Source organism: Lathamus discolor, chromosome 10 (genome assembly GCF_037157495.1).
Source record: "Lathamus discolor isolate bLatDis1 chromosome 10, bLatDis1.hap1, whole genome shotgun sequence".
In the NCBI taxonomy this organism is placed as follows: Eukaryota; Metazoa; Chordata; class Aves; order Psittaciformes; family Psittacidae; genus Lathamus; species Lathamus discolor.
Genome location: NC_088893.1, coordinates 11,659,251 through 11,731,339, shown reverse-complemented (window position 1 = coordinate 11,731,339; position 72,089 = coordinate 11,659,251). Strand labels below are relative to the sequence as shown.

The 72,089-nt window shown below is 39.3% G+C and overlaps 1 long non-coding RNA gene across 1 annotated transcript; it reads right to left on the bottom strand.

The window, feature by feature from the left end:
- Positions 1-53,447: 53,447 nt before the first annotated feature.
- LOC136020111 (uncharacterized) lies at positions 53,448-69,481 on the bottom strand. The gene is made up of 3 exons (XR_010615193.1): positions 69,280-69,481; positions 54,971-55,054; positions 53,448-53,776 (listed from the first exon to the last, which is right to left on the bottom strand). It is a non-coding gene; the product is annotated as an uncharacterized LOC136020111 (long non-coding RNA).
- Positions 69,482-72,089: the final 2,608 nt, after the last annotated feature.

The following is a 72,089-nucleotide window of genomic DNA, read 5'->3' as shown; positions in this document are numbered from 1 at the left end:
AGGGTTTTAAGCATGGTTTTAAGCCATACAGGACTGTAGAATTACAGCCACCCAAGACTAATCCCCATTCTCTTCTGTTTTAGCAGGTACGCAAACCACACAACACTCCCTGTATTCTAAGAAAATAAACAATTTTCATTCAAAGTCTCAGAGCCTCAAACACTGTAATTTGCTCTGCATATTTCTAGGTAAAGACCTAATTTCATAGGGATTAATGAAAAAACATTCTGAAGAGAATTTTTTCCCTACTTTGATGTCTTCTTGACCACAATCACCTCACGGTTGACAATACTGTCAGAATATAGTCATCAGAGCTGGTCTATGTGACAGATAACAGCAGTATCTATCCTCTTGAGGGATTTAGCACAGCGGAAACTGAGAAGACTTACATGGACAAGCCTGACAAAAATGTTGTTTTCTACCCGAATTACCTGCCACTTTGTGAGTATCCAGTGTGTCCTGTCAGCATGCTACTATGATAGACATTTTTCTTGCATTCTGTTTCCACCTATAAGGGAAAAGGACAATAACGCCCAGTGGAAGAGTAGCAAAGGGATCTTGAGATAAGATTCTGTGGCTACAAAACTACAGACTTTGGCTTTAAGTAACATCTCAACAAAAAATAAATAAGCTGGAAGATCATTGCTACATATCAGGTGTAACAAGCACTGAAAGTGGAAAAAACCTGAAACTCTCTTTACGTTGGAAAGTAATAATAGTCTTTACAGTGCAGCTCTAGATTGTCCTAATTTCATAATGGCTCAGTGGAAAACTTAATCAAGAGACTAAGGAGTGAAGACAAGCTTTGAAGCCATCAGGTCCACTTACAAAATATAATTATGATCAAAGCTTTAGTTACTAGGGTTTACATCAACACTAGTATGTCCACTGAATGCCATGTGAAGACCATTGCAGACTTTCACCTACATCAAAGAGCACCATAAACACATGAACTTGGTGACCTCTAGCAGAATGAATGAGATGAAAACTTGACATCAGCAGTAGCAGACACAGTTTGATGAAACAGCAGACAGTATCGGTGTACTCAAAAGAAAGAAAATCTCCTCTGGAGCTGGCCAAAGGCTTCAAACATTCTTCTGAGAGAGAGCTTAATTTTTCTTGTTCTCCTTTGCTTTATTTCACAAGGATTGCCTAGAGTTTGTTAGTGCTGACCTTGAGAACTGTTTTATTTTAGCTTCTTTGAGCTGCTCCTGCTAGCAGTTTAAATCTGATTTGCTGTCAAACCTCTCTGACCTTGAGTCAATTCACGTCAAAACGCTAATAAATGTTTCTTCTAGATTTGTATTTGTGACATCAAAAAGAGAAAAAGGGGTACGATATTATACAAACAACACTAATGATGTTTTACAGAACCCTATCATTCTTCTTATAATTATAGTTATCTTACAAGAATATGCCTAGAAGATAAATTAAGTTTCTACTCTTAAAATTCTCCCAGTGTCAGAAAAACCTGTCAAACCCATACTGCATGTCTCCAGGGAACAAAGGTTATCCTTCCATATAGATCTCCTGTTTGACTAGTAGTCCAGTTGCTAATACAAACAAAAAAACGCATTTTTGAGATGTTTTAATCTATAAAAATATTATGGCCAAAACACCAAATTCAAACACATCATATTCTTTGACTGGTTAGAAATTTGTTCCTTTTGGTGATAGGCAATGTACAGAAGAAAGATCTGCAAATATTTTATGAAAGCCTGAACAAAAATCCTGAATGCAGACAAATGCCTTGAATCTCTCTTGCCTTTAATATATTGTCGTATCATTAAGTCTACACACTTGTGACTTCTACACAAACAAGATTTCAGCCTGAGGAATAGCAGAATTCAGACATATTCTGGTATTAAAAATTGTAACAGTAATATTACTTCAGAAGCTTATAAAAAAAAAAAGCCTTCTCAAAATTTACAATTGAAATAACCCCCAAAACCTTTCTTTGTAGGGTTTTTTTTTTAATCATAGGTTTTAACAGCAACTCACAATAGAAACTCCATGTTGAAGTGTCATTTTGATATCTCGTGTCAGAAAATTTTGAAAACTGATATCATATCTTCACATTTTCTTTAAAAGTGCATTTAACAGGATTTTAATTCTAAAACCTGCTAAATATTAAATTGCTACATGTCATATTGATAGCATACAAAGAATAGTGAAGCATATTGTCAAGTTAGGTATTTAGGTATTTATGTATATATTTCTATCACCATATAGAATATGATAGCTACTGAAATATTCCATTTCCTTCTCCTTTTTTTTTTTTTTTAATTCTATTAGTTAATGTTAGTTTTTACTTAGCATGATGTAAGGGTCTTTTCTAGATCAAGTTGTCTTCTGTTTGTTACATGCTTCAGGGATACTCATACTATCTGAAAGTTAAAGATCAATCATTGAAACTCCTAATTCCTTAAAAGGTGACTGGAGAGAGGGAGATAACTGTAGCGGACATTCAAAGCAGCAGTGGGGACACCAGAAATGTCAGAAATGGATCAGTCTGTCCCTCAACCACAAACAATTCATGAAGCAGATCTCAGCTGCCGCAGTTGTGGTCTAAGCTTTTCACAAAACCCAGCATCAGTTGCGGTCTATCTCATAGTGATTTTCATTTTAGCTGTGTCCCACAAGTGTAAAGTAAAATGTCTATGTTACAGTTTACATTTTGCCACTGCTTCTGTAATCCACTTTGCACAGAATTAAGGCAGCTTTAGCCTGAAATCTAAAACCTGTGCTTCATATAATTGTGTGACTAAATAATTTCATCTTTATGTTTTCCTGCACAAAACAGAACACGTAAAGGAAAATGCCTACACATACTAGGCAGGATTGCTGATTATAGTTCTCTAGAATTTCACTATTCCACACCACAGCCAGCTTTTCTTGGAAATTAGGTCATTTTGTATTCTTAGCTAAATTGTATATGTAATTTATAATAGGTACATAAAGACACATATAGTTGTGTATGGAGAGAGATAGGGTGTGAGTGGTTGGGATTTTGAGACTCAGAAGTGATTCTGCTCTCTCTCTTTCTGATACCAAGAAAACATCTATGACTTTAACCATGACCTTCAAAAGATGAAAAAGGAAATGTATAATTACTGCCACTTACTTCTGTGATGTTCCTCCATTATGCTATTAGTAAAGACAACCTACAATGTTCTTCGCAGTGGTACTGCGAAGTTTCACCTTTCTGCATGGTTGTGGCTGGAAAAAAGGGGTTAGAAAGCGGTTTAGGAGCTGCCTCCTATTTCTTTGTAATAATTGATGTTTTCATAACAGAAAGTTTATATTAAAAAGAAGTATCTAGTTTGGCTTACTTAGAAAACCACACACAAAACCACATGAAAAAACGCACTTCTGAATTAGTCTCATTCTCCAAAAAAGACTTGCTAATTCTAAACCTATCGACATAGTATTCTCTCTAGTCATTTAGATGAAATATCTTGTCCACAATATGGTTTGGCTTCAAATGAAACACCTTTATCAATTCAGGTTTTGTTTCCTCCTTGCTGAATTTTTCTCAGGTGTCCTTTATGCTGTCAGTCTTAGTTGTGCTTAAAAGTTACCCTGCCTCCCCCGCTGTAAAAAATAAACTAAGAAAATCTGATTAGAGAAGTGCTTCTTCAGTTCCCATATCCCCCTTACACTATCTTCTAGCGCTTTCGTAATTTTCCACAGGATGTTCAAGGTCCATATTTGGGGTTTTCATAGTGGGAAGAAAATTTGCTGCCATTGCTGAAGTTAATGTCACAGAGCTCACATTATCTTTACCAATGACTGTACTACTGGCCTGGGTTATAACAGCAAACTTCTCTTGGGCAATGGTTGCACAGTGTTATTCATACAGAAAAGCATTTAAAAATAACCTTTCTTGGATGCACTTTTATTTTTCTTATTTTCCCCCCTTGGCAGTGCCTGATGAACTTGTATTTGTGTTATAGCCACTGAATGAGACGCTGCAGGCTCCAAATAAAAAAAAAACAAAACAGATGCCATTCAACAATGCATAGAGGAATTCAGAGATGGTAAAAAGTAGGGATTTAACAGTGGTTGAAGAGGTGTATTGTTGAACAAGTCTATGTGGAGTTTCCAGAAGCAGTAGAAAAGTTTGAAATAAATTTAGGCAGTAAAAGAAGAGATTATGGAGTGGAAAATGTAGAAAATTAAACTTTAGCATTGTAATATTAAGCAGATATTGCACAACTCACTAGCTCAGCTCCCCATCCCCATTTATATCCTAGCTTCTCCACATGAATTGCTTTCAGATTGCTCTTTGCTCAAACAACGCTTTCTAATAAAGGGCTCACATTCCTCAGGAATTATGATTCTTACAGGACATTTTGGAAAACTTCATTTTCAGTATAAGCCTGGGTAGAAAGTATTTTTATGTACTTTGGTCTGATAGACTTCTTTATCCTAGCATAAGGACCTTCTGCTGAGGTTCAGGTACTGCCGGCTAGTTCTTAAGAGAGGCATGAAAAAGATATTCAGAACACAGATAAAACAAAACTTGAATTCCTTGAGATTTTTTTTATATATGCAAATTTCTTTCTTCTCTTCCGGGCTGAACTCTTTTATTTTTTTTTCCCTGTTTGCTAGCTGAGCACTGTATACTGATAAATCCCAGATCCAGTTGCTCCTGGAGTCCTAAACCTATTCCTAATTCATTCCACATGAGAAAGTCTGGTCCTCGGACTCTCATGGGTAACCTTGTTGTATGCTCTACTGTGTCATACAGCACCCCTTTCTTTTTTTTTTTAGTCCTCCTGCACTGTGAATTGGGTTTTGGATGTTTAAGCAACATTATAAAGTAACACATCAAGATTACATGTCAAGATTATTTATTTCGTCAGTTTTAATTCAGCTGTGGAGGACGTTTTTGTAAAGCCATGGGGCAGAAGTAAAATGAATAAACAAATTTTCTGCATTTTGACACTATTAAGAAGTACTAATTTTTTCACTTTAGGGTAACTGAAGGAAGAAACGACATATAAATGACTGAATGCTTATCCTTCCTGAAAGTATGATTGTCATTGCATTCAGCAGCAGACACCTGTTCAAGAGTTCTCCTTTAAAAGGATGAAGCACAAAAGATTTGTCAGCAAATGAAACAGGCTTTTATTGCAGTTGATGAAAAATTAGATTAATTCTTCTGCAAATTTCCAATTTCCTAAATAATTTTGCATTAATCTTTGTACCTATATTGTAAAAATGTATCAGCCTTTAAACACAGATGTAACAAATGTAAGCAAAATCAGGCAGGTGATGTGTTTTTCTGTGCTTTCCTACATCCATGACAATGATTTTAGGTAGTTGAGATACAAAAAAAGCAGACATTTCAAGTTTGCCTTGCCACAGGTTGCTATAAGAGAGAATTATTGTCATCTTGGCTTGAGGCATAAAAGGGCTAGCCACCTAAATGCCTCCTTCCAGTACAAGCTTGCATTCAGAAACATCAAATTAAGATTCCAGTGGAAACTGAACTGGCTGTGCATCACTTGACTTCTTAGGACCACGTAGCTGCTTTTATTTTCTGGTGCAAAGAACTGCTTTCAGACAGATATGGTGTCCTGAAGATCCTTGAGGTGCAATGATTCATTCTCTCCCCTTACTTTTCCTGTGCTTGAAAGCTTGCTTCAGGAAGAGATGTGATATTGTAGTGTTTGTGACTACAGACATGTCATGAGGTAAGTATCACCATGAGACGATATAATGTAGAGTAGCCCGAGATGTACCTAAGCCCTCCGGAAATTATGGCATGAGCCAAACTGTCCCTTGAAGCAGACCAGGTTTCAGGGAAATCAAAGGTGATTTAAAGCCATGTCTATTTGTATTTGATCCCACTGCAAAGTAAGGCACTGATCTAAACTGACAGTCCCAAACTTGCTAGTGGAGATGGATGTACTGCAGAAGAGGAAGATAATTTCCAAGACATGCAGCACTGTGGCATTATGAACCCATTTCTATCTTCCTTCACTATCAACTTTGCTACAGCCATGAGAATTTAATTTCAGGGGAGGCAGTCAATATCTAAAAGTGGATAGCAAAACTGTCACGTAAATGTGGTGGGCAGAATTAACTTATCTGGAAAAAGGCAGCTATCCCATTCCTTTTATCCTCTAGAATTCACTTGTGCTTATATTCTTTTAATATGCACAGAGACATATTATAGAATTGGCTATTGGATGTGAATAGAAGCATTTCAAGCTGAAAATTTGAGCTTTTGTTTGGGAAACTGATCTATTGATCTCCAATGAGTTATCAGGAGGCCAAAACTTCAGCTGCTCTTCAACAACCATTCCTTCAGAGAGATAAGCACAGCGACACCATATCGCTAAAAGAAAGCTCTCAGGAAATTAGTGAGAACTCACAAGACTTGCTACAAACAGCACAAATGAACAAGAAACATGACAAAACTAAAAAGAAATATTTTAAAGGTCAGCAAAAATCTCCATAATTCACAGATTTCCATGGGATTCTGGGTGTGCAGGATCTGCAGTTGCCTGAAAGACTGAGACCTAGAGTAAAGAAAGAATGGAAAACTGAAGGTGCAAAGCCTAAACACAGAAAGAAATTATAAGCTAGCTGAACTGTTGGAGGCAGTCAGCAGTTTGTCAGATCTAGCTAACCATAAGCCTCTTGCCTGCTGCATGCAGTTTAAAAGCAGCTTGATGTCTTTAGTAAAAACTACATAGATTCTAAACTGGGACAGGGAAAGGCAGCACCAGAAAAACCTTTTCCTATTAGGCCTGTGGGAAAGGGATCGTACAGCTGACCTACATTTGCACAGAAACCACTGTGAGGAAAAGCTTTTAAGAATGCAAATATTATTTTTAATTCTTCTTCTCCCTCCTTTGCCTGCTCCCTCCCTGCTCCCACAGCTGACTGTATGGTTTCCGACTAAAGAAAATCCTCCAGCAGCCGTCTCTGCCTGTGCTAACAGACTGTGAAAGATTTAGTCCAAACTTCTGTTCCGATCATGTCATGTCAGTTCTCTCCTGGCACGAGGGGGCATAGACCAAGTAAGACAGATGCTTCAATCTTCCAAATAGTTGTCACTTCCCATGACCATCACTTTGCAGAATTATGACTTTCTAATATAGCAAACCCTGTAGGGAGGGTTAAAAAATAACTCACTCATCTCATCCCCAGCCAGTTTATGTTGTTTTTTCTAATCTTTCTCCCCATGAATGAGTCTATCAAATATTAATTGAATGAGGGGCACTGATTGTGCTGCCACAGGACAGCGAACACAATAGGTTTAAAGTTCTTACCCAGGTGATCTGTGATCTAGACACTGTCCCACTTCTGAGAGCAGTCAACCCAAAGCACCTGCAGAAGTCTGGAGGAAGAGACATGAGTCACAGGAGAGATGCCATAAATAAGTACAATTCCTCTCTTTGTATTTACTTATATTCATGGAAGGATATTTCTCTGTTGTGTCTCTGCCTTGTTTAAGACAGCACGAATTTCTACGTCTGCAAGTGGAGATGGAGGTTGTGCAGGCTTTCGGTACACGCACGCACACACATGATGAGGCGTTTCCTTGGCAACAGAAATGCCATAAAAGCTATCTGAAGAATTCCTTTGGGCTGTGCAACAAATAGAAACATTAACATGCTGAGACCTAAATATAGCTGCATTTTAGTGCTGTTCATCCAAGACTTTACTTAGCTTCAGTTTGTATCTGAACAAATGCAGTCAACAAGACATACAAGGATGTTTTCAATATTTTACAATGTTTTGCTTTTAAATAGTGCAAGAACAGAAATGGTGATGAGGAGGGGGTTACAAATGGTACCAGCTTGCACTTTACTGGACAATTACAGCCATAGCCTGACTTTTCTTTGAAGGTGCCCTTTATTACCCACTTAAGGCTTCTCACTTCTGTGAGCAGCACAGGTTGAACCAATGTGGGGGATGAGATCTTCTCATTGGCCTCCAGAGCAGCAAGAAACCAGCTTTGACACTGCTAGCACTGAGGTATGCAAAGAGGCTTTGGCTGAGAGTGGTTCATGGGCTTTTAACACTGCTGGGGGGTGGGATTATAGCTGAGACTTCTTTCACTTTGCCTTGGAGTTCAAGTACTTAGCCATTTTTTCTGGTGATGCTGCAAACACACCAGCTGGACTACAAAATAAACAAACAAAAATGTCTGAACTGCAAAACAAGAAGTCAGACAAGTAACATTTAGTGACTGACCAAATGGCCAAAAGATGAATGTAATCTCCCTGGAAATGAGGCTTTTGGATGCCTGAAACTGGATCTGGGCTCACTCAAAAGTTTACTGAACTAAAGAAAAAAATGCTCAGAGACTGGTTCACATTATAAATTTCTAATAAATCTAAAATCAAGTAATTTCTGATCCTCATGAGCTTTCGTTAATCTGTTTTGTACACTCTTTGTGGTGGGTAGGATACAGGCCCATCGCTTCTATAGCAGATTGTCCTTTGCAAGCTGAGCCACTCGGCTGGAAAAGCAAAGGCTGGATTTTGTCTCTTGTGCTGCTCCCTGGCTCATCTGTGACTCTCCCCTCTGTAAGCCAGCCTTCCCACCTGCAAAACTGCAGCACTGAAACTTATCTGGAGACGAACATGGAAAGTTGCAGATCAGAAATAATTTATGTGAGCTAAGCATTACTTAAAAATGGTGAAGTTGATGCTGGATGACCAGTGTGCAGTTCTTCATGCAGGCTCTGTCGCATTGATTTCACTGTGTAATTCAAGGGGAGGAGGATTAAGGCAGTGGAATCAGCAGCAAGATTTGTTTGGTAAAATACTCCCACAGCCATCCTGTGTAATGACTGATACATTATACTGAGGAAGGAGATGAATAAGGAAGTGACCTGATGGCAAATCTATATTGAATTATTTTATGGATAAATATCTTATAACAGAAGTACAGTGTCTAGACATGGGAGTTTTATAGAGCTACCCTCAGAGAAACTGAAACAGACTTTACACATTTGTCATAGTAAAAATGCAAAAACGTTTTCCTCTACAGCAAAACAGTTCTGCATTTCTTACGAGGAAGCAGATAAATTTTATGGGTGATTTAAAAGCTCGGAGGAACGTGTGTAAATGGCACCTCTGGAAGAAAGCTCTCCAGACAAATGTGGCAGAAGTAGTTTTCACTGCAAACAAATACAATTCTGGAGTCATGGGAAGGTGAGGCTGGAAAAGATGATCCAATCCTGGTGGTGCTCAGCTACCTTGGAGACTGTAAAACTTCAGATATTTTCCCATGGAAGCATGGTACTCTTTAGAAAAGTCTCAGTCATAGAGTGCTATGTAGAATCCACATATACTATTCCTGATCATCTTCTGTGAAACTCTTGAGAATAGCCAAAGTCTGCCCAGATCTACAGAATAAGATCCACAAAGCAGCTTGAAACCTTCTCACTCTGAAGCAAGATCCCAAGCGTGTTTTTCCCATCTCTACAAGTTTTTCTTACCTATTCTTTTAAGACAGGGATTGATGTTCCTCCAGTGATTCGTGTTAAAACTGTTTTGAAAAAAAGCACGCAGCTAAATTGACTCCAAATTTCAGTGAGAACCTGAACCTTTTGTGATCCGAGATAATTCCTTTAATTATGTTTGCCTGAAGCTTTACAAGTGTTAGAAGTTCAGTGCGAATCACTGAATAACAAAAGAGTTTCACAGAGTGCAAAGAAAAAAAAAAAGCCTATAATCAACCAGCTCTGTTTTATCCGGTTTTCCTTTTGTTACCTTTGATATTAAAGATCAAATACTCCTAAGGGCCCCTAAAGAAAACTCTTTATCTAGAAAGTACTTAAGCATCTGCTAAACTGCCTCCTTGAGCAAAGATGGGGTAAGTACACATAAAAGTTGTCCTGAAGTGAAGCCACAAGGTCCCCTAACTCCCAGGGACATCAGAGCGTGTCTCTGGCAGGTACTCAGATGCAATGCAGCTCTTGCCCAAGCACAGTACTCTGGGGAGATAAAACTTGCTAAGGGTTATTAGCTTGGAATTTGCAACAGCGAAGTGCGTGTTTAGTGTGCAATACTGAGCCAGTCAGATCCAGCTCAGGGCTCTCTGAGCCATGGTTTGTGGCACTTGTAACACAGAGCTGGTTAAAATGTCTCCAAACCCAGAAGATTCTGGTTCTGATAAGGACTGATGTCCTGTCACGTACAGGCTGTATACAGGCAAAATAAAAGGTTGTGAATTTATAGATGCTGCATTCTAGGGCTGGCTAAGGCATCTGCTCATGCTTCAATTTCACATGCTGTGACTTTGATTTATGGTGCTCCAGCTGGAGGTAAGGCCCTATATATGTGAGCATTCTATTGAATTCAGCACTCTGCTCTCAGCAAACACAGTTAAGTGGTGTGCAAACTGGGATTGAAGGCCTGAGCAAGGATTAAAGCCTGAGCAAGAAACAATAACAGAACAGACAGAAAAAGCAGTAAAAATATATGCGTCATAATAAAAGCAAAGAGCCAATAACTCACAGGTTAAATGAAGTCTCATTCCAGAACTTGGTGCCGATGTGACTCCATCAAAGCTGCAGGCAGGCGGCACCGAGGATCCTGAAATCTGGAGCTATGGAGAATACCATTTTAGCATTAGCCTTGATTCTCTTTAGGCTGGAGGTACCTTGACTGTAATTGTTACTATATTACCAAGTAAATATTAAGTTAATATAAATGAAACAGTCTACAATAACTTGGCTTAATTATTCAGAGAGAAGTCTAGCATGAGGATAAATAGCTTTAAAATTGCTAAATAATTTGACTCCCCATATAATTGCTTGTGTAATTTGCGTTAATTGCGTGTCAAGTAGAGGTTTTCAAATATTAATCAATGCTTATTTATATTATTAATTAACATTCTTACATTACATTTAAATAATCTCGCAATGGCACAGTTACCAGAGGACAATTTTCTATTCAGGATTTTTCTCTTCTCATTTGCAAAATCTCTTTCAATGCCACAAGTGAGTCACACACCCCTAATATCATCTAGATGATTTCACTTAATACTTTCTCACTAAGATTTGCCACAGTGACCCCTCTATTAGATATCGATTTCTGGATGAAAAAAGCAGGGCAAGACTCAGTGTGAAACTACTTTATTTTGTAAGAAAAGGAGCATAGGTGAATGATGCAAAACTTTCACATTAAATCCTTTCAGCCTTTCATGCCTGGCCAAGCTACCCATTGCCTTGTTCAGCTGGGGAAGTACAAGTCAATAAGAAGTCACAGTCAGACCTTATCTCTTGCTGGAGAGCATAATATTACTGAAGATGTTTCAAATAAAAAAACCTGAGAAACTGCCTAATAGCTTCTTCATAGGCAAGGATACACACCACAGTGTAAAATGCTAGAAGAAAACTCCCCCTTATTTCTATTATTAAAGACCACCCTCTGCAGTTTTGTTTGAGTTTTTTTCAAATCATGATGCTTGTATTCCTCTCAGAGCTCTGTAACATCACAAAAGCTGAGAAAAATCAATTATCAAATTATTAGATTAACGGGAGGCTTTTTTATTTAAGTGTGTGTCACCTAAATTTATTGCAACAGATTAAACCTCCCAAAAGTTTTGTCTATTTAAGCCAGCACGGAGACTTAAATAGAGTGAATAAAAGGAAACCGACTAACAGACAAAGTTCTGAATACATCATAATTGGCACACCAATTCTATTTTCTAAAGAAGTAGGGTTATTTTATAGCAAATATAATACCTGCACTGCCTGCCAAGGTTGAAATTGGTTGAATTGAATTGAAATATAAGGAATTCAAGTTCTTCTTACAAAGATGAATTACAACAATCCAAACTCCTCATTATTAGAAAATAGCTATGCAGAAATATTAAGAATATTAATAAATTGTAATTAGTTACATACAATAGTTTGCATCCATCTTACAAAAAATTCAGAGCTTTGTTTTTCCTTGGACATTATGGCTTGAAATATTCTGGCATTTGTGATCTTAGCTCCTCATTTATTATGGAAATTTGAGTTTTTTTCCATTTTTTCTAGCTTTGAGTAAATAATATTGTTTTGTTATTTGTATGGGAAGTTACAGAAAGATATCTGCTATAATTGTAGATGAGGTCAGCTATCCAGATGTTTTACCAGTACAGAGCATGATATCACTACTTACAATGTTACTGTGACAAAATTTTGTTGGCAATTACACTCTGCTGCCAAAACCCTAGTGAGATTTCATTGATTTTTCTGTAGTTACTGCTGTGCTTCATTGGCATTAGATCAGACGCAATCTACTTTACACAATCCTGCCTTCAGATCCATGACCATGTCGATAGTTTGAAGGGTCTTTGATTTCGTCAAACGCGCCATCAATATGCTGTGAAGGACTGATGTAAAGAAGAACATCTCACATGTCACCATTGCGTGCAGAGTCTGAGGAAAAAAGAAAACATTGGATTTGCACCATTTTTACTGGCATTTAACTTGAAATAATCTTTTTTCACACAGGTCAATGAATAAATGCACTGGGATATGCCACTTCCTTTTGTTTAATCACATACTTTATATATGCATAAATGTGTCTCCTCATTCATAACAACCCATTTCAAATGAAGCATTCTAATCACAGCTAAAACCTGCTAAATATCTTACAAGGGAGAAAAAGAGCCATTCTCTGGTTACATGTGAACACCCCTGCCTTAAAAAATTCCCTTTGATCAACACATAAATGAGCAAGGTACACATCTGGAAAAAAAAAATTGGAAAAAAAAAATAAAGTGTATTGTGTGCATGGATTAAAGCTGCTGAAGATCATAATCTAATTCCCTGCTTCTGCTATGAGTTCTAAAATCAATTGCACATAAAATACTGATAAATGAACTCCTCTTGTATGTTATGAAGGACCAACAGATGCATGACTGCATGTAATAATTTTATATACTGCAGTAGGGAAAGATCCGTTATGTCATGAGCTAATGCCATTAATTTGCTTGGTCATCAAGGTAAACAGACTCTGCAAGTATGATGGATTGTAAAAGTTTCCTACATGAATATACTGATTTGTTTTGAGGGATCCCTTCCAGCAAAGAGGTGATACCTTCTCAGAGGACAAAGGAAGAGTGTCTCTTACCACAGTAGAGGCAGAAACCAAGGACTGCTAACCACTGCCTGGTGAAAGACAATGCTCACAGATATCTCTTCCCAGAAATAGGAGGTTTAATCCAAACTTTTCTGAAATCTCTAGGAATCATCAGCAGAAATATTTATGGTTGAGGCTGTCAAGAAGGAAAATTGAAGGCCAAAGGGAACTTGTTTGAAAAAGCTTTGAGTGCCTGAAAGAATAAGAGGACTGGCTAACCTACACTGTCTTCAAACTAATGGTCACTCCTGCAATACCTAGTTCAGACATAAAAGCCATTTAGAGAGATGAAGATGAACCTTATAGCCAGAGTGTGGAATTACTTCTTCGAATAAAGAGTCATTTTGCAAAAGTACAAGCCTGTACCGGATATTTATGAAAATATTTTTTCTCCAAATTACAGTGAATGAATGCAGAAGTGTATTTTAAAGATCCAAAAGCTTTAGCAGAATTGAGACCTGTGTAGATGTCAGACTTTATTTCCACCTAATTTACAGCTTGACTTTAAATGCACAAAAAGCAATGTGTAATTCCATTATAAAAAGTAATGAAACCAATACATTTTCAGACATCGATATTGTTTAGGAAGAAATCTCACTTGGCTAGCTGAAGAACAGAAATGAAATTAGTTGGAAAAAGAACAAAGTAATGGAGAGTATGAGTCTCCTATGCTAGGTTTATATAAGGGTGTCACACAAAAAAGATTGCCTTCCTTGCAAAGAACAAAATGCAAATAATATTCCCATTGACACACAAAATATCCAGCTTCTCTTAATTATATTTTACCAACCCTGACACTTCTCCAATAACTTTTGTTTCTGTAGTCTTTCCTCCAGGATCCATCAAGGACTAGAAATAAAATATCCAAGGACAGAGGAGAAAAGAGGAGAAAGGCAGGAAAAAATATTCAGATTGAATCATCTGTAAGAACATCAAAGCAAACCTGAAAAATCCGGGATCTTCAGATGATTTCTACAGCAAGCAAAATATGTTCATTACCAAACTCTGTTTTCAGAGAAGCCGGTGCCAACATAAAAATTGCTGTGGTTTTATTAATTGATTTAATCCATGTTTGTGTTGTTGTAGCTGAATACCATTTGGTTTCCCACTTCCTTCCCATTCCCCTGCAGAAGGCAGTTCAGGTAGTAGCTGTAAGTACATTGAAATTTCCTCACGTCATCAGCTGCTTGGAAAGCACACATCTACCCACATCAGTGCATGCAGATGCACACCAAAGAGGCACTTTTGCTCCAGCATGCCAATTTGCAATGATATTAATATTTGCCTTGAGAAAGCTTTCTTGCCTCAATATGGGAGGCAGTGTATGCACAACCAACTTTAGCTTTGCTATAAACCTGGTAACTGTATGACACAAAGGGAAAGGGACTGGAGCATGAGGCAAACCCCATAGCATTACACAAACATTCATGGATACTACAGTACAAGACTGTATTTACTTCACCAAATAAGCTCTTCAATCAGTTGCATGGTGAGGCTGAGCTCTTTTAGATGGATGTCTTTGTGTTCAAACACGACTGAAGCTCTGGCTTGCAACATGCCTTTTAATAGCAGCTACTGTGCAGATATTTTGTAAACTGTCTTTACTCATTGTAGAATGAATGCAATTGGACATGCTTGCTGAGCAGAAAAGATCAGAACACATAAAGGAACCAGTTACAGAAAATGCAAATGCCAGGGAACAAAAATACCTCCCAGATGATTCATCACATACAAAAAGTGATGCTGAGAGATCAGAGGACATATAAGAAAGCTTTTCTGCACCTGCACTCAGCATAGCTAGAGAAGTGAATTTTTATTCACACTGTGCTGCTGGGCACTTGGGACAGCTGGTTTGGCACCAGGCTTGCTGTGAATGTCTCCGACTCGTAATGGTCCAGGTGAAGTTTGCTCTGCTGATGATATCTTTTCTGGTGCCTGCCAGCTCTCAGCTGTGCAAAGGGACATGAACAGGGAAGGTTGGCAGTGGCTATGACACAGCACAATTTCTGTCCTCCTGTAATCTTCCAGGAGCTGTGGCCACTTACTGGTACAAGAAATTTCATAGCAGGCCAAAAGGTTCCTCTTACTTCTGAATTTCCAACAGATTCTGGCAAGCTGATCCCTCAAATTCTGTTGAAAACCTAAGTGCCAGCAAGTGTCTGAAATCACAAAAAGCATGACCTTGTTCCCTGTGTAAATCCAGCCTGCCTCACAAGCCAGCCCTGACTGAGACAGTTTGCCACTAATGACAAACAAAACTATGATAATTCCATTTTAAGGCTTAAGAGCATCATAGAGCCTCTCTTTTTTTGATATTGGCTCCATTGGAAAGGAAGAGGTTAAGAAGATTAAAAATTTTTTACATTTCTTACCATTACTAAGTAATTTCCTGCAGTGTTTTCTCAGGGGCACAAGCTCAGAAGACTGAAGATTCTGCTTTTAAGCCATCCCACTGCTTCTCATACGAATTTATTTCACAGTCTAATAAAACTCAGAAACTTGGCAAGTCTTGGGGGAAGACAAGCCGAGTTCTTTTTCATCCTGACAAAATCAAATCTGTGGTGTGAAAATAATGTCTTGGATACTCAGCTATGCTACCTATGCACCAAGAGGTGCAGGAACCTGCTACACTCAGGACTTAAAACCTCTATATAAAGAGGTCTCCTGACTGAGCTTCCCCATTAATAGACATGGTGTAGGTTAAGATTGGGTGGCAGGTCTGTGCATTTCTCCCAAGTCCCATAGACTGATTTTAGAGACTCAAATACTATAATAGACCACATATGCTTTTCCCCATTCCATTGTTACAAAATCAGATGACACTATTTTCCTCTGTAAGAATTTGAAGATACTGCATGTTCACCTCTAGAGCTCAAAGTTCAGGAACTTAAGCCTCCATGCTCCTGGCTGCAAGTTGCATGCAAACACCTTTACATTGCAATGGCAAAGTAAAGTAGCATTAAAGAAGGTGGAATATAACATTAATGTCTCAGACGCCTCAGCTATACATGGACCAGGCTGACAAAAAGCAAGATGTCAAGCACTAAAAGTGCAGCTATTCCTCGGCAACATGGAGGTTTTTTTCTGGCTAGAAAGGAAGTGGTGGAATCAGCTGTGCCCTTCAAGTGGCCATCGGCACTAATGTGTTGGGAAAGCTGTGCTTGAGGACCTTCCCTTCTCACTCCAACTTGTACCAGCATGTTGGGCACATGAGGAGGAGGGACAGGTGAGCCCCCCCACCAAGCTGATATGTAGCTTGCTTTGTGTTTTGCTCAACACCAGCTTCACATTCTCATGAGAAAATGAGATTTGCCCAGGCATGTACATTCCCTCAGCCAAAATAAGCTCTTTACCGTTAAACCAAGAAAAATAAGGACAAACTCTGCTGTAGGCTTGTTTTAGACTCTGCATTCAAAATAAAGAATAAAATCAACAGCTGAAAGAGCAGAGAGTGCAAAGATGCTTTCCTTGGTTCTTAATGTGTTCCAGGTTAGTATTTAGCTTCTGGTTTACTGCACTCCAAAGGCAGCAGAGCCCTGCTGCTCCTTTCAGCCTGCAGTCCCCAGAGCCATGCAGTTTTCTTCTTTAAATAATGGCTGCCCAACAGCCCTTTAATTCTAGAACTTTCCTTTTGCCCACAGGCTCTACCCTGGAAGTGTTGGGGCCTTTTCTTATTTCTCATAATTAACAGCACAGAGACACAATGTTAAGAGGTTAGAGTTTACTAATTGGCTCTTTTGCGCAAGGACAAAGCAGCTGAAAAGAGCTCTCTTTTATACTTATTTTTTAAACAGAGAAAACCCAGGAAACAACCTGCAATTAATGTATGAATATCAGCTCAATGTGTTATCTAATTACTTGTAACCATGCAGATGCAATAAACATTTATGGAAAGGGGTTAAATGTAGAAAACCATGCTCATATTTGCTGGGTACCAACCCTCAACCCTCTGTTTCTGTTGAGAACTATTTCCACCTTCCAGCCACCTCCACAATGTAGATATTGAGGGAGAGAATAACTTTTCCCATGCTGCAATAGATGCAGCCTGCTCAGAAACAAGCCCTACAAATTACACTCAATGTTCTTAACGCAACTGGTGGTATCAGCCCCCTCCTCACAAATCAGCCACAGGCTTTGCCACAAAGACAGACTCAAGCAAATGGTGTTCTGCACTCAAATGTGTCACTTCTCTTGTATGCACGGCCCTGGGCTGATGAGCTTGGACAGAACAGGAAAGAAGTTTGAAGAGTGCCAAAAAAAGAGGGCTGCATCATATCAAGTGAAGTACCTCCCCCATCTTTTCTCTCTCCACTTTAAAATACTTTCACCACTATAAAACATACTACTACTAGTACCATGGTGATTGTACTCTCTGGCTGCGACATGAACTATGGGACATGCACCAGAATTGCAGCTGCACTCCCCAGCAAGGAAGCCAAACAGTTCCCTTATGCTCTTCCAGGCTTTACAAAAAAACCCACGAAAACAGAAAAAAAAAAAAAAAAAAAAAAAGAAAAAAAATTGGTGGGGGAGGGGGAATCAAATTGAAAACCAAACAAACAAAAAAAACCCCAACAAACCCCAAACCAAAACACCTTTTCAGGCTTAGAGCAGTGTGTTTATGGGTACTTTACTCCAGTGACAGCTCCAGCCTTGATTAAATAGAACTAATACAAAAATTTGTTAAGTATAAGTAGCAGAGATGCTATCTGTGGCCAAATAGCAATGAAGAGAAAGGGGCTCTTTTTTGTCCTTCCTACCTTGCCCTTCAAATCCACACCAGTGACAGCACACCTGCAGAAGATATTTCAAAATTCCCCCGAGCTCTGAAAATGAAATTTTTGATAATTCACCAACTTTTACTGCTTAGATACTCAGTTTTTCCAGAGCAGGTTCCCACTGCCTCTGTATATGTTCTTTGACGTATTTCAGAGGGGTTTTTTTTCCCCAACAAAGTAAAATTTCCTTTTCCTATTGAAATAGAAAAGAAAAAAACCATTAGCGTTCAGTCTTCATGAGTAACGGAATTAATGAACTTTTGTTCACAACAGGTTTTCAGCAATCAGCTCAGCTACCCAGTGGGTGGTCATGGAGTGAATATTCATACAAGGTGGATAGAAACTTTCAGTTGCAAACTAATGCTTTAATAATAAGAACTTTTGTGGAAAAACAGATGGGAACTCTACATTGAGTTGCTCTAGCATGGAAGAGGGGAGAGCTGCTTGAGACCAAGGCAGGGCATCTGCCATATGTTTTGTTTTAAATAGAGCATATGCCACATGGAGAACTTTGAAAACAAAATAGATTTACAACAGCTTCTGATTCTCTCCAACCTCTTTTGGTCTTTACCTTCCAGGTGAGGAAGAGAAAAGAAAAACCACCAAAAACAAAAATAAAGAAAATAGGACATTAGGATGCATAATGTCAATAGAAATGCAGCAGGTATCATGAAAAGATTTATGACAATACTACAAATGGAGATATTAGTGGAGTCCTCTGTATCTGAAACATTCATCAACATCATTCTTCTCATGGCAAAAACTCCCTAATAGTCTAATCAATATTATTCCTGTCTTCAAAAGTGGGGGGGGACCCCAAAAGATTAACTATCAGGTGAGATTTTCACCTGGCCAAACTGAAGCCCTCCCTTTCCCCTGTTATTAAGAAAACTATTACATTTACAGTTAATGATTACATGTCATTAGTAATAGGTATTCAAGAGAAATAGAGTGACATCACAATACTATGGAAGTGCTGATTTCCCACAGTAAGATCCTTTTAAATATCAGCTTTAATATGGTCTGTACCTGTTTATTTGGTTTGCAACCATAGCATCTGCTGGCAGCAGCTATGCATTTGGGGAGTAGTGCTGGAGCCTTCTTCCATAATGTTGGTGGGTGGCAATCTGGTGTACACCCACATTCATTCACAACTCACAAAAGAAGAATTGCTGTGGATGGTTACTGCTATTATATCTAATATTCTGAGCATGGTTCTGGAATGGTTTCCCAAACACAGACAGAGCTTTCTGGAAATGCTTAGACCTCTATTAAGGTCAGTGGCACTTGCAGGAATAAGATTTTTCTTAATACTTGCTCCTGACATAGGTCTCAGGTAGTTTGGAAGAGCAGCATGCCTTGGCTTGAACAAGTCTTAAAAGAACTGCACAGCTATATTTCCAAGATTAGGTGCAGACTGTTGCCTGCCCGCATTTGCAGTTGCCGAAGTGATTTGGTACAGCAGAGCCTGGCATCTGCTAAGCAGCTGTGCACAGGCACCTGGAGATCCACATACATTTGTACAAGGAATTGGACAGCTGTGGCTGCCTGCTCCAAGGCTCCGAATGTGACAGAAATAAAGTTAAATGCATGAAAATGAAACTCTAGATGTTTCTGATCCAGTTCTAATTTCATTCAAACAGAACCAAAAGATGATGGAAAAATTAGACTCTAAAAGGAAGGAATTTAGACACCACTCCACCAGCCCCCAACAAACTAGCGCAAGTCGGTTGTTATTAATATATTAAAAATAAACGCTGCCTCTGTAGACCAACACTTTCATATTGCTCTTTCTCTCTTGGTTCAGTGGGCTCATTCTGTCTCACATTTATAATTAATGTGCTTGGATTAAAAAATTAGCCAGGATTATTTTTTAATACACAGGGCCCTTTCTTGCATTTAAAGATAGCAGTTGCTGGAAAAGAAACATTTCAGACATTTTGTTAGACTAAATCTGGAGAATTCTGCAGCCTTAGCTGAGATTTTTGCAGTAAGCAGTGACCCAGCTTCATTGTAGACTGCATCCTCAAGTCCTTTAACTCTTGTTTTCTAGAAGCACCTTCTTTGTACATGTATGTCAAGAAGACAAACAGAAGTGAACTTCAAAGCCATTAGCAGTTGGCCACATTTTTTTAAAAAATGGAAAATGCTGCTTATAGGAAGAGCGTCTACTAAGGATCCAATTCACACTTGCAACCTGAAGCCTCAAACAAGCAACAAACAACTTTACCATCAGCAATTTATAAAGGCTAATTGCTGAATGCAGGCTGCAAAAGGATGAATCCAGCTATATTTTGGCTGGGTTATATATAGCAGGCTGCCTTTCTGAGCATTAACATCTGATGCTGGGTCAAGCATGGACTTTTGAATTTCAGCTCACATGCACACTATGCAGGTGCTTTTTATACACTTAAAGTAGGGAGACAGCTTTCAATTTGCTTTGCATTGGTATTAGTTTACTAACGATAAAGAACAACCCACATTTCACTTTGAAATGGATCTGAAGTATCTGATCCACATTCTAGGAAGTAGTTAGTAATTTTAATGCTCTTAGATCCTTTCCATGCTGGGACCCTTGCATTTACCACCCAGCAAGTCAATTTGAAATGAAAAATGTATTTTCCTTCACAGGAATCAGTCTGCCACTAACCCCGTATCTATCCTACCACTTCCAAAAAGCCCAGTCCCACATTATACACCCCACACAGAACATTTACCTTTCCTGCTGCAAGTTTCTGTCTGCAGGTAACATTTTTCACCTTCAGAGCAGAAACCCATTCAGCATACACCAGGTTAGCATACTAGCTGAACCAGCCACAATCAAGTTACAACTGTCAAAAAGCAGCAGCTCAACTAGACCTAGCAGCTGACACTGCTCTCTTTTAAAGCCCATTAGCAATACTGGCCCTGGCTGCACCTGGACCCCACGTCTCCAACACCATATTGGGAGGTATAGCTGCACTTATATCCTTTCTAACATCAAACAGCTAAGGAGCTGATATTAATTGTGAGCAGCCCTTGGTAACTGCTGTACCTGACATGGTTTGGGCTGCAATATCCACAGCTCTGTGCCTTAATACTGCACCTAAACCCATTCCTCAGGGTGAGGGTTGTAGCCATGCTTTTTCTCCTTGCTCTGAAATCAGAGTGGAGGCTCAGAAATAAAGCAAAAACCTGGGCTGGGGTTTGCCAGATAAAGTTTGATCTGATTTTATTTTTCTAGGCTTGGTCTCTCACAGATCCTTGCTGAGATGCATGCCTTTTAGGCTGCAGAAGCAACAAACTTTCCTGGCAGGTCGTAGGAGTACTACAATTCATGTTACAGAACCTCCTTTTTATTTGCTTGTGTCATTTATTTTTTGTTGAATACAATGAAAAAATTACTTTTAATTAAGTTGGTAGTCCTGCTGTGTTTATTTAGAGGACCATAAAGCCCCATAGTCTGTTCTCAAACTTGAGTTATAATCTACATGACTTGTTTTGATTTGTCTAGCTGTCATCAGAAAATGGATTTGATGATGAGTCAGTCTGTGGTCAGGCCACCCAGAGCCATCATTAATAAGTTAATACACAGAGTGATGTATATACCACCTCCTGCTGCAGACCTCTAGACACGTCAATTAGAAAAGGGCTCACAGTTACACGCATTTGGAATTTATCCCGTATTTACATACTTCAGGAATACAGCTCCTCATTAAAATAGTGATCTCTTTGTTACTTCTACCATTGGGAAATAAATGTCTGAGCTACACATTTAACATTCCCATTTCTGCCTTTCATGTCAGCTGTTATTAAGACCTTGACCCGTTTTCATTTGAAGTGTTAGTCTACAAACTCGGGTGATCATCACTTGTGTGGGGCACTATTACCTTTAGATATGCAGAAGATGGACTTTCCTACCTGAGTTAGTGAGTTGAGGGACTCTGCATAGTTAAAATGAGGAGAGGTAGAAAATTTTAGATTACATCTTAGTGATCTATTTCCATTACCAACTTTAAGCCAGGATAAATTGCAGTCCAGACTGCACTGACTCTGCTGCCCAAGAAGAGAACTTCAGGTGTAAAGCTCCGGCAAAGCTGTTTGCATTCTGGATGCTGTCCTTAAGGATGTCACACCACAGGTGCCCAACCAGCATAACACAGAGAGGCTGAGCTGAAGGGCAGCTTTGTAAGAAGTAAACTGAACCTAGGCTTTCTTCTAAATCACCCTCAAAGACTTTGTGAAGAATGATTTTGAGTGCAAAAATATTAGACTTCCCAAAAGACATGCTGTACACTAAGGCACATTCCTGTAAAAGCTGCAGCTGTAATAGTACAAAACTCTATGATACTCTGACGTCCAGGTGTTGGATAAAGGATGATTGTTTCTTCTTACTATATTTAAGTGAAAATGCAGTAGCTGAGGCCCTTAAGCAGGACTCAGCAAATATTAGTTCCATTGCAGAGCCCTGACAGAGAGTTCTACTATGCTGGGTAAGCCAGGCAGCAACCTGAGAACACAAAAATTAGTTTGATGCTTTCCTAAAGGAGCCAAGCATATAAAGCTTCTCAAAGGATGACAGTCCCTGCTGTGCGGGGCGTGCTGACAATTTTCAAATTAAAAATGACCAGAATCATGATCTTTTATCTAGTCTCTAACCCACCTTACAAATCTGGAAGCTGTGGCAAATTTCAGCCTGGCAAAATTGCATGCAACAATTATGTGATCTTACCATGGAAAGTGACAGTAATCTTAAGTAGTGAAAGCTTGATCAATTTCTTATAAACAAAACCAGATAAAAATAGCAACATTTTCTAATCAAATAGTGGGATTTGCTGCAAAACAAATGCTGACTATAAAGATGCTGAAAAAAACCCATATATCAGTATTTTATTACCACTTGATATCAGAGTTAGCATGTGACAAAAGTTTAGCTAAAATAGAGCTTTTTAAATATACTTGCAAGATACTCCTTCATTTTGCTTTTATGTACTTACAAAAATAATCCCCCACAAAACCAGCCGTTTTATTCTGCAGATTTCTGGATGCACTCTGCAAACAAAAAATAATTATAGCTGAGCATTTGCATTTTAGTCACCTATTTTTTGTATCACATGTGGTACTTGTTCCACCCTGTGCTGACACGCAGTACTGAGATACTCTTGCAGATAGCATCCCTCAAACGCATGAAATTTACAACATTTGCTTAAGGAATCCTTTTCCTTTGAACAATGTTAGCTGCAGCTTCCTAATACCAGTAGCTACACGAGTTACCTTGTGCAATCTTATTCCATGGTTAAGCATTCATTCCCTTTATGTCTCTGTTGCACTGTTACAAATCTGCCAGTTAAAACTCTATGCAACTCCAAAACGTATTGTCTGGAATGAAACAACCAATTATTTCTTCAGGTTTTGTGGCATAATATCCTAGGAAACCAGCAATTACAGAATCAAAGTGGCATCAAATGGCGTAGAAAGGAGTTAGCATGTATTATTCTTTAAATAGGAGTTACATGAACTCATAATAAATGGGTATTAAGTGCTAAATGTACGATAAGTAATTCTTGACAATGCAATTATCCAAACAATACAGGAAAAAGCAGCAAGATGGCATTGTCAGAAAAACTTGTGCAAATGCCTCTGTGTGAAGACTAGTTTCTGTTGATGAACACTCTGGAAATAAAATAGTGCAAGTACATGTGTGCAAGTCAAGCAGCACATTGTTTCAGATTCCCATCGGCTCTCGTCTGGCAAACATCACCCACTGGTTTGATATTTCCTGAGGTTAAGACTTTAGTTAAGCCAAAATAAGCATAAGGGATCAGGATACCATTTTAACCTCTGAACATGTTACATATAGTAACTTTTGAAGGAAACACAGAATGAAGATGGAGGAATTATATAAAGTGGACTTAAAGAAATACTGATTAGAACTTTTCCATTTCACTGGCAAGGTTACATTGTCGTTATAGCAACAGGCTCAAAACTTGAGGAATTTCCATAGTTATACCCAAATGTGAAATAATGGGATGCTAATAGGATAACACATTTGGTTCTGTCCCGGGTTCAGGTGCAACAGTTATTTTTCTCCTTAGTAGCTGATGCAGTGCTGTGTTTTGGCGTTAGTCTGAGAACAATGTTGATAACACACTGATGTTTTAGTTGTTGCTAAGTAATAGTTACTCCGATCAAAGACTTTTCAGTGTCACACGCTCCTGCAATGAGGAGGGACATGAGAAGCCAGGAGGAAGAAGAAACAAGACATGGAGCTAGGACAAACTAGCCAAGGAGTATTCCATACCACAGCACACCATGCCCAGTATATAAAATGGGAGGAGTTACCTGGAAGGGATGATTGCTGCTTGGGTCAGGCTGGGTATCAGTCAGTGGGTGATGAGCAATTGCAATGTGCATTACTTGTGTTTATAGGTTTTTTTTCCTTTCCCTTTTTAATTTTATATTCTCTCCCCTGGTTATTTCCCTTATCATTATTATCATTATTATTATTAGTTTTATATTATACTTCAGTTATTGGGCTATTCTTATCTCAACCTGTGGGGTTCACATTCTTTTGATTCTCCTTCCCATCCCACCTGGAGGAGGTAGGGGAACAAGGAGGTGTGAGCGAATGGCTGCATGGTTCTGAGTTACCAGCTAGGCTTAAACCATGACAGGTTCCTTTAAACCTTTAAAGAAAATCCTGTTTCCAGGTAAGGCTAACCAGGTCATGAACCATGCGCTTGGGCAGTGCTCCTCCAGCACATGGTCTATAAAGAACTGAGGCACCGAACTGAGCCCCTCATGCTGTGAGCATTTGTCTGAATTTTTCTTCACTTCTATATAAAGGAATCTCTCCAACGTACCCTGCTTTGTTAAGGGAAGGAGTGATGGTATATCTAAGCTTATTAAGGATCTCAATACACAAACACACTTAGGAAGGGCTAAGATAGTCAGAGGGGATGATATAAAACCGTTAGACTAACAGAACAAAACTCATTGCAGGATAAAGTCTAGGCCTTTACCATGCACATTATTTAATATTCATTAAAAAATGCAACAAAACTCTAGCTATATTTTGGGAGAATTTTCTTGATTTGTACCTGTTCAAGTTGAAAGTTGTTGTTGCCAAATTTATTGGAAAAATTGAATGAGAAAGGAGTTTAACATTGGGCAAATATCTCCTTTGGACTTATTTCAAGAAACTGATAAGAGGTCACTTCTGTTCAACATGTCAGAATTTCCAGCTGTGGAACCATGCAGTTCATGAAACCAGATCAGAACATATTCCTCCTCCTCGTCCAGAGAAGATTGACAGCTTTATCTCAGACAGGGAATCAATTCAAATGATGCTATCTTAAAAAAATAAAAAATAATTAAAAAATATTGTCTAAATTAATTAAATGTTCAGACAAATTATAATATATTTGGATAAATAGCAGAAAGCTTCTGTTCTTTTTCTCTTTTTTCTTTTTTTAATAACATCTGGCACCATATGTTAAAACATTCATTCTTCCTTGTTAGTCAAAAATGAATTTTATAATAAACCTTCAGATTCACAAAACGGAATGATCTGAATAATGAGCTTTCCACAGTTTCTCTCCATCTCCAGACTTTCATGCACATATATTTAGACCTTGGTCTGCTTCATCTGCTGCAGGTCCAGTTCAAATTGTTCCCTCTGTCTTGCTTGTAAGTAATGTCAGTGACTTGCTTATGAAATCTCAAACTTGCCTATTTGTGCACCTTGCAAAATCCTTGTGCCCACCATAGAACTTAAATCAAGAACTGCAATGAAATTGTTTAAGAACATCTGTTTAATTAATGTGATTCCATGGCTTGAAATTTGGGCATATGTATGTGCTTATTTTTGAGCATTTGCCTATGTTTGCAGTGGAATCTTTATAGTCATAAAGTCCAACAAATGCTCCAAAGAAGACTGCAAGAATTCTGCAAGAAATTAGCTCTTTCAGAGAAGGTCATCATTGGTAGTGTAATTTGGGATGCAGTTTGCAAACTGCTGCCACTGCCAGGAACATTTATGATGTGCTAAGAAGGCCAGTATTACGTACACACACACAAATACACATGCGTGCATATTCTGAGATTTATAGAACATTAAAAAAAATACTGAAGGATTTTATTCTGAGAAAGGTCAATGGTAACATAATACAGCAAACACGTAAAGCTCCTTGGGTTTCAAGTATAAAAGCCCATTACATGCAGTCCTAAGAAACATCAGAAGTCCAAGGAAGGACCTGAGAAACGCACAAGGTACTTCTTGCACATCCACTCACATGTAAATGAAAAAGTATTTTTAACGAAGGAATCAGCCTATGCTAGTTGTGATACTTTAACCAATAGAGTTTATTTCAGGGTTTTGTTTCCAGATTTAGCATGTGTTCATTCTGTAATGAGATGAAGTTTATCCAAATGAAATCTAGAAAGTTAATATTATGAAATCAAGCAACATGAACCCATAATGAGCTGAAGCTTGAGGAGAGGAAACACCCCATAACTTCATACTTTAAACAGTATTGTTGTATCTTCCTGTGGGAGAGTAAATGTCAGAGGAGTACACACCGATTTTTGACAGAGTAGGAATTCTATTCCCTGCTCAGATAAAGTGTGGCCATGGGAAGGTCACTTTGAGATTAATTTCACAAAAATTTAGGTTAGCATCTACTTTAACTTAATATTTCTCAAGGGGACAATTCATTGCACCATAGAAAGGCTATCTATCTTAGATGAGATGTATTGCTTCTCAAGATACATAGTTAGCAAAGATTAAGTGGAAACAATTTTCAAAAGGAACTGTAAGACATGAGAACATAAATTTTAATGAATTCATACAGATTTTCTGTTTTTAAAAATCTCATTATTTCCCTCTCACTGTTCTTGTACTCTGTCTAGCTGTGTTGGGAGGACTGCTGTTCTTAAGTGCTGCTCTTTCGAGAGCTTTTTCACAAAATGCCAGTGGAACTGTAGCATTAACTCCCAGTAAGAAGAGGAGAACCAGCTGGAATGCACTCAGCTTTGGCTGAGGTTGACTGAAACAGGACTTGGCTTTCTACAAGGCAACATCTAGGCTGGGTCCCAACTGTCCTTTGTATTATATACAATTCTTTCATCTTTTGTTCTTGGTACATTGGTTTTATTCCTTTGCACAATAGGTGAAGCTGTTGCACTTACACTCAACCAATACACGATACTCGCATGAGGATGTGTTGTGGAAGGGGAGATAACTGTAGCATCAAGAAATGAGTGTGGGAAGTTTGTGTTGTACTTAGGTCAGCTCAGAACAGCTGTCTCCTCTGTTTCATATGATTTTAAGACATGCATGCATTTAAGCTTGTTTTGGATAATCTCTTTGGCTACTCTGTCACCTAAAGAGGCACATGAAGCACAGGAAAAAATGTCAGGTGTCAGTCTGTTGAAATTCATAGGAGATTCAAGAGTTGCTCCTCTGGTGGGAGGCTGAAGTATTACTGCCGACCAGATGATCTCTGGATGACATAATAATTGACAAGTTTCTTCCACATACAGAAGGCATGAGCACTTTTTGAGTAGATGTTGTACTACTTGACTGGTCTTTGTGGAAGAACAGGACTGGAGAATGAAGAAAGCTGCTGTGACAAGAGAAATGTCCATTGCACATGATAGCCACACATCATTGAGAAAATATGAAACTGAATGATGAGCATGGCTTTGTGACCAAAGGGAGACAGAGGTTCTAACTTCACTAACCTTTGGGATAAAATATTTCATTTTCTATCTCCTGACATAGCCAAGCAGCCCAATAAGCAAGGAAGGGTGAGCTCCTTCCTGGGACACCTGATGAGGCAGGAGCTGAGCCTCCAGCTGCTCTCACTGCAGGTGCAGTGCCCCATTCCTATGTGCCTACCAAAGTCAGCACTAAGTGGCAGTCAGTCTGTTTCTGATCAAGAGCTCTTGTGTGTAGAGCCACAGAAGCACACCAAGAACTAAAGGGGTGTCTCCTTGCCCCGGTGTTGATTCAAAGTACAAAGGAGGAACTCTGTAGACTGTGTCTGACAACTGGCTAAAACACATAATCTTCCTCACTATGGTATCTGTCAGGTGACACAGCCTCACGGGAAGCCTTTGGGTGACAATACATAACCACACATCTACTGTAGGTGGAAGCAACAGCGTGGCAAGAGTCCAAGTCTTGCATAATGTCAGTCTATTTTCATCATTCCTAACATGACTGGCACATCCAGCAGCACAGCCCTTGGACTAAACAGATTGTATGACGGATTTCTCAGTGGAAATTCTCAGAGCTGTCAGTGTACGTGCTCATTATGGATGTCAAGAACAACAAACAAATCAGAGTGATTGTAGGTAACTAACATAATTAATTACCCACATGGCAGGCAATTTCTATGGTTAATTCTATTACCCTGTATCTTTAAAGTAATGGAGAGAGGTACTCTTTGTCTTGCTATTGTAAAAAGAAAAAAAAGAGATGATCACTGCAGGTGTCCTGAATTTAAAAAGGTAGAAAACACAAGACAGCTGGGTACTAAGGAAAGCTTCAAGCATTACAGAACTGTGTATAATCATATACAAGGACTGTGTATAATCATATACAGATCATATTCTCCTGCTAATAACTGATCCAAGAAATCCCAATCTTTGCATTGTTTTAATGTGATTTTATAAACTTACTTCTCAAGACACCTTTAACCAATACATAAATATGCCACCATGGCTCAACATTATTAAGCTTTCAGTGACAGCAGCATGAACCTTACGAGCTGAAAATGTGACAAAGAACAGATTTCACTGCACATCAGATCTGCATCTCAATCAGGGAGCTCTTCTACAAGATTGGCTTTAACATGAACAGCTTTCCCACATTGTTTGTCAAGTATTTGCAGCTTTTGAAGACATCCCCTGCTCCCGAGGGAAGGAAGATATCTTCTCCCAAGCACTACACCAAAACAATGAATGAATAAATGTGGCTTTACACCTTTTTCAGCATATTTAGAGTGTGCATTCACAATAATGATGCATCATAAATATTCGGCTACAAGAGATTATTTTCTAACCACTAAAACATGTCCTGTTTGACCATTTTGTCAGTGTGGAGCCACTCAACTTAAAAATTTAAGCACCTTCCAATACATATTTGGCAAAGGTTATTGTAGTTGTTCATGAATTGACCATCAAGATTTTTTCTATAGAATAAAATATTGTTGACAATTGACTACAATTTTAAAGATAAGGACCTTTAGGCTCAGTGATTCCATTGCTGTAAAACATGCATAAAAACTCTATTAACACTAACAGAAATATTAATTTTTATATATTGCCACAAACACATTCAGATACACAGCTCATTATCTTTAGGTGCCTCAATAAAAAAGCTACTTATAAAATTACAGAAGTCTGTTTTGTGGTGTTGCATCTACATAAGTGGTGAGAGAGGAGATATGTATCGAACTAATGAACTCTGTGGAGTAGAGCTGCTGTTTAACTGCAGCTCAAATGACACCTACAAAGCAAACATCTTATTTCTATTTACCTAGGACAGGTGGGTGATAGATTATTCAATCAAATAAACCTCAGCTATATAGCTAAGTATTTGAGATTTGGATTTTATTAGTTTTTCAAAAATTAGTCACATAGAATTGCTCGTAGTATTCTCTGCTTTGCACTTCAACAGTTTCAAAGTTTTCAAGGGTTTAATTTGAATTTGCCCTAAAACTTTCACCATTGACATCTCTATAAAATAGAAAAGGTGATTGGCTTTTCTTAAACTGATCCTTTGCAAATAAAATATTCAGACTGCTTCTCCTTAGGCTTTGGGTGGAATGCTTTTCTTATATTTAATATAAAATCAATAGAAGCCTTATTCAAAAGCTATTACAGATATTGAGGAGACTCCGCTGTGCTAATGGGGTTTGGATCAAGAGCATGTTTGTGTTACACAACTCAGGGTATTCCTATGTACTAATCACATTGTTGATAAATTCTCCCTCAGCTTGTGTTTTGGAATACAATACAGGCATATTTGTTTAGTGATTTTAAGCATTAAGTTACTCAATTCCATTTATTGGAGATAACAATATCAGTGACATTTCTCTCAAGTGGTGAGATTGAGTCTGAATATTCTGTAATATTCTGTAAAATGTGGGCTGAACAGTGGTTAAGTGCAAAGTGGCTAATTTATTTAGGTATTTACAAATTATTTCCTACTTTTTAGAGTCAAACCAGAACACTGCATAGACAAGCATGCTACCATATTACTAGAAAGTTAAACATTTTAAAGTAACCTTTATAAATGTGTGTTCGAAAAATAGCTGTTATTCAGAAAGCACAGTTTTAAGTTTCTTTAGACACATTTTATGGTTTCTAATTAAATTCCTAATTCTTATTATTGCACCCTTTGTCTGAATAGCTAATAGTTATTCTTAACATTTATTGTAGTGCTGCTCTAAGCTGTTCTAATTCAGCTCCATGTTTATCATGCAGTTTCACTTGCAGTCATTTGCATCATCTAAGATCATCTAAGTAACGGTATCTATATTTGTATCATACTCATCATTTTTCAAATATTCCTTTTTTTCACTCTATTATTTGGTCTCCAATGGGGTTCAGAGACACAGCAGCACAGCAGCTGAAGGCCACCAGAGCTAGGCAAGCCAGCTCCAGGTTTGGACCCCATGACATCATATTCCACTGCTATTTCATACTACTTCTGTAAATATGGCTATTTCACCTCCAGAAGAGAGCCATTATTGCAGGCAAGTATTGATTTTCCAAGCATCTATTTTGTTAATGTTCTGGTATTCAGCATTTTCTTTTGTCATGTGTTTCTTTAGCAGTAGAAGCCATGACTTAATTTTGAAGCAGCATATGTTTGAGTACATAGTGTTTTCATAACTTCTTTGACTAGTGTTGATTGACTTATTTGCTGCTTATATCCAGTGTATTAGCTTGATTCCTAGTGGATGATCTAATTTGAATATGACAGCAATCTGTGGTGCAAAATCATATCTCCATAACTAATCTCAGATTCCTATTATAGCTTTCAAACTTTTGTTGCTTTACTGCAGCATAAATACTATCTGAACTTTTGAGTGTTCTCCTACTAGCTATTCATCAAGCTACCCAAAAATGATAAACCTAATTGTGATAGCAATATACAACGTCTGTTTCTTGGTAGACCTCTGTGTATGTGAGATGTTTGGTTTCATTACACATGGACAGTCTAACAAAGTAATTTAATGATGCTAAGTGAAATGCATCAACATTTAGCTTTCAGTGGACCTTCTTTTCTAAGTTGATTATTAAAATGAAATATAAAGGGTCAGGTGCTGATTTCCTTCTTGCTAGGATAAATTGCAAAAAATCTCTAGAGAATTCAGAGAATTCATCACACTATAAATAAAATCAGTCTTGCTCAAAAGATAGCAATAATTCTAACAAAGTATTTCACCAGAGGCCTGCAGCCAAGACTGACATTCAATTGTAACTGAACCAGTTTTATGTAAATGGTAAAGTTATGTTTACTAAATAACTTATCCCCAAGCATAATTTAAAGTGAACTGTCTAGCTGCAAGGTACTGCTTGAATCCCAGCAGAGACAGTACTTTCTATTTGTATTCATGGACAGAAACTTCAGCAGTTATAGCTTGGAAAATGAATATTTTATGGTAATGGTATGGATTATGAGTTGTTTGAAAAATTAGACAGCAGAGAAACCTCTAATAATGCAGCAAAGATCATTAAGTGTCCGTCACATCTCTACCAGTGGTCTCCATTTAAACTTTTTTGAGTCAAGGAAAATAAGGAGGACATCAGCAAAAGCTTTTTAAAGAACTGTCTTGAGACATCCTTTTCCCATCTTGTCTTCTTTGTTTGCAGTCTGTGGGTTGTATTCTTTAAAATAAAAAGGAACTTCAGTCATAGCTCAAGCTGTCTTAACTCTGCAAGTCAGAATCTGAAGAAAAGGAACAGTATCTTCAAGGGGTAACAGATTTCAAGAGAACAGTCCCTTGGTGACCAAGACACCAAAGTTTACTGTTATTTGTCACCTCCTGAATTTCTGAGCCATTTTACTTTAGCCCTGCTGGTCCTTGGCAAATCAGCCAGTTACTCTGTGGAAATCATAACTCCAAAAGAGAACAGCTTGCCTTACTGACACCAAAGATTCAGTACACATCAAGTAAGCCCTCAAAGATTATTTTAGATGACAATTCCCTCTCAAAGAAGTTGAAGATTTAGCATCATCAAGTCATCTTTTATGCCACAATATTCAAGTCATCATCATGAGGCTGTTTGGAAAAGGGGAGATTGGGCAAGAGCTGATGCTTGCAATGATGTATGTACCCAATTCTAGTCAGGCATCCCACAACAGAAGCATTTCAAACCACTCACCAGGACCTGCATTTCCTGACGTATCTGTACCAGGCATTTCTAGTTAGAAGAAAATGTCCCAGTGTTTTTGCCACCCTGTTGTGGTTTAAGCCCAGCCGGTAACTCAGAACCACGCAGTCGTTCGTTCACTCCCCCAGCTTTCTTCCTCTCACCCCCATTCCTGGAGTGTTGGGGAGGAGAATCAAAAAAGTGTAAATCCCATGGGTTGAGATAAGAACAGCCCAGTAACTAAGGTATAACACAAACCACTACTGCTACCACCAATGATAATAATGATAGGGGAAATAACAAGGGGAGAGAATATAAAACCAAACGGGGAAAAGGAAAAGAAAACAATAAACACAAGTGATGCACAATAAAACTGCTCACCACCCGCTGACCGATACCCAGCCTGACCCAAGCAGTGAACTGGACTTCCCCCTGTTTCTATCCTGGGCATGACACGCTGTGGTGTGAAATACCCTTTTGGTTAGTTTGGGTCAGGTATCTTGTCTCTGCTTCCTCCCGGCTTCCTGTGCCCTCCTCACTGGCAGAGCGTGAGACTGAAAAGTCCTTGATCAGAGCAACTATTACTTAGTAACAACTAAAACACTGGTATGTTATCAGCGTTGTTTCCAGGCTAAAGTTGAACAGACAGCACTGCACCAGCTATTAAGAAGAAGAAAAATGACTGCTACACCTGAACCCAGGACTGTGACCACCAGTACTCGTCCCTGCTGGGCAGGGTGCTGGGGGTGCCCTTCCCCCTGTCCCCCGAAGACTGCCCTGACCTGCACAGAGGTACATGGCCACGGTGGGTGCTGGTGGCAGGGCTCAGCACAGCCCCAGGACCCCAGTGAGCTGCTGCCCGCATTGCAGATGCTGGATGAGCCACTGCTGCAGTGGTTGGGGCCCTCCCTGCCACAGCTCTGGCACCTCCTGCACCACAACCACACGCAGGAGCTGGTGCTGCTGCAGGGTCCGCTCTATGCCCCACCACTACCCCCCCCTTCCTGTGCACCCTGCAACACCTGGGGCTGCCTTGGCACCCAGAACTGTAGCAACCCATCAGGGGGACCCCCAACCCCCTGTCTTCTGGACCCATTAAATCCCCATCTCACACAATGGAGTCTCAGCACCCATTTCTTCTCCTGGGGACATACCACCCCGTCCCCATGGCCGTGCACCAGTGACACCAGCACCTGACCTGGTTCTCAGTGCTGGGGCGCAGTGGTGTCACCGCTGCCATGGCTCTGTCTGGCAGCCATGACTGTAGGCAGGAGCAAAGACAGCTTTTTCTGCCCTGGGTCCAGTCCCAGTTCCCACTGCATCCTCCCACCCTGCTTGTGGGGTTTTGAACCATGGTCAATGTGTTTCAAAACCATGTCTCGTAGCCCCCACGGCGGGTGGGGTGGGTGTCCCTGTGCAGGGATGGGTTTTGTCTGAGGTAAGGGGGAAGTGGTTGCTGCCATGTTGCCCCACTATGTTAAAGGTCTTAGGCTTACTACAAGATATTAAGAAGTGACTTTGGCATGTGTTGGAGATATAGTACAAGTGGTGTGCAGACCCATCTGGGTGTAATGTCATTACCTGGGTCACTGAAACCATCAAGTCCCATGGCCTGAGCAGTCCCTTCCAGGCACAGTGTGTGAAAGAGCACTGCCTGACTTAATCTATGTCAGTTGTCCTATCAACACCTCTTGGTTCCAGATAATTTTTTAGCAAACATCATCAAATGGCAGCAGACTGGTCCTGGAGCAGATACAGAACCAGTGGAAGAAAAGAAATATGATGCAAGTATTCATATGGAAGATTGCTGGATCAAACTGAAAATTGTTGCATTTGTTCTTCTGAAGCACCAAATCTCTCTTTTTTTTTTTTTTTTTTTTTGCATAAGAATTATATGGTATGGCATGGCTTCATGCAGGGCTACTAAGAATACATACATGAAGTCCTCAGTAGTGCAAGGATGATACACTGGATTAGTGCCTCTATCCCACCATGGGGATGCTCGAAATGCTGAACAGATCTGGGGAGAGAAATGTGGCTTTCTGCTATTTCTTCAGCATACCTGTTTTGGGGCATCCAGAGTTCCCTCTTCTCTTTCTGTTTTGGACTCAGTCTTCACATCCCCAGACGTGTAAATAGTAGGGGTGGAAGCAGATAGAAGAGTAGAAAAAGCTACATTCTGGTCTGTTTTTTTTTATTGTTGTGTCTTCTGAAAGACTCTTGGAAGGAGCCCCTTTTTAAAGAGTCAGGTTTGCAACACGTAACTTTCAGTGCATGATATATTACATGCTGAACCTATTTTATAAATAAATTCAGTAAAAGAATGCATTCATCTTTATAAACACACTGATTACAAGCCCCAGTATAAACAGCAGAGAGTGGGAAGGACTATATCTCAGTCTGACTTTGTATGTAGGCTTTCCAATGACAGGCTCTTGCTGGTTATTTGACAGAAGCTATCAACAGGCATCCTTGGAGGTGAACATTTAATGTAGGATTCATTTTAGCATTTGATTCAGTGGCAATTATTCCTCCAACATTAACAGTGAAATGACACTAATGCACTCTGCGTTTTGCTGTTTTCAGAGACTATACCTGGCTCACATGATGCTGAAAAGGAAGAGGAAGCACAGGAACAAGGGCAACCAACAATTTGTACACAGTTAAAACTCATTTATAGTCTGGTATTTCTGAAACGGGCTCCTCTTTTTACACTTCTACAGATATTTATCCCTCACTTGACCTCCATACTTGTGAACTGCGGTATATCTTCTGCCTGGAAATTCACCTTCTGAACATACCAGAGTCGATAGACAAATTCCAAACCACACGAAAGTGTTTGTCATCTACCTAAGCTGAACTTCTGAACCTTAAGAATATATGTAACTGCATATTATCCCTAGAAATATGATAATTTTATCAAGCCAGGCACTTTTATATTTCTGGCTGAATTTATCTCCACAGGATGCTGCACAGAATCTAACAAAAAAAAAAAAAAAAGAGCCACTAAATCTGTAAAAGTATCTTTCTACTTAAATTCATCGATAAAGAAGCAGAGGGCGCGAAAACTTGTTGCAACACTTGGAAAGAAAAGGAAATTGTGCAATACTGGTTCTAGGAAAGGTGTGAATGGAGGAGAATAGGCTGCCTTTGAAATCACTGTCAGCTGAGAAAATGGGCAGAGTATCTGAATTTTCTAGTTTGTTTTGAGCCAATTCCTCCACTTGGAGGTTACATCTGCTTTAGGTTTGTATCTGCATAGTGAACAGGTTGCATTTCTCAACAGAGCAAAGTTGGGCTTCAGCTTGGAATTTTGGAGGTTGCCATGGTTTCAGTATTTTTATCTTCTCTGCAAGTCATTAAGATTTCATTGCTGTATTCAGAATGATTACACCTGAAAACCAGGACTTTCTTGCTTATAGAAGTCAGTGGCCTAGCCACACACACCTAAAACCAAGAGAAGCATGCAGATATTGCACCCCAGAGCAAAACTGGTTGTTAAATAGGCAAATAGCAACAATTCTGAGCCAGATATATGTATTTCTTAAAAGGCCCATGAGTCAATATGCAAATTATTACAGATTTATAATGTAGCAAAAATGTGGAGTATTTAGTGAACTTTTCAAAGTAAGAGCTTGAGTAGGGAAAACCACTGAACAAAATATTCTAATTAGCAAAGCCATTTACCAGGAACAGAAAATGACTCAGAGAAAATGTCAATGGGTTCAGTAGTGAGCTAGCCTCTCTCTTTGGAGAAAGACAGCTCAACCTTCTGGCTCATCCAGAGTGAGCATCTTTGCTGAAACATAACTCTTAGGTCCAACTGTTCCAAGAACAACTAGGTTTTATTCTTGAGGGAATAAATTCAAGATATACAGTGAAGCACACATTGTTCTCTCCAGTCAGAGTCAACTCTGGTCATATCCTTTAAAGAGCCCGGAATTAACTGCAGAGTCTCTCTAGACACAAGTAATGATTTATCTGCTTGGGTGAAGTCTTGTTTATCCCATAAATTAAAACCTTCAAGTGAAAAATTCAAGCTGCCTCTTGGCTTGCAGAGAAGGGAAGGAAACTGGAGTTGCATAGAAGAGGCTACGTAATGCTAAGCAGGCAGGAGCAGCAACTGCTTTAAGGGGGATGCTCCTCTTTGGCACAGCAGCACTATCCTGCCTGCAGTAACACAGGCTGTGCCCTGAGCAGGACAGAAGCCTTCCTGGGGTGTCTGTGAAGAGAAAATTTTGCTTTCAATACTGTCTGCTGCAGTAGCTTTGTGCAGACTCCTCAATTGCTTTCTGGGTCTTGTGCTACATAGCTGTTTTCACCTAGAGAGAAGTACTCATGTCTGAAACTTTTTGCCAGAAGTTGTGAGAGCTGTGGTGAAGACAGCGTAAGCAGAAAAACATTGGAATTTGGAAGAGAATATACCAATGCCATGTTAGAAACATGGCAATGGGAAGCCAGCCTACTCTGGCTGCAGTGCTAAACATTGATGGTGCCTACCTCCATGGGGTGAAATTAAAAAACATATTTGTTTTGGAGCAGAGGAATCACAAACACATGTGCACTTTTACACTGAGATGTAATTGTACCTTAAACCCAGATCTGTGCTTTTATGAAGAGTATTTTGTCTTTTTAATACTCCCTTTGATCAGCTTTTCATTCAAGCAAGATCAGCAATGAGGAGATGCAAGACTGTTATGCTTCTGATGCTTGCATGTAGCTCTAACTAGTATTACAGTATATTCCTGCCTTTCTTTTCCCTCCCTCTCTCTTTCTTTTTTTTTCCTTTTTCCAGAAGTTCAGTTATTCAGCTGTTACAGTAAATCCATTTATTTCGCCATTAAACATCCCATATCCGTCTCACCAGTTTTAAAAGGCTAGTTTACAGCCATAACTCCACAAAATAGAGCCATATATCACCTTCTAAACAGAAAAAAACCCAACCCAGTCTTTCAAATCATAGCTCCATCCACTGTAAAATCTCACTGCTTCAGGAGCTGAACACCTTCCAAAAAGGCCATGTAGAGGTAAAATGTCTCTTCTTCTGAATTTCCATGAGGATACAGGTGGCTTTTCATGTATTCTTTAACACAAGAAAACTATAATGCAAAGCTTATAACTCTTCTGGGAAAAAAAAGGTAGGTCTCTACCACCTGGAGTCCCCATTATCAGGGGCTTTGCAGGCAGCTGCCTGGTGCCAGAGAGGCCAAGCTCATGGCTTCTGCCAGCTCATGTGCTTTGTTGACTGATCCCTTGTTCCTGTAGAGTGCACTTATCATGTTCTATCAACATCTCAGAAGGAGCTCTCTGAGTTAAATAAGGTCCCGATGAACTGAACGCTTTAAAAATGCAAGATCTGGAGCTTCAATCTCAACTGATGTTTCAAAAGGGAAACAAATGTCATGACTTAGAATTTAGGATGAAACAAGTGGACTTTTTTTTCCCCAAGCAGGCCAAGAACTTTATCCTTTCTCAGTAACTCTCAGTTCATCCTCAGGTACAACATTCTGCAGCTAGTAAATTAATTGGCTACAATTATGTGACCTATTGGGATGAGGTCCGCAAGTCACAGAGAGGCAAAGGGAAGAGAGGGAGAGATGGGAGAAGAGTTTCTAAGAGCTGCTTTAATGCATGGTCCTCAAAAATATCACTACAGCAAACCTCAGAAATACAGGGATGGATTCTTTCAATAATGGTGGAAATATTTTGTAGGAATCCAATAATTTCCTATTTCTCCCATTAACATAACCTACATTTAACTTCAGACAGCTGTGTTCCTTCAGCCATTGGTCTCCCTGTGGTTACAGGTTCTCAGGTGAAACACTTTATCATGGCCATGAAAACTATTTGCTGCTAAGTATCATACATATACAACTGACATATAACTTCATGCTGTGCCATCAGCTGCTCTGCTAGCTGCAAATGTTTAGTCAGGGAGAGGGGACCAAAAGGTACAAGCAGAATGCACCTTAAATTCACCAGTAGACAGATCAGCAGTTATATAATGTGTCCTGGACTTAATCTTATCACTGTCTGTCCTGGGTTCAGCAGTAGCAGTCATTTTTCTCCTTAGTAACTGGTGCAGTGCTGTGTTTTGACTTTTGGCCTGGGAACAGCACTGATAACACCAATGTTTTTAGTTGTTGCTAAGTCATGTTTACTCTGACCAAGGACTTTGTGAGTCTCATGCTCTGCCAGGGAGGAGGGGAAGCTGGGAGGAAGCAGAGACAGGACACCTGACCCAAACTGACCAAAGGGGTATTCCATACCACAGCGCATCATGCCCACTATATAAACTGGGGGCAGTTACCCAGAAGGGTTAGGTTACCGCTCGGGTCAGGCTGGGTATCTGTTGGTGGGTGGTGGGCGGCTGTATTCTCTTCCCTTGTTATTTCCCTTATCATTATTATTATTGGTGGTAGCAGTAGTGGTTTGTGTTATACCTTAGCTACTGGACTGTTCTTGTCGCAACCTGTGGGAGTTACATTCTTTCGATTCTCCTCCCCATCACTCCGGGAGTGGGGGGGAGGAAGTGGGGGGAAGTGAGCGAGGGCTGCGTGGCTGAATTGACAGGCTGGGCTTAAACCACAACACTGTCATTTCCTCCAAATTTGAGGAGGAAAAAAACCACAACAACAAAGTGAGACTTGGTCACAGTGAAATTCCTGTTCTTTGCACAGAAATTGAATGATCATCAAGCACCAAATGGAATAAAGTATCCTCCAATGTCCTTACTCCAGTGGAGGGAAGTACAATTTCTGCACGACTGATATATTTCAATGTGAACCAGGTATGTACATCTTTTTTTGAATCATCCAATAATGTCTACCCTCCAAACAGGGAGCTGACAAAAGAGCTCAGGACTATTTCTTGATGTAAAACTTCTCCTGTCTATTTTACTAAACAGTGTGATTGTCATTGTTAACAACATTCACACATCTTCATCTCAGAGACACAAGCATTTGTAGACTCCTGGAGGTGCCATTTCACAAAGCATTTGATAAGACAAAAAATGTCTTATTAAATGTCCTGAGCAAACCTCTGGCTGCCCTTGCTGAACTGGATCACTGGATTCCCAGCCAACTTCTCACTGTGGTATAATATGAAGTTACAAACTTAGAGGAGGTAAAAGCTATCTGAGCACTCCAAATATGCCTCTTTTGCACAACGGTAGAGCAGTGTCTGGGTATTGCTACTTTTCATAACATTGGCATGAGGCTTATGGATGAACACAGGTCTGAGTTCAGGCTCAATACACCCTGGGATCCTGGTCAGCAAAGCCTCCCCACGTAAAAATACACCAGCCCTGTAGTGAAAATAACAACGGACTCTGCTAGGCACCTGAGCAAATCCAATTCTGCTCTGTAACACTGCCAGAGTTACATAAACCTAGCTAAAATAATCCAGTGAGTCTGTAGTAACACCTTAAGATAATTTGGCTGGAGCCTCCAATGCATGGTGGCACTCTGGGCAGTTAAGGTTATTTGTATCTTCTCTGGTCAGTCCTTACCTTAAAATGTCTCAACTTAAGTGTAGCTTTATTTCTGACTTTGCTAGGTGCATGGTGTTTGGGATGGTGTTTTAATTTAAATACACTGTCACAAATGCTGTAATGGTACCCGACCTTGGTTTTGCCTCACAGGAATATAACCAAACCCCAACAATACTTTTCAGGCTTACAGCCAATCAGATGAAGTGCAGTGTAAACATGCTGAAACTAACTTTAACTAACTATCTTCGGAATTAATAGTAAAATATAGTGGCATCTATGCATGGCTTAATGAGGGCTAATTTACTTATATTTGCATAACTGTATTTCTCCATGTAAGTTCATGATACAAGCTTAATGTAACAGTCAAGGGAAAAAAGGAACATAAAGTATGTCAGGCTAAAGGAGAGAAAACACAGCTGCACATCTCTCCTTTTTAACATAAAGTTAAACATTTAACTTCCTGTAAGCATCATCTAACAAAGTAATCAGGAAGAGCAATTAGAAGATGAGGGAAAAGGAAAAGCCCATGGAAAAGACTGCAGGATCTGAAGTTCGCAGGTAAATGGTAATACCATGAAGTTCAGTAGGTTTATCTAATAGTGATTTTTAATAAATTACCCCTTCCAAAAGGATTGCATTTAAAAAAAAATCAAGTGGAGAAATAACAATGTAAGAATTATGTACATTGATTTCTGATAAAAGATAAGCTTGAGGTGAAAATTTAACAGTTTTAAAGGCATTTAGAGGAATACACAAGGTTTATATGTCCCAAGCTCTCTGATAAATAAATCTTCTCAAGCTTGCGACAGGAATATTACAGCATCCATTGCTGCCACCTCTCACATCAAAACCACCCCAGGGCCAAATAAATGACAGCAATGACTTAGCCTTGACATTTTTCTTTGCATTTTGCAGTAATGACACATGTGAATGTTTCCACTGTAACATTTAAGTCAAGTGAGAAACACATTTAAAATGTCTGCTTTCTTTTTTCTGTTTAAGAAAGATATGATTATTAAGAGCAACTTTTCCTGAGCAAACACTTGCAGTCATGAAGCAGAAATCAAGGAGAATGTCAGCAGTTTAGACTTGCAACATGGGATCTCAGCTTCCTGTGTCACCTGCCCATTTGCAATTCCAGCAGTGAGGTCTTATTAGAAGGCTGACATAAGCCCTAGTCTTCTTTCCTCTAACCCAGTGTTGCACTATTATTGTTCCATCAACCCCATTTTTGATCCATGCCCATGGGAACAGCACACATTTACCATAGTATTAAAAATCAATCAATCAACCAATCAATCTGTGGTTATGTGGGAAACTCTTTACTGACATGACCCCATCTAAGAGGAAAGGGAATTGAATCATCCCATTACATCAGGGTGTAAGAAAGGAGAATGTTACCAGGTCAATGCCACAAACCTTGATGTGCAGAATTCACTAAACCTATGCGCTTTCAACAGCACCTTAGTTTGAAAACATTTGTGAAAGACAACGCATAAGATACTGCCTGGGGCTTAAGAGAGGTTATATAGACAGAAAAACAGCCAAAGGCTTGTACACCAAGGTGCTGCCACGAATCTCAACCCACCTGCACAGAGTCATTCCCCCTCCCAGCCTGGCAAATCTGGTTTTAAGCTGTCAGGCCTTGGCACAGCTCAGAACAGCCTCAGAGATGATCAGCATGAGTCTGGTTTTATCATAACTAGTACTGATTTGCTGGTGTGGGTTTTCCCCACCTGGCACTATTACCTCTGGTAGATGCTCATATGCCTCCTATGCTTTATGTTACCCTGAATACACTGGCCTGAGGGAATCCCACTTGTTCCCAAGGTTCAGTTTCAAGCCCTATTTTTACTTCCAGGGTAGTCCAAAGAAAACTAAATGGTGGTGGGATGTTCTGTTCAGAGTCCACTGTTCAAATCTCAATTACCAGCATGAGTTTCTGTGCAATCTGAGAAACTAACTTAATGGCTCTAGAGATACAGTCTCAAGCTGTGATATCTCTACACTGTGGCTTTTTGTACCTCTGAGAATGACTCAGGTACAGGCCACAAAATGACAGGTGAGAATCAAGAATAAATACGTGTTATAAGGCCTAATTGTCCTAAATCACTTGCCTGGAGTTACTAAAAGGGAAGAAAGCAACTAACAGTAAACCCAGTAATTTGAAGTTCACAGTTTGTCACCTGAGGGAAAAAGACAGCTAGAAAAGGCAAGGCTATTAAAGTAGTTGTGCTGTTATCCCTGACTTGGTTTATATAAAGGCAGATCTCATGATCAGCTTTGCTGAACTCATTATGGCTTTAATGCTTATCTAGATAAGGTGTGGAGGGTTGTGAGAACGATAAATAGCTCAAAATAGCTGAAGACAGTTTTCTGCAGCCAGAAGGAGACAACTGCGGCTTATCTGGAAGATGGCATTTGTTCTTAGAAAGTGATTTGTTTTACTAATTTTTTCAATTAAATAATTATGCACACACTTATTATTGTAATTCAGCAGGATTGCTGACAACCAATTCTCCACGTGCCAAATTCTCAGCCCTGTGCTAAGAAAGCGTGCAAGTGTGAGCACTTTAAACAGTTGCAACATTAGATTTAAATAAAGGATAAGACCTGTGTTGGCTTTTTGCATGGAGGTGAAATTTCAACAGATAAGTCCCTCACTGAATTTACTAGTTGTTGTTCAGGATCTGTCATTCCTCATCAATCCCATGGGATTTCTGTTTCGTTTAGACTCTCATAGACCTTTCAAGATGCATGCACAGAGGTTCCTTCATGTTGCCATGAAAAACCCTGAGCAAATAATTATATATTTATAAAATGTTTCTGCAAACAAGGTCTAACTTATCTCTGTTCTTTTCTGCTTTCACAAAACTAGATATTATTAAAGGAAGCCTACAAGCTTTAAAATGGAAGAAATAAAGATTCTTTATGTTTCAGTGGTGCCAGGACAGTAATCATGTACCATGACTTCTTTCATCTGTACACTCCTCAGTTTGTTTAGATTCTGTCATACTGCTGATGACGCTGCTAAATAAAGTACTTCTCTTTCCACTTCTGTGGGCCACGGGTTTGGTGTGAAGTTACAACTGAGCCTAAGAGGCTGTCTGTCTTACATGTCCTTGCTGCTCTCTGCCCTCAGCTGTATGGTCCCAGCCTTCCTGGCACACATGCAAGGACTTTGCTGACCTCTTGGTGAGCTACTTCACAGTATTAAAGCAGTGGAAAATTATCCTCCTTCTCAAAGAAAGTGATTGGTGTTCTGCCAATTTATGTCCCTAATAAATAGCCTAAATTTATGTTCTTTTTGTAGTGCAAAAGAAAAGGTGGAAGAATGCATATGGGATGGGAAGTATAAGAGAAAAATATCACTTCCAACACCAGCTGGAAATTATATTGGCTTAACTGCAGTTTAAATGCTCTACAAATATTCAATAATCAATATTAAATATTAATATTACTATTAAGAAGTATTAACAATATAAATACTCGCTATTACAATACTTTAAGTTTTTGGCTCTTCCATGAGATCTGTTTCTGTGCTAACTAAAATTCCCAAATGTTTCCTTGTCCAAATATTTGGTCATGTCCAATGGATGTCAGATAACAAAAAAATCTTAGATGAATTATTCCCTCCATCCTATATTAATCATGATACTTACTGCAGTTCTCTCAGTTTGCACAAACATAGATCAAACAGAAAAATAAGGATTGTGCCTCCTGCAAAGGATATAGGAAACATACACCACATCCTATCAGAAATCAAACATAGAGGAAGGCAGAGAAATTAACTATCATGCTGGCATCTGATGGAAGACCCACCTGAAAAAAAAAAAATGTGCCAAAAAAAGAGGCATGTATGCAAATCAAATTCTTAGAGTCATTTTCCCAGTCAGTATAGCCTTCAACCTCCAGAGCCCTGCTAGGGCCACTGGGATAACTTCTGGTGTAAGGCATCACGAAGCAGAACGCTGATGTTTGCTCATTAATGAATAGAAACACAAGTACATGCATTTCTCTGCAGAAGTACAGGAGTGTTCAGGGAAAACCAATTAAATAGATCTTAATTTAGAGACTACCTTCACCAATCTGTAATCCAACTCTAATTGTGGTGAGTAACAGAATTCAACTGAAATTTAATCAGCAGAATGAACATTGCTAACATCTTAGAGTTAATTAGGGTAATAATTACTGAAGAAACAGATTTGCTGCATTGAGCAGAAGTTACTATGGTATTCCCATATATATTTGAAAAAGCAATTAAAAAATCCTCTGATGCAGAGGAACAGCCACAGATGAATGGAAAGTTAAAAGGGCGTTGCATCAGAATGTAGGAGCAATCCAGGGCCACCCCAGTTCAACTGTTTTTTCCCTTCCTAAGGTCTTTTTCCCCACATCAGTTCCAGATGCTAATGAGGCTTCAGACTGCCTGAATACACTACACACAGAGACCCAAGGATGAATGATGTGGTTATCCTCTGTTCATAGGTTGGTGTGAGGGGGTGATTTTGACCGTTAGAGAGATGTCAGGGCTGGAAGTGAGGAGTATTTGGTGGGGAGAAAGAAAAAAAGTGCTTAGAAGGAAATGGCAGCACCAAGGCCTGGTCTCACTGACTTGCATAGGAGAGGTTTAAGAGACTTTGGAGAACCTGACTGACAAGTCATATAACTTTTGTCCCTTGTGACAAAATATCTACAGCTCATTCCTGACCTGTATAATTTTCAAATTTAAATTAACAGCAGGCAATGATCAGAAAATCTCTGAGACAAAGGCTGACATCTAGGCTAGAGAGCAGAGAGGTCTGAAATTAGAGAGAAAAAAACATTAATTCAAAACCAGTAGCTAAACAGAACAGAAAGGGTCTACATAGGCTGAGGAATAGGGATAGGGGAAGAGAATGAAAGTTACAGAAAGACACAATTCCAATAAAGAATACACAGTCAGTAAATCTAAAAGCAGTGAGAAGCCAAGGAGGATTTAAATAGAGGGGGAAAATGCTTCAGTGATCTTGTAAGAATGGCTCTTTAAAAGCCAGGTTGTAGCCAACTTGGAATAACCTTGGAGCAGAGAGACAGGAAGCCAAGTTGTAGACAGCTTGTTTGTTGCACACAGAGGATGGATGGAGAGGCTGGCAGGATCAAGGACTTCCCATTTATATGTAGTTGCACCAAGATGTAGGACGCTAAGTAGGGTGACTAAGCAATGGCCATGCCTAGTGACAGTGGTAGTGGTATTTCACATGTTGACATAGTCCATGTTGATGTATTTCACTCAAATACAATTTTAGCAGAGCTGGATCTACTTCACATTCAACATAATCCTGTTGTTAGAAATAAAGAGATTATGCATGAACAGCACTGTTAGAAGCACTTCTTCAGCTCAGATCTGCCTCTCTAGGTATCTCTATTCTGTGCTTAAAATTGCTGAGATAAGTAAGATGTAACAGAACTTGTATTTACCCCTCCCTCCACTCTCACACACTGTGGCTTCTTCACCCCAAACAAGAGAGAAAGAACAGAGAATTTGGAAGATGATAATGAGATAGAACTTTGCTTCTTAGGATACTTCGGATATTTTTTTCTGTTCTGCGTGATTTTGTTGCTGTGACATTAGGGAAGAAATGATCTCCTCGCAGAAGGACTGTGACCCAAATTTCCTGTGCTGTTTTTCCAATATATTTCAAGAAAGACAGGAGTCTACGGTTTGTGCATCTAAAAATTGTAAAAGCAAAATGTTGATACATAGCAAGAAAAAGGGCTGTTCCTCAGCACAACATCTCAGTACCTAACTTTTAGGACATTTCTCTGTTAACGGTGAGCCACTATAGTGAGCTGCTATAGCTAATAGCTGCAGATAATCAAGAGGAAAAGAGATAAACCACCTTCAAGAAGATCAGCCATCATTTAATTACAGCATGCACTCAAAAGGTTGAGAAGCTACTAAATCTTCCACTTCATTAATGAAACACTGTCCTGAATAACCTGAAAATGCTTATATTTGCAAATACTTGTAGTGGATGTGAGATAATAAATAATTTCTAGGCATATATTGTGGAATAGTTCAATAGACACCCTGCTACAAACATAAATTTACCCAACAAAAATTCTTGCTGTGTTTAAGGCTAAAAAGGTGGTACACGGTGTCCTGTTTCCTGCTGCCTGAAGGCACTCAGCAGCCCCAGCTCAAGTCAGCCAAAGGAAACCTGTGCACTGAAGCAAGAATCATGCAGGACTGCAAGAGAAAATTAGATCCTGCACCACCTTCAGCTGCAGAGATCTATGTGAGCGGCTTTTGCATGCAATAAAAAGAATAATGGGTGATGGAGAGAGCTCTAACCTGTATTTTTCAACAATTTGTTCTGGACAGTAGAGGTTGTCAGTCAGAGGGGACTTCAGTTTATTTGAAAGCTGCTTCCAAAATATTATAAGTGACCAGCAATAGACTCAGCTGTACGATGTACTATTCAGTATTTATGTAGCATAGCCTGTTGGATGCATGTTTGCTACAAATAACTGTTTTTATATGTCCTCTAAGCAGTAACTAGAATAATAGATGCTATACACAGTGGAGATGCAGAAATACATAATGCAGTGCTCTTTCAACGGCAGAAAATTGAGTGGAAAAAGGGTTTGTCTTATCAAATGTCTTGGTAATGTGTGGAAGAATGAACCATATTTTAACAAAATGAAGAACTTCTGTAAAATAATAGTGTTTTGTGCTTTCCTCCTAAATGAGAAAGAAAGTGCAAGACCTTCATAAACTTACATCGAGTTCCTTTTTCAAGAGCCTGTGTTCACAAATTAGAACTGCAGTACAAGCTTAAACGTCCTAAATCTTGCTTTCATTTGTACGAGTCAAAAATCTCAGTGCAAACCTAATGTCACGCAAACTTCTTTTAATCACCCTGAGAAAAATAGAGCACTTTTTTTGTTGTTGTTTCAACCACATCTAAACAATAACTAAATTATTGTTTCTATCTACTTCTTCCAGTGTTTAAGTGCTGACAGTGTGCAAATTATTCTCAGCAAAAAAAGACCTCAAAGCCCCAAATCAAAGCAGATGGTAAAACTGTCTGAAAAAAACCCCAAATTATTTATAAGATCAGGACAACAGTTTACAAATCCTGGCGAGATAAATTAACTCTTCCCCTGATAAACTAGGTCCCTAAAGAAATAACACACAGAATTAGGTTTTCCATTTATCTTCTCATTCACCGTTTTCCTTACTTGGAAGATAAGAAAACTCTGTATTTCGGTGGAGCCCTACAGATCCGGCCCCGCCGCTTCCCTCCGCAGGCGCCGGGAGGAAGATGAGCGACCTGCGAATTCCCAAAGCAGCACCACCTCCTCCAGCCCCGCTTCAGCAGCGTCCCAGGCGCTCTCCCTGCTCCCGGAACTCTCATCCCAACTCAGCTTTACAACGTCACCACCTAGTGGAAATCCAGCTATTTTCTTTCCCCAAGTACAACTGCTACAGAGGAATTTTATCCTGACAAGAGGTGAGTGGCAGACTTACGGGGGACAGTAACCCACAGAGAATCACAGCGCCTTAATTTTGATTAGTTGTTTCAGTTTGCCAGACTGAGGTGGTTTGAGATATCTGGTGAGAGGGTGCTGAGAAATGGAAGAGAAAATATAGGAAGAACACAGTGTTAGACAGAATATACAAAAAGACAGCATGAAGAGAAACACAGAGCATGATAGTATTGCTTATTAAGCCCATATTAAACTCCCAGGTGGGTTTCCTAAATAAGAATACCTAGACGCAGGGCTGGGGATCAGCAGGGGACCTGGGAATGCTTGGTGCTCTTAGGTGAGGACAAGCCTTCCACTCATCTCCACCTCTTTTTGGCGGCAGGGCCCAGCATCAGCCAGGTAACAGCATTGAAGCTTTGGCCCCCTTGGGCTCTTTTCAACAGCAGCTGTACAGAGAGCTACTGAGTAATCCCATGGGGTTCAAAAACAGGGCTCAGTGGAACCCCCACCACTCTGAACTTGCAGGGAGGGGAAGGATGAAAAGATGAGTTGTTGGTGGATTTTATGTTTTCTTTAATCCTGTTTGTTTTTCAAAGATGATTGCAGCCAAACTATGGTACTCTTCTGCACAGAACATCTTCTTCCACTAATTTTCCCTCTAGCTGTTTTGCTAAAGATGTAAACCAGTAAATGAACAGATTCCTGGAGAACTGAGAATACTTTTAAATAAAACTTTAAAATAAATACTTAATTTTAAAATCATACATAGATGTATATTGCTTTCTATTATATATTTGCATACATATTCTATTGTTGGTTGTTTTCTGGTTTGGTTTTTTACTGGGTGCGTTTTTCTGATCATGTTACACTTCTTTTTGCTGTCCTTCTGATGGAATACTTTAGAAACTTTAAGATCTGCTCTGTAAGAAGAGAGAAGCAGCTCTATAAAGGAGATTTGCACCTGCACTGCCCTCAAAAATTGTTTTTCCTGTGTTTGGAGTTTTTATGTTTGTGATTTAAAGGACTTGCAGCGTTGTTTGAAAGTCTTCAGCTTAACTTTGCTTTAAGCGCTGATAAACTTTCTGTCAATATTTAGGTGAAAAGGACCAAAATTGTTAGACCATCCATTCAAAGGTATTAGAGTTTAAAAGACGCATTTCCTTTAGCAGAATTTGAACAACTGCCAAACACAACAAACTCCTCACTGAGAACTGAAGCCTGCACAGCTGGATAACTACTGTCATCCTATTTTCAGGCAGTGGCAAAGGACCTCTCATGTTTTCTCACACTCATAGATGCTACCTCGGCCTCCAGGGAAACAGGACGGTTCCCCGGGAAAAAAGATGAGCTCGGAGTTGAGGTGGAAGGTGGCTAGATGGCAGCAGAGCCCCAAGACAGCCGCAGTGGTAGCTGTATATCAAGCATCTTCCCGGGGAGACATTACCGAGGGACACACAACTCAATTGCTGGAGGGAGAAATTACAGGAAGACTGAGCTGTCTGCGATTTGATACATTTGGGAACGCTAAAAACAGGAACAAAGAGTTTGTGTTCTGTTCCAGTTTGACATAAATTCCCAGCTCTCACCAGGTTATTGCTGACAGCAAAGTTGGAGAAGTTGCATGGTAGCAAACGAAGGAAACCAAATGAAAAGTCTATTTATATGAGAAATTACATTTTACTTGTATAAGATGAATAAAATTTAAATATTTCATGGCCCTTTGTGGAAAAATAGATTAGTGGACTACAACCTTGGAGTGACATTCATAGACAGGCAAAATACAGCTAAACTGCCAGCAGCTAAGCCCCATGCAGCCACTCACTCGCTGCCCCCAGTGGGATGGGGAGAGCATCAGAAAGGTAAAAGTGAGAAAACTCGTGGGTTGAGATGAAGACAGTTTAACAGGTAAAGCAAAAGCTGCGCATGCAAGCAAAGCAAAACAAGGAATTAATTCACCACTTCCCATTGCAGGTCATCCCTAGGAGATGCCATTCCCAGGAGAGCAGGGCTCCATCACATATCATGGGGATTTGGAAGACAAGTGCCATCACTTCAAACATCCCTCCCCTTCCTTCTTCTCCCAGCTTTATATGCCGAGCATGATATCCTATGGTATGAGATACACCCTGGGTCAGTTGCGGTCAGCTGCCCTGGCTGTGTCTGCTCCTAACCACTTGTGCACCCTCAGCTTCCTCACTGGTGGGGCACATATGAGGAGCAGAAAAGGCCTTGACCCTGGGCAAGCACTGCTCAACAGTAAGGAAACATCCCTGTGTTACCAACACCGTTTCCAGCACAAATGCAAAACACAGTCCCACACCAGCTACTTTGAAGAAAATTAACTCTATCCCACTCAAAACCAGCACACAAACCCTGACAGAATTCTCTGCATGACTCTGCCACTGTGTCTCTACGGAAACATGGGAAGATCCTGGATCTCTTCATTTCCCAGCTTTCACCTGCAGTTCCCAGCTCTTTGTCAAGCACTTTGACATGCTGAATTACTGGTATTACACAAGTGATGGTGAGTAATTGAAATAGACTTTATAGTCTATTATAGAGGTACAATCTGTTCAGCATTGAAAATGAATCAACCAGATCTAAAATTTTCAACTTTTATCATCTGTAGAACCAGGTTAGCCCAGCAAATCAGTTCTGGTTCACTCTTGCTTTTTTTTTTTTTTCCTAAATTCCAAAAGTACTGAATAAATACCTGAGAAAGGAAACCAGATTACATCCTGAGTATGAAACTAAGTGCTTTGTCATCAGCTGCATACAGATTACACAGGTGTCAACAGGTGATGAAAACTTACGGTGGTGGCATAAGTTTTAATGAAGCACTGAAGAACACTTTAAAAACAGAATTTATTTTTAAGATGTGGATTAAGCTCATATTTTTATGATCCTGTTCATATGCAAGTAGTTATGTTGATGAAAGCATGAAAATGTAAGGGTAAAGGAGAGATGACCTGCAAGGAGAGACATCTTTTATTAGATCAAACAGATAAGTTTTCAAGCATAACAGCTCTTCATTAAATATGTAGTTCTTCTTGGTTCTTAAATATTGCAGTGTGGTATGTTTGTGTTACCAGCTGTTTCTCTGTGTATAACCTCAAATCAGCTATTTGCATTTCTTCACCTCCCCTGTGTCAGCCACGCCAGTGATATGCAAATGGTAGCTAAAAGTGGAGAAAATTTCCTAGTAAACAAACTTGTCTATCCATGAATATTCACACATGTGCCACTGCCTTTAGCGGAAACACCTTTATAAAACCACCTTCGCTCTTCTTTAGACGCTGTGCATGTTGAGATGCATTTTTAGATGCAGGTGCCAAAGTATTTAAATAAAAAATGCAAAGCTTTTTGCATATCGACTGACCTTTGGTCAGAAAGCACAGAGAGATGACAGTTCTGGCCAGAAAAACAGAAAAGCCACCCATGAGAACATGTCTCTGAGCTCTCACACATCTCAGGTTCATTTAGAATTATGCAGCATTTCTGACAAGTGAAAACTAAAATATTTATGGGATAGGGAATTCTTGTAATACAGCTGGCTAGGAAATGTGTATGGCTACTGATGATCTCATATATGTCTACCAAAACCATCAGAGAACAAAAATTAAGGAGCCTAAAGAACGGACTTAGGTTTAACCACGGGTGACAGACAGGAATCAGACCTGTAGGCACCAGGCTTTGTGCAACACTGCTAGTTACTGGCTTACTGAGAACAAAATTGCTTTGCTATTTTTAAACAACTCTGTCTTTTGCCAAATGTTCAACTGTTTAATCTATTAGACCCTGATTTTCTCCTTGTGGAGCTTTAACTACTGAGAGTTTTGTTAAAGATAAGGCTATTAAAGGTAATGTTTAAACTTACTATTTTAATAGACAAAACCATATAGGTTTCCTTATTGGGCATTCCTATTGGGTCTAGCATTTGCATGTCACTGAAAGCAATCAAACAGTATTATTTTAATCAAAGAATAGGAAGAGATGATGTAAGAAAAGCACAAGTAGCCAAATCTTGTCTTATGTCAAGAGATTGAGATTTGGCTCAGTATGCCCAAATCAAGTCAGTGGGGATGCATTTGACAATGTTTTCAAACAACCCAGTAAGCTCCAATTTAATATGAATAAAGCCACTAGGATCAAAAGTGATGAAGCAGAAGTTAAATATTTAGAACAGACCTTGATACATTGAGAACAAGAGCCCATTCATTTAAAATCAGTATGAAAACAGTGGGCCCAGTTGTAATTTCATTTGCTTTGGATTAACTCTGGTATAACTCCACAGAGGTCAATGGAATGATACTGGTATTAAATAAAGGACAAGAGATCAGCCTCATGTTGAGCTGTGGTCTGTTTGAAATACTTTTCTACCATTTCATTAGTAAGCTGGATGATCTGTGTTTTTTGTAAAGGAATTTACAATGTTTTAAAGGTTTTGTGTACCATTAAACAGGAGCATAATAAACAATATTAAATAATCTTGTAGGCTGAAGTAATTTTAAGCCATTTATGAGGGAAAAAATACTTTCTCCTTAAAATAATTTTGACAGTTTAGACAAGCTATTTCTAGTGTAAAAAAACTTTGTTTTGGTTTGGATTTTTTTTTTTGTTCTTATTTTATTGATGTAAAAATAACATTATTTAGCCCTCAGATAACATCCTTATACTTTCATACAATGATTGCCCTTCTGAAGCAATATTTAAATCAGTTGAATCATGCAAGCAAGCAACAACCTTGTGCACCTTGCCTAACTGTTCATGGGCACATTCACAAAAGGATGCTAGAGCAGCTTCTTTTTTAACAGAACTTCATGATCACTTTGTACAGACCTGATGGCAGGAAAGGGGTTAAGATTTGTTAAAGTGAGATAAGACTCCCTGAAGCAGTTGCCAAACAGATGGAATTTGTGTTTGTTTGAAATCTTCAGGTTGAGGTAAGTTTATCTGAAGAGTGAAGACTGATTTGCCAATTTGCCTTTAACATATAATAGAAACACAATCAAGGTAGCTGTAGAGAAGAGTGAACTCAAGCCCTCTTGTAAAAAAGCACTAATCATTGCCAGTGATTATTTGCACTATGAATAATTCACAGATTCACAGGATTTTTGCATTAAAAATAAGTACACTACTTCTCTTCTTCCCTCTCCAAGATTGTCCTTACTCCTTCCTTTATCCCCTCCGCAGACTGCAGAGCTCACTCAAGTGAGCCTGACAATGACATCCCAGAAAAGTACATAGGAATATTTGGGAAGCTGGAGCAGCAGACAAACCTCGGTGCTATTACACAGCTTGGAAATGGGCCACTGATTGCTAAACAGAGATGAGGCCAATTGTAAAGCCTAACTCACCATCCAAATGTCAGGAAGAAATCACTCTTGTGTTAAGTAGTGTGAAGTTGCTGAGGTGTTTTATGACCAATGAAATCCTCCAGAACTAGAAAATGTAACACACATGCAAAAAATCTCTGGTAGATTCATATTCCAGAGCAATTTTTATCTCTACATAAAAAAGTATAATACCGCTTTGCAACATCATATAGATAATTACTTGGTTCTTAGAGTAGGCCCTTGATTAACATGCATATAGTCCCTTAACATAAGCAATGAATTTAACTCTCTGTGTAGTTCATTGGCAAAAAAACTATCTGAAATATTCTCAGATGTGGAAAAATACATTTTAAAAGCAACTACAAATGTGTGTAATGAACAGCAGGACTGGAGATAAGGCTTCAAATTTATACTGCTCAGCTTCATTTCCTTTTCACACCACACTCATGGAATTTATAATGCACACAGTAACTGTATGAGAAATAAATCTCTTTTTAAAACCTTTCTTCTATCACAAACATTTTCATGTATAAAATAACATATTACAGAAGAAAATTGTATTTATGAAGGTTGGTTCTACTATTAAAATCCCTCAAGATTTATGAGAACTCTCGTGAGAAACAAATTTTGTAGAGGTCTCACCTTTCGTAGGGATTTAGTTTGGAGTGCCAATGAATTTTTGAGAAATCATGTTCTCTGGAAACAAAGATCACACAGTTCTAAGTTTCCCTTTTCCGTGCCTCATTTAAAGAAAATATTTGAAAATATGACTTCTCTGAACAAATCAATCACAACTCTTGTCCAGTCAACTAAAATGCCCTTACCTGTAACCTCTCTTTTAATCAATACACAACAAAAGGAAATAACAATTTCTTTGGATGCCACTGTACCATAGGGTTTATTTTGCAAGCAAACATTTTGCTGCAAGTGAAATGCATGTGTCAGAGCTCAGCTCCTTTAAAAACAATTTACCAATTTCCTTCTTTCTGTCCATAAGTGGAATAGCATTTATTGCATTAGGTAGGGCAATCCATAAATGAAACAGGAGCAATTACTCCTCTGATTGCAAGTCGTGTGACCATTAATGCCACTCTTTCTGTCTGAACTCAGTCCTGTGATTACACTTACTATTAACGCACCAAGGATCCCACTGATTCAGGGTCATATTCAGCACCCACTTTTCTTCCATGATGTAAGAGGGTGTAAAATTTTTACCTGGAAGAGCAAGGGACATTTATGTGTTGAGACTCAACCTGAAGGTGTTCGTGTCGGTCACTTCAGTGCGAAGGGGAGAAAAAGGCTAAATAAAAGTTGGGTTCTCAATTGCATACCTGATCTAATCTAATTGCATTGACCTTAATAGACACATACATGTTTACTCCATCTGAGGCTCCAGCTTGTAATTTATAAGCAGAAACGAAATTGTCCCAACAGCCTTTTATTCAAAATTGTAGATTGTGCAACTCAGTTCTGCAAACATGCTAATGAACTACACAATCCCTGAAGAATACATTTATGAATCCACTGCCCTTGCTAAAAAGTGACTAATTTTTCATCCACTGTAAACTGACCAGATGTTTTGGTCCAGCTGCGCACCCCCTCGGTTTGGAAACAGGCTGCCATCAGCCTTTTGATCATTTCCCTGAGAAAACCATCTGCTCTCTGTTTTCCCCTTCTTCTGCTCTTTGTCTCCACAGTCTTCCCTGAAGGCTTCCCTCAGCACAGTGTTATTTTGAGCCTTGAGTCTTAGGAGGATATATGGTAATTTCATCTACTTTCAAAAACTGGTAAGGCAGGATCTGTTTTCCCTGATGTAACTTCATAAAAGCCAGAGGGATGTCTTCCAAAAGAGCCATGCAGACATGTGTTTTCTATCCTGCTTTTCCTACTTATATCCCTCAGATTTTTGCACACATTATGCCCACAGGATCCCCAGAGACATAAAACTACAACTGACACATTATGGTCTCCACTGAACAAAACACCATCAAAGGAGACACCCCAACATTGCCCATTAGTTAATGAAATCAGAATCAATTGAGTTGCTGGAGCTGAAATCACTCTGATTTTGTTTCTCCAGAGGCTGATGGCTATAGCAACGCAGTCTTGAGGAGTACCCTCTTGTCAGAATTTGTTTCATCCTCATCTAAAAAAGCCTCAATGAGCTTACAAACCAAATTTTAGTGAGTAAAGTCCAAAGTCCACTCAGCACCCAAAGGGTAACTAAATAGATGAGAGCTGAGAAATCATTCAGCAGTTTAGTTTTGGCAATATCTGAAGTACAGTTACTTGTTTGTGTTACACAGCAGCTTCTGTATTTCACTAAGTAATCTGCATGCTTTTGAGGGGTACAAGGGAGATATATATATATATATATGTATGTATATAATATTGGTAAAGAAAACTCACATAACTGTTATCCAAAGTGTTCACACAAACCCTTTCCCTGCTATTTGTAAAGATCTTCACTGTGTCCATCATTTCTACTGTGATCTGTGGAGCAGATAAATGAGTATTTTTTATTATAACAGAAAGGAAGAAAGCAAGCAAACTGCTGAAATTCCTGAGCAAGCTTCTGGGACAATGGTTACGGAATGCTTCTAGTCAGGCCACCCTGAACTTTGCAAGAAGCCTTGTACAAGTTTTAGGGGGACTTCTACAGCAAGATCCTGATCCCACCAACAGCAATGGGAATTTTTTCACTAGCTCCAGAGAAAGCAACTGTGACATGAGGGTTTGTGAAAATTAGATGCCTTCAGGAAAGCTCCTTCTTATATAGCCCACTAGCAAGTCATAGCGCCTTGACTTAAGAAGTTTCTTTTCAAATCAAGGCATAAAAGACATCACCAAACTTTACTAAATCATTCATCTCACCAAAATATGAAATACAAAGAAGAAAAGCCATAAAACTCAACTGAAAGTCCAAAAATCTCTCTAGCAAAAGTTCCAGCTTCTGCCTTCTGCATATTTCTTAGCTTCTTTTTAACCTCCCTCCCATCTGCCTCATCCTGGAAAACTGTCATCAGCCTTTTGGTTTAATGCTTTTGTTGACAATGCTACACCCATATTGATTGTTGCTTTTAATTAGCATGGAGTACACAGGGAGGAATGAAATTAGTTTGTTCAGTTTCATTACACTCCAGGCATTATGTGATCCAAGTGTCAATAAATTATCATTCTTTCATTAAACAACAACAACAACTCTCTTTATTATCTAAATTACAAAAGGCTGCCTCACTTGGTTGCAAAAGACAACTTGCACATTAACAAAGGGATGTAACAACAATCTCTCAGCAAGGTCGAATAGGGAATTGTTAATCATCTCATAAAGCATTACTTTTGGCATATTTTATTTCAATCTTAGAATGAGCTATTCACATTTGACCTCTTCAGCAACATAAGCTTAAAAAAATAATGCCATGTGACAGAGCAATCCATTTGTAAATAGCTTATTAAAATCATGTAGGTATATACTAATTAAAAGTTACATAGAGTCACTGTCTGTGACTGCCTTAGATGAATTTGAAACAAAACAACTCAATATACCACCGTGTTTCATGGATATTTTTGTCTGCTGAAGTGGTGCCCAGATTCAGCTTCTGGTAAACACAACGGTCCCATCATTACTTCAGCATTCCAGTATGAACTGAGAAACAGCTAGAAAATAGCAGCCAGTAATTCCTCCTCCAAGGGCTTGCTCCCACCAAAATGCTAGGTGAGTTCTGGGGGAGCTAGACTATCTTGAAAGAGTAGGATTCATGCCTGTGAGTTGGTGTTTATCGATGCCTTGGAACAGGGCATTGACTCAGCACTTGCAAAGGGTTTTGAACAGAGGAGGCAAAAGAGCAAGAGCAAAAAAAGAACGGCTGGGAGCCATAGGCAAGTCTCTAAGAGAGAACCCATCAGAACTGGGTCTAGCTGAACACGTCAATACTAACTTAAGCCACTAGATGGTTTCCTCTCTGAAGCCACAGTGTTGAATGTTTTTAGACTGTGATGCGGAACCAGTTACATTCATTTTAAATCACAAGACTACTATTGAAAGCTACCTGTGAAACAATCCTACAGATAAGACTTCTGAGATTTTTTTTTTTAATCAGAAAACACAACCTCTTTGACACACAAAATCTGCAGCCAAAGTGATACTGTAAGCATCTTCTGGGGGTCAGTATACACGTCTTCCCTGTTTCCTAAGATTCAGAGTACTATGGTGTCAGTTCATAGAAAAACAAACCTCTTTACTAGCTGAATAGTTTCTCATATAATTCTTTTCATTATTAGCTCAAGTTTTCCTTAGACAATGGTTCAAAGGTCAAGACACTTTTCAAAATTAAATGTACATATTATTCTCTGTTACATAACAAACCAAAGGTCAACTTACATTCTCATATTTATATTACTTTGGAAAACATCTCTATTTCCAGTATCAGTATTAAAATAATATACTTCTAAATGAGTTTACGTATTCCTTTTCTTTAAAGAACTGTGTTAAATTAATTGTTTCATGTAAACAACATTTTGAAAATTAATTATAAATAAGATGGAAGAGAAATAAAATTAACCAGCTCATTGGGAGTGGAATTGTCCCTGGAATAGGGCTTTAAGAAATCAAAAGTGACACAATAGATTAATAATGCCTGTTATAAATGAGTTTCCATTTTCTCAGTTACATATGATTAATCAACATAATTGCAAGTCGTACTGTGAGTAATGTGTAAGTTTAATTTGTATGGGCTTGGTGATGAAGTAAGTCAAATGAGTCTTTCACCTTTGTTCAAAGCCTTTGTTTCAGACACAGGTTTAAATATGATTGTCTCATCCTATTCTCTCTTGGGGCACATCAAAAAAACACCAACAAACCTGGAAAAGTCACTGGTACCTACTCAGGAGACATACTCAGTGATAGAGATATGTGTCAGGGGAAGCTGTACATGGGGAAGACTGTAAAATACCAGGTAGGGCTGCTAATGACATTCATTTGTTGGTCTAAAATGTACAAGTCAAAAATAAAAACTGTTTCAGTTTAAATCCATAATAAGAGAATGAATACTGGTTTGCTTGTTTGTTTTTTTAACCCATCATCAAGTAGAATACTCAGAAGTCAATCTATCTGTGAAGGTATTACCCTGCAGTAGAGTAGAATTATGCATCCTAAAGAAGACAAACATCACCAGTTAGAAAGAGAATTATTCCAGAAACATGCCTAGGGAAGCACACAGGTTGTTACAGCCATTCAGGAGTCATAAGGCATTTCTTATAGTTTCACCAAAAATTGAAATCTATATGGAAGACAACATTATACCTCTAACTCCATTTGGAAATGTAGTATTCAAAAGATACTCTGGAAAGAGTCCATTCTGTTTCAGATACTGCAGAAATTGTGGTTTTGTCCATCAGAGGACTATATAAATGCTGTAATCAGAAGACAAATGCTTATTTTAGAAGTATCAACATCCAAAATTTAATGCAGATACTTATCACTCATCAAGAGCTGTAGCTTTCAAAAATTAACATGTATTAGTGAATAGTGAATTGACCTTCAAAGGCTGCCTCATAACACTGGATGAACCTCCCTTCCCACTCTGCACTGATATATTTAAAAGTAAACTACATTTAGCATGGCTAATTTTCTTCAGGGAAAGAAACTACCTTGGCAAGAGCCAGGAGTGAAAGATCTCACAATGCTTTGCCTTCTGAGTGCTTGCTATGGAGTCCATTGGTGGCATTGGCACCGAAGGCAGGAAAGCACATGCTTATGTATGTGCACACACAGAGAAACGTCTATTGGAAGCAACTTAGAAGAAAAATAAGAAACCTACATGGAAAAATATTAGGAGGGAAAAAATTCAAAGCCAATGTTTCCTGCCAAAGCTAAGAAGGTACTTCTGTTCCACCAGGCTACTGTGCTACTGTTTTCAAATTCCAGGCACTGTGGCTGGAGCAAGGAGCCCACGACACTCAGTACCTTCCTTCCATGGAGCAAGAGAGTGTGAATGTGCAGCAGATGAATGACAGCTCTTGTCAGGCAGCACAGCAGCACTTCCAAAATGCAACACCGACTGAAGTTTTATTACCATGTTACTTTTCTGTGGAAAATCTGTTTTTGGGGAAACACTGGAGGAAAAACAGCAGAAACGAACCCCAGAGCAGAAATATTTCAGGGAAAATAATCTGCTGGACAATAGCTTCCTACATTAAAGCTGTTATTTTTCAATCACTCCAACTGGAACTAGGTGATCTTAAGGTCCTTTCCAACCCTAACTATTCTGTGATTCTGTGATTCTATATATGGTGGTGAGTGAGTTTTTAATGCTCATCCAGCTAGGCAGTCGTAAGTCAAGAGCTATTATCAGAAAGGGAGGTAGTAAAGGTTCATACCACAGCATGGACACATAACACAGTTCATAAACTGTGATGATCTAAAGCAACAGAATAAGTCCCACACTGTCATCCTTAAAAAATAAGAGATATCTCTCATCTCAAAATGTTATTAGGTTTACAATACCTCAACACACACCAGCCACCCATTTACAAAGAGACAACCAGCTCCCTGCGGCTTAAGATAAATTCAACTAAGAAAAAAAATATTCTTTTTCATGTTCAGGCATAAAATCTGATAAAAGTTCAAGCTTCACATATTTATAATGGGTTGAGAAAACACCTGTAGAGCAGCCATGCTGTTCATATCCAAAGGAAGAAAGTTAACTACTGAAATACAGTCAGCAACTTGACTACATTAAAGCACTACCAGATCTGTTGTAATTAATTTTTCTTGTCATTTAATAAGGAAAACAAAGCTGTATTAAAATAAGTTTCATCAAAGTTCATTAATTAAAATGCTGTGCATTCTAAACAGTCTGTGGTTTGAGATCTTTCTGTAATAAATAACAAGGAATGTGCTTGCACTCACGGTGTTTGGGCCAGCATAATTGCTATAAAAATAATTACCAGCAATTTTCCTCTTGCATTAGATCAGTTGATGAAAAGGAATAACAAAACCCTTTTCTTCTCTTTGTAGTTCAACACACGCAAAATAATACCACTGAAATTCAAATCAAATGGACAGATACGACATCTACGAGAGGATCAACTGATAATACACGATATTTTTTAATAGCTGTAGTAAGTGTTTGTGGTAGATTGAAGTCCAGTGGGACTGGAAAGGTATATAAATGTTTATTACTAGCTCCTGTCTGCATTTTAATTTTATAGGGATTTCAGATGAGATTGAGCAGAAAGAAACGTTTGTCCTAGATAATTCCTTCTTCAGACTGGTGAAGTACAGATTCACACTGCTGCAATTTGATGCCTGCTTAGTCCCAAGAGGAAAAAAATTCACATTAAACTCCAGATCAACTGGCTGGCAAGTTCTTGTGCCATCTGCATGAAACTTAGCAAGGAAAAAACTAATATTAGTCCAAATACTACAACTTGGCAGGGAGCTGGAAGTGGATGGTTGTAAGGGGAGGAGGTATTCTGGTAGTGAGAACTACCTGGAGTCCAAACACTAGAAACTTTCCAAGCTGGCACATTATTAGAAACCAAATAACTTTTTGGAAAGAACCTTCATGGATCCCATTACACTTATTGCTCCTGCTCTGAATCAGTAGTGCTCAGCAGTCAGAGCATCCAGCTTCCTAGGGAGCTGCTTGGCAGAGGAAATACCTGTTTTGAGGTATTATTGCAAAAATCTGTGATGTCTTGAAAGGCAAACACTTCTTCAGAAAACATTTTTGTATGCAAAGGCTTAAAACTGGCATTTTAGTGCCCACAATTGTTTTGAAGAGCTCCAAGCACCAGTGGGAATCAATAAGGCTCTTCTAATGGGGAGTGCATCCTGAACTGAAGCCAGCTTGGACAGATGAAAAGTTTTGCAATGATTTCAGCAAATACCATATCAGACTTACACGGTTCAAATACCAATTCCTCACAGATGGGAAGAAGCAAGATGAATACAGTTGCAAGCAGTTGTCCAAGGAGTGCAACCATATGGAAGCTGGGAAATGGAGACTATTTTTCCTATATTATAGTTACATGGGCACAAGTAGCACAGAAAGCACCAAGAGCTCCTGGAAGTTATGCCAGTGCAGCACACAGGATCTCACCTGACGTGGCTTTAGATGTGCTATTTTAGAGATTGCTGGAGCCATCCAGGATTCAGATTTGCTTGGGATCTCCAGCTGCTCACCACCATGGCATACACAGTCACTACATTATCACTCTGCTGGTACCAGCTGACACGGGCAAGCACTAAAGGCAGAAAAAAAGGCAGGTGATAGCTGCTGGTATTTCCAATCTACCCCACAGGCAGATTGTCTTAGCCCATGTTTGCACAGTAAATCAGCAACCACTTTAGTTGTCTCCTTCCAGATACAGTGCAACCTTCAGAAATGCTGTCATTACTGGGAATAAGCTATAACACTGTCTGGGCACCTGAGTCCTTGTGTAAAGTATTTCCCCACTGCAGAGGGAAATATCGGCTTTATAAAAGTTGCTGATTATTCAAAACCTCTCCCCTTGTCAGATCTGCAGCCAGGAGTGTATCTGAGCCATTTTGCTCCAGGGAAAGAACAGATTTTTATAGAAATGTTCTTCCTCATCCAAAATACTGAAAGGAAAAAAAAAAAAAACACCAAACCCAAAACCAACAGATGGAAAAGTACAAAGGACACAGTTGGATAATTAGGAGTCATATATATATAGGAGTCAATAACAGTGGATAATTAGGAGTCACAGGGCAAGAATAAGCCAAAACAATTTCTCCTATTTCTATCAAGTGGATAATATCCACATGTAACAAAGGAAGTAAAACAAAAGAAACAGAAAGTCATTTCAAGCAATAGCCTAAACAGAAAAAAATTATCTATTATATCACATGCAACTCATAGGAGTCGTGATGATATATGTGGAAAATGAACAAAATCTTGACTCTCATGTTAAATATAACTTCTAGACACAGGTGTGAAGCTTTCAGAAATGTAACCTACATTTGTTTAATTGACCTCCAAATTCAGAAATGGAGTGTTTGAAAGACAAGAGCAGATACTTTCCTGTATCTTTTTCTTTCCTCATTATTCAGAAGATGTAATGAGGACCGAGACTTTAAAGTAAGTGAGCATCTAGTTTCACTTAGAATTTTACATTTGGGCATTAAGCTTCAGAATAATCCTTTTTTCCTTTTTTTTTTCTTTAAGAAGTGAAAATGATCCGGGGGGGATTTGAAAACACTGCCTGTTCTTTTCAATTCCACAGTTATTTGCAGATGTAGACTAGGTCACTTGGAAGTGATTTACAGGTGCAATTATGGCACTTAAGAAGCTGGATTGCATTCTTAAAATGCTGCCAGCACAGAACAGCAAGCCCAGTTAAAACCAGATTCCAATTCCGGCCCTTCTCCTTAGGTTCTTGCACTGTTTTTACATATAATTTCAAATGCATTCTTCATTAGCCACTTGGCACATAAAAGATTTGAGGTCGGAAAAGCTGGGTTAGTCTGCACCAGAGGACTGCAGAGTCTCAGCTGGCATAGAAAAAAAGGAAATTATGCCTGTGCACACCTAAAGATTAACAACAAACTAAATCTCCTCAAATACCTTTAGCCTTTGAGGAGTGGCAGGTCACAATCTCCTCTCAGCAGCTAGCTCTGTCATTACTGTAAACCGCACAGCATCCTAACTCTAACCCCTCAGAATCTGGGAATTATTCACACTGCTGTCCTTTGCAAACTGTTTTCATATGGCAGTGAAGCTAATGCAGTCACCCTCTGCATGTATGAACTTCCACATGTGTTCATATGTGTCTGCCTCCTACAAACCTTTGAAGCTCTTAGCTAATATTTAACCAATTTTGACAAGAATTTGGAAGGCAAAAAGATTATTTCTCCTGATTTTGTACAAGCACGCTGCCCAGCAGAGTCTTCAGCGATACCATCACTGGAGGAAAAATTGTACAGAGGCACCAAACAGAGCACAGATCAGTTCTCCCAGGGCCCACTAGTCCTTACAGCCAGTGGTACAGTCCTCAAACAACGCTACACTTTTCTTATGAATTACTTTTACTGGGTCAAAATTTTTAACAACCAACACCACTCCAGAGCACTGGCAGGAAACCCAGAAACAGAATCAGTCAATGCCTGTCTGCACAAATCATGCACTCGCACTATTCATCTGGAGAGAACTCCAGGTAAGGAAAAATTCTTATTTGTGAATGATTTAATTTTTTTTCTAAGCATGCTCACATTTCTCAATATATGGGGGAAAAAAACAACCCAGTTAAAATCCATTCAAGGAACCTAAAAATTACCACTGCTTCCAAATCTCTACCCAGCCAGAATTGCTGTGGACTGCAAAGACAAGAGACAGTAATAACAACTACTGCTCAATTAGTTACTCTCAAATCTGGTCACCAGGGTGTTTGTTGCTGAAGACAAAAACGTACATTTCTTCTTTTCCACTGTCTGTTTGAAATATTCACTCGACATTTACATTCATTTGTACTCTAATTTATTCATGTGTCTTCTTTTCTGGTGGGAAGGATAGGCAGGCATTGCTTGGGGAATCGCTTTTATTCAATGTAAAATTTTGCCTGCTTTCTTTAGAGCAAGAAGACTCAGATATACTGTGGATAATTCACAAGAAACTCCAAAGAAACCCTTTCTCATTAAAGATTTAGCTGCAGAAAGGTGTTTTCAAAGAAGTCTATTGGATAATATCTTCTCTTTTGTGTGAGTAACACTGCAAAGCCCTTAATGTTTAATTTCTTTGCATCTAAAGGTATTACTCATGGTGGCAAAAGCTTTATTTTCACCAAGGGCCTAAGCCAAGTAAGATGTGGTCACACTTAAGTAGAGCAAATCACTACCTTCCAAAAAATGCAAAAATGAGACAGGAAATGGGGGAAAAATAACAGGCAGACTTTTAAAAATTAATATGCATGGAGTTTCTAATGCTGTGACAGTCACCATTGTATCTGAGCATCTTCCAGTAGTCCATAGAGGAATAAAACTGCATATGATTGTGTTGTGTGTCTCTTCTCCCCCTAGACTGAAAGAGGTATGATCTGAGGGGCATTAAGGTTTGGGTTTGACTTTTTAGAATATACTCCTTTTCTATAACTTAATGTCTGTGAAACTAAGACAGAGCTGCCTCTTGCCCTTAAAGCAAAAAATACCGAGATCTGTGATTATTCTTGAGGTCTCAACCCATTACGGTTTATGAAAACCTCTCTCTGACACAAAGAGGGGAGTATTTTTTGTGTAAAAAATGTGCTTTGCCCAATCTCAGATATTTTGAGCAAGGCAATACTTTGCAGATAGAAGCCAGTGCAGATATTCTTGGTAATCCCACAGATGCCTCTCTGTCAAGCTCAGTGTTAGGTGGAGCCTCTCAATAGCTTTCTCCTGAAAAGACATCACTCTGCCCTACCCATGTGCAAACTGTCAAAGACCTGAGCAACAGCAGCAAAGTCATCAGCTGAGAGGATCAGAAAGTGTCATCAGTGTGTTTGGAAGTTGAATATATATTCAACCCCTGAATATTTATTTGACAGCTTCAAAATGGTTAAAACATGAGGCATAGGCAAGAAAGTGTGTTTTCAGTGTTCATTTCTCCTACTCTAAGTGCAGCCTGTTGCCACACAGCACCTGATAACTACCTCTCAGTTTGTGTCCGGAGGGTGGATTTGGAAGAAGCTAAGTAAAATAGTCGGTTTAGTTACACTAAAATAAACAAAAGACAAGGACAAGGGGCCAGAGCAATGAAATCTCAATTATCTGCTGCTCCTAAATACTTCCTGCTAGAACAATTTGTAAGTTGACAAACTTAATTAGCTTCTTTACCAGTATTTTCCAGATGTTCAGATTTTCATTAGACTACTTAAAACAGATGTTTCCCACATTTCATCATATGACTGTGGCAAATTTTGAGTCACCAACAGACTATGAAAACTAAGTTCATCCAAGCAGTTAATGCACAGACCAGTGCAATATATCAATGAGCTAATCTCCAGAAAATGTAATTGTGAACTGCAATGAAGTCATACATATGTGACTATGGAAACAAATAGTAGCTGAACAGTAAAAGAAGTAAAGGTTTGAAAGTTCAGAGTTGTATAAATGGTGTCAGTGGCAAAAGCTCAGGGATTCTAATGCTGTCAGCTTTATAAAACAATCACAGCCTTACGGATCTTTGGAGAGCAATAAAATATTTCCCCCTGAGACACTGAACACTTGAGACAATGAATAAAATAAATAAAACCTTATCCCTGTGATGGTTGATGATGGGAGATTTGACACCCAAGTTAGAGAGTGTGCAGCTGTTTTCTTCTTTTAATAAACACATTATATTCAAAGGGGAAGTATCTCTTTTTTTTTTCTTTAAGGCAATGGAAGTAGAAGAGGTGTCAGACAAGTCACGGCTACTTCCATATAACAACAAAATGGCACGAGCAGTTGCAAAAATAATTGCCGGCATGAATTTCAACTTCCTTCCATTGAATGTTTCACTGATTAACTTAATGTCAGGGAAAGATTAATCCACCACTATTTGCATTTCTGACAAACATCAGAAAATCAAAAACCAGTGAAGTTTCTATTTCTAACTCACACACAAGCTCTAAGTCACATTGCATGGGGAGAAGTCCCAAAATAAAAAGAGCAGGAATGTAAATCACAAGTCTCCACACACCAACAGGAATTTAATGTTTTCTTTCTCATCCATTGAACTGCGTCATGAATCCCCCTACCTTTATTTCCCAGCTTACTGTTTTCAGCTCAAGCACAGACTCACACCCCAAGCTTGTGCTGATCAAGATGCTTCATGTAATGAGACACATGAAATACACTTAGACTGAACACAGAAATCCAAACTGGCTGCACACAAATTAGTGCCTGGACTAGAATTTTAAAGACACTTGAAAAGACTCTTTTGGAAGATAGTATAAGCCCAGGAGAGCCAGAGCCATGCGAACACAAGTGAGAAATTAAGGCAGACTATACCAGCTGGGGTCATCTCTACCATATCCCTATGAAGCCTATGGATCCTTTCTTCCTCTCTGCTTTTTTCTGTGCTGCAAAAGCAAAGTTCAGTTGTGTTCCCTCAAACCTACACAACAGAAGATGAAAATGCTAATAGCACATCAGGCTTTTTGAATTCTTGTGAAGTTACAGCCTTACAAAGGTGATCGCGAAAACATTATTGCAGGGTGTGGTGCTACATTTTACCCTGGGAATTGGAGGGAGGGAAGGGAAGAGAAACACAAAAGAAAAATATTATTTTTACTTGGAAAAGCTGCATACATAGAAATACAAGGAAATTAAACTTTGAGTGAGCTATTGAAAAGGTCCCAATTTACTTTTGAAAGGGCATCATCATCTCCATCAAAATTGCTAGCAGCAACAGAAAATGTTCAAAAAATTGGTCCCATCCATCATCAATAAAATGTGCTACATTCTGAAAGCATTGTCATTTTCCAAACAAAGAGTGAACTCTTCCACCTCCTCTAGGTGAAAACAATTAACAAAACCAGAAGGCTAATGAAATGCAAATTGCCTTCATGAAAGAATGGTTCATTTGCAATTCTTTCTCATAACACCTTTGTTAAAAAGATCTAGAAAACAAGGTCTTCCCCTACTGCACAGTCTTTGGAGAAACAGGTCTATTTCTTGTGCATACTAATATTCCTCCTACTATCTCTGGAACACTTCAACTGCAAAGCTGCTTACCAACTGAGTGATTTAATGATCATTTCAATGCAAAATATAGTGTCCACCCTTTTTTATATATCATTAGAATTTATCAAACAACCTTCAGACATGGTGGTCAGACCACTATGCCAAATGAAACTACACTCTGCAGTAGAACAAGCCTTGAAGCATCAGGTCAGAGCTGCACAGAAAATCTTGTTTCAGCAACAAGTTACAGTGGCATGTAAGGGGTGCCAGATAGTCTGAAGAAAAAAGGTGTTTAAACAGAAGCTATTTGGTGGCATCACTGCTACAGCTAAAAAGCACCCTTAAATACTGTCTGCACCCCCTTCTAAAATCAGCACTGTGTTATCCTATTGAAATGAAAGCCACTAATAACTCTGAAGAGCAAATCATAAATGCATTTTACTGTGGCCCTACGAGCAGCTTTGAAACCTGCACTCAGCAGTCCTTCCAAAGGTATAGCTATGCTGATCCAAAAGTGGAGGCCGAGTTTTCAAATGTAGTATCTTCTCTCTCTGTCTCCTTTTATGACCATTCATGAATGCCCTGACAATCATATTTAATTAGGAAAGAATAGGAACAAGAGCTGGTTAATTTGTATTCACCTCCTTTACTTCAAACACTGCAGGACACAGATCCAAGTGATCACTCTTTTGCAGTATGTGTCAAAAGCAAAAGCAAAGAAAAGAGCACACACTCAAAACCAGCATGAACTGTCCTGGCTTGGCTTATCTATGTACTAGTTTTGTCAATATTTTACACTAAGTAGTCCCTTCTATAGCACATTCTTGAGAAAAATAAGAAAATAAAAAAGAGGAAACCATAGCTCTGTAGCGCATAGCACTTTAGAACTAGGGTCCCATGGGCTCTACATATATTAAATATTCAATGTGGCCACAGACATCAGCTATAAAATACCAACCCTGGTCCACATTTGAGACAGAATCTTAACTCAGAAGCATTTGCTAGAAAACACAAGAGAAATTCTCCCCATAGAGCATCATCTAAGTCTGCAGATGATGGATGTTGTGGGGAGTTGTTCGCAGCAAATTCCCAGCAGTTATTAACCAACACTCTCTCTATGCCTTAGAAACTTCTTATTCCACATGCATGTATACTTGGAAGCGTGTGAGTGCAAACCTGCGCGTGTATCAGGGAACAGACCTTCCCCGCCCCTGCTGCAGGGACAGGCTGCCCGTCTTGCCTTGCTGGAAAGGTGTCCCTGGAGCAGAACCATCCCCACCAACACTCTTTGCAGTCTCAGTGTAACGTGATGTTCATCTCATCCTCTGCTCCCCTGTGCATGTTAACGGGGCTGTGCTTTGCTGAAAAGGACACCCTGTTCCACTCAGCGTGATTTACCTCTGCCAGTAACTGCTGCTAGACTTTTTATTTAGCTGTCTGCGTGTCTTGTGAAACATTTGGGGAATTTTGAAACCCTACGAAAGTGTTTAAAGCCCATTTTAGTATCCTGCTGGTGCCATCTACTGCTGAATTTTGGCTTTAACAGAGTATGCTTTCAGAAGACGAGCTGGGGGTCTTACCTGCTCCTGAGAACAGTGTAACTGCTCCTCTATATCATATTTAACACTCAAACACTCAGCACTGCAGCACAAATTGCAGTTATGCATCCCAGTACGTGGCGGAAGCCAAGGACTCTGGGGACAGACCCTTAAATAATGATTATGGCTAAATAACTAAATCAGGTAAAAGTCTTCCAGATATGAAAATACTGATTCCAAAAATTACACTGATGGAAGATTTGCCCATACAGCAGGCCTGTAAGATCCTTTCTTGCCTCTCTAGGATGTCAGCACACTTTTTTGTGTTCCTCATCTCTTAACAATCTCAGGTTTGAGAGTTCCGTTTTGTTCATAACCAAGCAGAATGATGGGTCTCCTCTGGGTCAGGTCATTGTACTTCAGTCACTGCAACACCCACCTGTGACTGCAAGGCACAGGACAGTTCAAATCAGCCCAATTAGTGAGGTTCAGCTACTAGGTTCCGGCAGAGGACAGCACTGGGTCAGTGCTGCAACCCAGGAGAAGTGACAGGCATTCACAGAACTCATGCTATCACATCTGAGTCTGAAGAAAAGACACACATACATACACCCACCATGATCTAAGGCATAGGCAATTCCAGGGCCAACTCCCTCTGCTCCTTAGCACTTGCAACATAAGCCAGAAAGGCTTACTTAGAGACTTACTGTCCTCCCACCTAAACGTGCTTCTCATCTTGCAGTTTGCAAGGAGGGAAGCTGTCAGAATATCAGGCAATTTCTGTCCTAATTGCTTCTAGGCTTTTATAGCATCTCTAGTTCCCAGGGAAAAGCACAATCTTTCATGCTATGGATTTGAGGGGGGGGGAAAAAAGGCATTTACAACATGAATGCCACTCTTTGAGGTGCCAAACAGTGCCCTTAGTGAATCGTTTTTATGAGCCAGGAGAACAGGAAGACATGTGGGATCAAACCAGAAGTATTCACCCTTCTGCCAGTTAAATTTGCAGTCTGTCTATAGGTGTTTTGGACAGAGCACAGTATAGAAAAGCAGATGGAGCTTTGATTGTTTTATGAACGTGATTATTTAACATGGCTGTTTAAAATAGCAGGGAACTAGATTAGACCTATTGGACTGGAAGACCTTACATTTTATATATAACTAGAAATAGCTTTATAAACCTTCTTCCTGAATGTAAACATTCCTGTTTGCTTTCAGTCTTCTATGCTCTAAGAATTTTCCCTTGCATAAATAGAAACATGCCCCCCTCCAAGAAATACAATTCCTGAGGCCTCAATGTACACTAAAACAACTGATTTGAACCCACCCAAAGTGCAGGTGCCTTCTGAAATACTTGCACCAGTCAGCAGCACAACTGCTCCAGATCTTTCAGACTGGCTGGAAGCTAAATTGCCAGCAATGCCTACCATGAATTTATTTGAAAAGAAAGCCCTTAATGTCTTTCCCTGGAGAGACAGAGAATCCACACAACTCAAGATGAATTTTCATACCTTGTTTGCCTGTGTTTATAGATACACTTTGCAGGAGAAAGAGAGCAAAGGAAGAAGAGGTGCCTGGCAGGCCAGCATACTTGGAGGTGCAGACAGGAAAGGATGCTTTTCTCCAGAACTCTTCTAGTGTGAGACAAGCAGGAGTATAAGGAGTGCCCTAACTCAGCTGAAATTCTCCAGGTGCTTCATTTTGGGTTGAACTCAGCAGTCTCCACCTTCTGTCCTCAGCTGTTGGCTGTTCCTCCTTTATCTGTTCCCACCAGCAAAGGAGCAAAGGGAGCTGAGGCACTGGGGCTCTGATGCCACAAATGTGTAGTGCAAATACTTGTATCTTATACATTTAAATCATCTTGCTTTGCTTGGGGCTCTGCAAACACTGCCTTAGACAACAAGCAAGTGAAATTGGAACAGCCATAATAAATTATCTGTTGTTGACAAAGCCACCCACATTGGGCTGGTTCAGGTGGGCTGATTGATGCTGAGAACTTAATTGTCTATAAAACTAAATATCAGATAATTGAAGCTGCTTAAATTAATTTCAGAACAACAAAAAGATGAGCTTCCAAACAAAACCAGGGTGTTTCAATAACACTTTTGCAGCTGATACACCCTCTAGTGGCAAACAGTCTTTTCTGTTACTGTAGTATCAGACCAGATGTAAGCTTTTCTTTTTTTCCTATGAACACCTTTGTGCCCCTGGGGATCAGGGTTACACTGCTCTAGGAGGAACATTCCTAATGTACTGTAGTTCACATATTGCTTTTGTTATACTGCTGTGTATTAGTTTGCTAGCGAATATCAACAGAAATGCAAGCAGGCAACTTAGAGCGAAAAGCTCAAACTCAAAAATAAATGAAAAAGGATTACTTTGCTGCACCACACTGTACCTATTCCAGTCCAATAGTACGTTGCCCAGTAGGAGCCTTTTAACTAACCTGTGCAATGTATTAAACTTGATCTTGTTTTTAGATCTCCTGAACTGTGCAAGAGCTGTACTTAATACTCTGTAACAGCTCAATCAAGTGCCAAAGCAAAGGCAAACATCACATCCAGCTTGCTCAGTTCAAACAAATTCCTAACTTGCAGCCAGAACTCCTCTTCCTCCCCATTTGACCTTAATCTGTACACTGTGGTACCTCTCTTAAGCAAGTCCTGCTTGCTGTTTGAAGAATGAGGTCACCAGGTCTAGAAGTCAGTGGGAGTCTCTGATACATTCACTACTAACTACTACCAGCATTACTTTCCAAATGAATAGCCCAAACCTTCAGGCTAATAGCACTAACGCTTGTAAAAGTTTACCCCTTTTGTGAATTTAAGGCTTTATCTGCCACTTGGGATTTTCTTCCTCTCTATCATGTCCATACAAGAACGTTTAAAATTTTATTATAAATAATATTCTAAAGGAACCCTAGGAGATTTTTTTCATAAAGACCAATCTGCCTGCTCTATGCTTTATGCATTGACCCCAGGAAGACAACCTTTGTTGGGACAGTGGTAAAATCATTTTTGAAAGGAAGACAGTAGATTTCCACAGAGCCCACAACCCTGTGGTCCTTTACTCACTCTGCAGCTTGCTCAACAAAGCTCACAGCAGAAATCAGCACAGTACATCCAACTAAAGCCAGTCCCCACTTTCCTGCTTAGGAAAATGTCTCTCCTGCAGCCTTCCTCTTATCCCCATCCCTAGCTGACCCTGCTTCTGGCCTCCAGGGCAGCCAAAGAAATTGCTCTTCAGGGTCCCAGTTTCCCAAAGTCCCTGTTCTGACCCCTTAAAAAAAATCTAAGCCCCTGAAAGTGTGATGGTGCAGATATTTCTGGGCAACCTCTCGACAAATGCTCATGTGGTGGGATCTTTATATATCAGGAACGTAATTTGTAACATCAACGTCCAGAGTGACTAGGAGCCATTATACAGCCAGTCTGCTTAGCACAAAGCTACCCAGAGCTTTCCAGGAAGAAATGACATGTGCAGGGACAAATCTGAAATGCTACAGGATTTTGAAAAAGAAGAAGCAAAAAAAATCTGTCAGCATTTCTTAAGATTCACTGTCATGTCCAGGCTTTGGTTGCTCTTTCCAGCCAGATCTTATCTTGCAAACCACATGCTCTCACTCAAGGCAAAGTCATAAAATGCCTGGCGAATGAGGCATGCCTTGCATTGACGCTTGAAAGCCAAATCACTCTGGTTATCCGGGCTGCAGGATGATGACAGCTTCCAGAGAAGAGAATAGTCCTGTGTCCGTGCTCAGTTATCAGAACACCAGAGCTGTGAACTTCAGCCCTCTATTTGATCAGAGCATCTTGACGTTAACTTACAAGGAGTCAGTTGGTCTCCAAGGAGTGCAAACCAAAACATAATGAGTTTTAAAGCTCAAACCACAAACTCCACCTGCATTTCATAAACAGGATTATGCGGGACTAGCCTATTTTGAAATATGACCACTTCTCACATGGCTGAGCTGCCCCAGTTCTGCCTCAGGCCTTGGATGTCTGCCTTCATGGACTCTTGCTAGTTTGTTCCACCTTCATCATTAACTCCTGTAAAAGAATGGTCATTAGGTTCCTTGTGAGGTTTCGCTCTGTTGTTCAGTAAGTATCACAGAGGGTTCTAACAGAGTTTTTTATCAGTATCAGTTTCTACTTTGGGTTTGGGAAAATATAATTGAGAAGGGAACCTCCTTCTCAGTTGGGGTTTATTCCAGCCTGTAGGACATCTCTCGTTTGAAGAAAACCTTTCCCATCTGGAACCAGGATATACTTTGAGTCTTTCAGAGTTGGGCACCATTTTGCCAGGTTACATTATTTGACCA